Source organism: Zootoca vivipara, chromosome 3 (genome assembly GCF_965207765.1).
Source record: "Zootoca vivipara chromosome 3, rZooViv2.hap1.1, whole genome shotgun sequence".
NCBI lineage: Eukaryota > Metazoa > Chordata > Lepidosauria > Squamata > Lacertidae > Zootoca > Zootoca vivipara.
This window is the reverse complement of record NC_142586.1, coordinates 56,430,482-56,491,429: the sequence shown is the minus strand read 5'-3', so window position 1 is coordinate 56,491,429 and position 60,948 is coordinate 56,430,482. Positions and strand designations below refer to the sequence as shown.

The 60,948-nt window shown below is 41.8% G+C and overlaps 1 protein-coding gene across 2 annotated transcripts; it reads left to right on the top strand.

Moving 5' to 3' along the window:
* The first annotated feature begins 3,812 nt into the window (after nucleotides 1–3,812).
* MED23 (mediator complex subunit 23) lies at nucleotides 3,813–47,337 on the top strand. Of its 2 annotated transcripts, XM_088666160.1 has the most exons (30): nucleotides 3,813–3,964; nucleotides 8,216–8,247; nucleotides 8,369–8,456; nucleotides 9,789–9,913; nucleotides 10,062–10,173; nucleotides 11,065–11,163; nucleotides 12,280–12,381; nucleotides 13,086–13,155; nucleotides 14,153–14,265; nucleotides 15,981–16,076; nucleotides 16,717–16,734; nucleotides 24,068–24,268; nucleotides 25,205–25,348; nucleotides 27,583–27,728; nucleotides 29,169–29,414; nucleotides 29,536–29,678; nucleotides 31,703–31,877; nucleotides 32,436–32,599; nucleotides 33,204–33,328; nucleotides 34,840–35,045; nucleotides 35,523–35,703; nucleotides 36,531–36,701; nucleotides 37,736–37,952; nucleotides 39,971–40,207; nucleotides 41,061–41,226; nucleotides 41,580–41,652; nucleotides 42,127–42,341; nucleotides 43,131–43,251; nucleotides 45,087–45,218; nucleotides 46,238–47,337. In XM_088666160.1, exons 1-30 carry the CDS (start codon nucleotides 3,914–3,916, stop codon nucleotides 46,406–46,408), a joined length of 4,140 nt encoding a protein of 1,379 aa, XP_088522286.1. In that variant the 5' UTR covers nucleotides 3,813–3,913; the 3' UTR covers nucleotides 46,409–47,337. The 2 variants fall into 2 exon arrangements, with proteins under 2 accessions (XP_088522286.1, XP_034964869.1); XM_035108978.3 differs by lacking the exon at nucleotides 16,717–16,734 and having other exon boundaries at nucleotides 3,814–3,964.
* The last annotated feature ends 13,611 nt before the right edge of the window (nucleotides 47,338–60,948 follow it).

The following is a 60,948-nucleotide window of genomic DNA, read 5'->3' as shown; positions in this document are numbered from 1 at the left end:
CCCAAGCTGCACCCTCTCAGCAGTGTTGCCCCCTACCAGACCTGCTTTGCACCCTTCATGAGGGTTTCCCTTCCTCCAGGACTTACCCTTTTATTCATTAATTCATTTATACCACACCCTTCAGCCAGAAAAGCTAAGAGAGCAACTTAAAGATCAACAAGTCCTCCTTGGGGCTTTTTGCTTAGATAAATTGTGTCCTTCAGTTCTGATCATGCTTCTTACTTATGGATGAGGGATGGAAAGGAAAGTGCAAGTGTAGCAATTAGCCACCATTCAAAGCTCACGTTCACATTCGTAGATGTGCCAACTTTTGCCTCTGGCCCTGGAGTCAGCAGAAGGTTGCCCAGAAGAGAAGGTGGATGTAATAGGATGCCCACATCTACTTTGAGCCAACTAGTTGCTCACTGGGCCAGCTGCAGTCTACCTACCAACCAACCAAGCAAGCATAGCAACCACAAGGGACTCCTGTTTTTGCAGTGTGCCTGAAACTGCAAAAACAACAAAAAGGGGACTCATCAAATACACAACAGGTTAAAATACAATAGACCAGGCATGTCAAACCTGCGGCCCTCCAGATGTTTTGGACTACAATTCCCATCTTCCCCAACCACTGGTCCTGCTAGCTAGGGATCATGGGAGTTGTAGGCCAAAACATCTGGAGGGCCGCAGGTTTGACATGCCTGCAATAGACTGTATCCCACACTGCATAAGCAGTTATCAGTGCTGGATAGTCCCCCAACCCTCTATAGCAGGTTTTGAGGGTGCATGCAGGGCCGCTAGGGGGATAAAAGGGGAAGTTCCATTGAGCAAACTGAAATATATTGTGCAGGTGGGACAGCAGCCTTGGATATAGCACACTGTTGCTAAGCTCCATTGGAACTGGTACATCACAGTACAGACCTAAAGTACCGTATTATTAGTAGGGCATCCTAGATTTCTTATGGTTGAGAGTATATTTCAGGCCATAATTTTACCCACTCCTGTTTTGATCTTTATTACAATTTTTAACAAAAACATTTGAAATGGAAAAACTGCCCATGAAATTCTACTTTAATAAGCAGGAAATGAAGAATTGATGCTTTTGAATTATGGTGCTGGAGGAGACTCTCGAGAGTCCCATGGACTGCAAGAAGATCAAACCTATCCATTCTGAAGGAAATCAGCCCTGAGTGCTCACTGGAAGGACAGATCGTGAAGCTGAGGCTCCAATACTTTGGCCACCTCATGAGAAGAGAAGAATCCTTGGAAAAGACCTTGATGTTGGGAAAGATGGAGGGCACTCGGAGAAGGGGACGACAGAGGACGAGATGGTTGGACAGTGTTCTCAAAGCTACGAACATGAGTTTGACCAAACTGTGGGAGGCAGTGGAAGACAGGAGTGCCTGGCGTGCTATGGTCCATGGGGTCACGAAGAGTCGGACACGACTAAACGACTAAACAACAACAATATAAATATATACAGGAAATATAAAGTGAAGTTGTAAATATGACAAGCAAGTATTGCACCTTCTCACCTGTGGACTGTTAGCATTCCAAGTCCCTTCCAACAGTGCAGTATTGAACCCCTTTCCAGCAAACACACATATTTTATTTTAAGAAAATACTGAGGTAATGAAAGTATAATGCATTTAATGATAGTAAACCTCAATTTATTTAAAATTGCCTGGTTTTTATTTGTGTCAATTTTTCAATAACAGTATTGAAATCTACAATGAAATCTCTCTCAATTGACAGTATTGCTAGGTTACTCAGTCTTTCTTGGCTCATTGTAGATTTCTGATACGTTTTGATTAATTTGATGTTTCGATAAACTTCTTTCACAACTGACAGTTGAAACAGCGATGGTTAAAAAGATTCTTAACATCAACTGGGGAAAATTGTGGAAAGGAGGTTTAAAATTTACAGATTGTTCCCTTTTGAAGGAAAATTACATGAAAATGATGTATGAAAAATGGCAAAAATGTACAAAACTGGGTTAAATAAATGTTGGAAATGTAAAGAAAAAGAAGGTACTTTTTATCATATGTGATGGGAATGTAGAGAAGTTTTAAAAATTGGGAGATGATATATAATGAACTGAAAAAAATGTTTAAAAGGACATTTGCAAAAACAAACAAACCAGAAGCATTTTTGTTAGGGATTTTAGGACAAGATCTGCCAAGGAAAAAAAGAACCTATTTATGTATGCTACAACAACGGCAAAAGTCTTGTTAGCACAAGGCTGGAAGAATGAGCAACTCCCAACTAAAGAACAATGGCAGGAAAAACTGACGAGTTATGAGGAACTGGCAAAGCTAACACACAAACTACAAGAGAAGGACAGTCGTGACTTTAAAGAAGAATGGGAACTTTTTGCAATTTATTTAAAAAGACAACAAAAGAACTTGGACTCCTTGACAGGTTTTGAATAAACTAACACAATTTATTAGGAGAACGTAGGATAGATAAGGTAGAGATATGTACAATTTTATAACATGCAGAGAACAACATGTGCAAATAAACCAGAGGGGGGAGCTGAGGGAAGTCTTGGGAGGGGAGGAAGAGGGGAAATGTAATTGGCTATACTGATTGATAATTTTTGTTAAATTTGTTTAATAAGAATTTTTTTTAAAGACTCTTAACATCACAACAAAATTAGCCAAACTTTCTTGCAGCTTCCAATTGTACACCCACCAGAGCAATTCTAAAGCTTCCAGTTAGCAATCTGCTCATCGGGATTGATTTCCTTATTATAACAAGACAATGTGGCACCAAGGAGATGTATTTCAGAGACCATAACTGCAGCATTCAACTTTGTGTACTTAGCACACGTGTGCTGACTTTGCTCATTGACAAAAAAAAAACAAAAAAAACCCCAAAACCCTCATCTTTTTCAGTATCCAACGTCTCATTTTGCAGGAAAGCAAATTGCTGGTCAAGTGCATTCCTCTGTATTATACGTTTTGTCCTTTCTCCCATATGCTGATCGATCGCTTTAATATTATTATTATTATTATTATTATTTATATCCCACCCATCTGGCTGGGTTTCTCCAGCCACTCTGGGAGGCTCCCAACGGAACACTAAAAACAGAATAAAAAATCAAACATTAAAATCTTCCCCAAACAGGGCTGCCTTCAGATGTCTTCTAAAAGTCAGGTAGTTGTTTTTCTCTTTGACATCTGATGGGAGGGCGTTCCACAGGGCAGGTGCCACTACCGATAAGGCCCTCTGCCTTGTTCCCTATAACCTCACTTTTCAGTGAGGGAATCGCCAGAAGGAAGTGGAGATGCTCCTTCAGGTATACCGGGCCGAGGCCCAGTTGTTCTCCACGTGTTTCTTGTATACTAAGGTGAAGCCGGCATCACAACTCTGTAGGCCAGGCATCTTCTTAAATTCCCCAGACTCCTTTCTCCGTAGAAATGTCCCACGCTTGGCACCTCTGCAGAGCTTTTTCTCAGTGGCGTGAGACAGCCTCGATTTGCGTCACACGGTCGCTGCTGGCCAGCATTTACTCCCGAATGAATAACCACTAATAAGTCTAATAATAATACAGTAATCAACCATAATTCTGCGGGAAATTTCCGGGGAGCCGAGGGAACCTGCCTAGGAACAGGCTGCAGAACGAGGCGGAGGCCCGTCTACCTGAGAGAGAGCGCCATGGAATTCGGCGGACTCCCCTTTCGAGCCCACCCACCCGGGACAGGCTTCGCATCCCTGGCCCAGCCGAAAGAGCCCCGCCGCCTCCCGCCTCCCTCGCCAGGCTGGAGTTCGCGCTTCCGGAACGGAAATTCCGCAGCTTCGCCGGCGACCCGGATACGAAAGGAAACGGCTTCCGGTGCGTCGCTCTGCCATTTCCCTGTTTCCGGCCGGCTCCTAGCGAAAGAGGAGGCGGACTGAGGGCAGCCTCTTCCTCCTCCTCCGCCCCGGCGTCATGGCGGTCCCGATGGAGACGCAGCTGCAGAGCATCTTTGAGGAGGTGGTGGTGAGTCCCCGCGGTTCCGAACTGCTTGCGTGGACAGTGGGTGGCTGCGTGTCGTCGGAATGAAGGCGCTGGCGGGCTGAGGCGGGGAAGACCCGTGTCGTGAAAGGGAAGGGAGCAGAGAGAATGGCAAGCGCAGCAGCGGTGCCTGGGGCAGGGAAGGGACCCTCCGTGGATGTTGCCGGACTCCAGCGCCCCTGACCACCGGTCGTGTTGGATGATGCGGAGCCGGAGCCCAGTCGCGTCCACGGAGGGCCACAGGTTGCCAGGAGAGAGGAAGGTGGGCCGCAGCTCCAGTGGCGCTCTCTCCCAACAACGCAGGGAGCTTCGCTTGGAGGCAACCCCCAAAATATTCACTCTGGACGCACGCAAAGGTTTAAAGGGATGGACTGCACACGTTAGCCCTGTCTCCTATGTTACTGGGCAACACGTGACCGAATTCAAACGAACAGAATGTATATACAACATATGTAATATCAAAAACAAGACTAGAAACTGAACATATCTAATATAATTCACATGAAAACAAATCTTATAAGTCTCTGAAAGTCCCTGTTGATATGAATGGAACCAAATGGCAGAAAGTCATTCAATAAGAAACAAGCTGAAAAGCTTTGTATTGCAAAGTTCCAAAGTAGCTAAAGTAGTCAACAAACTAGTCGGACAGTGTTTCCGGAGTGATGCACTGTTTCATGAGAACTTCTTCAGCGCATCTGCCACATCTATGATGGCCAATCGGTTCTGAAATCTCATTGGTAAGGGTTTCAATTTTGTTGTGCGCACTGATATTTTTTCCAACAAAATTGAAACCCCTACCAATGAGATTTCAGAACTGATTGGCCATTGGTGTGCGTTCTGTCCGTTTGCATTACAAACTAAGGAAATTTATAATGAGACTACTAATTTTAGATTCACCATTCGGCATTTCAGTACTTGTCAGATGAAAAATGTAGTTTATTTGATCCGCTGCCCCTGTAATTTATTGTACATTGGGTTTGACCACCTGGGTGGTTGGAGTCCGCATCGGGGAACACCGTTCCCATATTCGAAATGCCAACTGAGGCGCCCCTCGTGGAACATTTTGTATCGCACAACCATTCAGATACAGACTTATTGTTTACAGTGCTGTGGATTAATTGGAAGACCATTGGAGTTAGGAGGGATTATGAGAAATATTTACACCAGCAAGAGTCCCGATTTATCTTTATGTTCAAAACTATGCACCCAGGGGGACTCAACTCAGAATTTGATTTGAATTGTTTCATCTAATGCCTTAGCTTGAGGCAGTTTTCAGTTCTGTACCTTTAAACATCATTCCTTTGTAATCGGCACCACCTGGAGTTACATTGTTTGAAGCTGGGAGTTTAGTAACAGTGACTACATGAGTCCATGAGCACTGTTCCGCAAGCATATATTTATCCATATGATGGATGTGGTAGTATGTATTCAGTGATTATACTTCATTGTATATTTTGTTTTCATATTGTCAAGTATATATAGGACATTGTACCTCTAATTTTTTTTACAGTTTATGAAGTACGTCAATTTTCTGGGAGATTTTATGACAGTGGAATGGACTCCCTTGGAAAGTGGAAGGGTTTCCTTCCATGGAGGTTTTTAAGCAGAGGCTGGATGTTGTGAATGTTTTAGTTGAGATTCTTGCAATAGACTCTGATGGTTTTCCAGCTGATTTCCTAGGAACATTTGAAAATTTTGAGAAAGGAGTACCCCTAATTGCTGGAGTTTTGCTCTAGTTAACTGGTTCTTCATCCTGTAACAATGGTGGAGGCCCACCAGGCCTTCCCATTTGGCCCATGAGGCCATTTTGGCCAAGCCACAGCCACCAGCTCTCAACCTGATGTTACATATGACATCAGATGTGAGACAGGTAAAGACCTTGCTGGGGCAAAGGTGGTTTGCAGGCACTGCCAATCACTTGATTAGTGGCACCTGTAAAGCCCTATGCAGTTCTTTGTGAGTGCTGACAATCAGCTGATGGAGTTTGCATAGCACTGTGCATTGCACTTTGCAAGCCTGGATGGTTAGCTGACTGTTGAGGCTTCTTGCACTGCCAACACAGTTCACCTGACATTATTGTGATGTTATGTGATTAACAGCAAACTTTGGATGGGGTGAGGCACATAAGGGACAGACCCACTGGAAGGATCCAGTTTGACATCCCTGTCATATAGTATGCTATCTACTGAACTTTATTATAGTACAGCCATACCTTGTGTTGCGTTCGGTTCATGTTGCCTCTTTTCAGCTTGCGAACGTAGCAAACCCAGAAGTGTATACTTCTGGGTTTTGTTGCACGCGCAGAATCGTTCGCACTTCATGCATGTGCAGAAACGTGCTTCGCGCATGCGCAGAAGCGCCACTCTAGTTCCAGACTTTTCGGGGTGCGCATGTCCACAACTAGAGGTACCACTGTAAAAAAAATAATTGCAACAACCACGATTGTTATGATTATACCCTGCCCATCAGGCAGGGTTTCCCCAGCCACTCTGGGTGGCTTACAGCATAAAGTCATACCTTGGGTTACAGACACTTCAGGTTGTGCATTTTCAGGTTGCGCACTGCGCTGAACCCGAAAGTACCGGAACGGGTTACTTCCGGGTTTCGGCGCTCACGCATGCACAGAAGCGCTAAATCATGTTTTGCGCAGAAGCGCCGAATTGCAACCCACGTGTGCGCAGACGTGCCACTGCGGGTTGTGAATGTGCCTCCCGCATGGATCATGTTTGCAACCCGAGCTTCCACTGTATATAAAAACATAGGAAATACTTAAGCAGTGGGAAGACCTAGAAAGGGCTCCAAGGAATTGCAGTACACAGAATAGAATAAATTGGTTTCATCGCTATCCAAATACTACTGTATTTTATATAATGATCAGCAGCACTGGGTCTTGGGCAATGTGTGTGTAAAAGAGGACCCCTGAACCGGCAGGTGACATTTTTATTTGTAGGATCTCTTGGACCCAGTGTTCAAAACTCCCTGGCGCATTTTGCAACAGGGAATTTCATTAGTGTGAGCAGTTTCTGAGCTCTGGGCGCAATCATGTGCCTAAGATTTCAGATTAAAACTGCAGAGCAGAAGAAAAGGAGGACACTTTTCTGCCCCCCCCCCCACTTCTATCTACTCTCTGGAGAAAATACCCTCTTAAGAATATTGGGGGGGTGGGCAGGGGAAGAACTAGACCACATGAAAAATGAACATAATATTTTAGCTGCAGTTCAATCTTTCATTTTCAGCTTTGTCTTCTTGTTATAAAAAAGCACACCTAGACATTCCGTTGTTGCACCCATAATCTAGTTTTAAGGTGCCATTTAGCTCCTAGCTTTAATATCTTAGTTTTTAACACTCCTTGGACCCTACAATCCACACCTACAGTCTAGGCTTGATGAAGCAAGCAGAATATTTTGGTAAAGGTATACAGGATGCAAATCTACAGGCTTCAGATGTTGGCCACTAAGAGTCAGAGACAGACTAGTGCCACTACCGGTAGTAGTGTCTAAAGCAGGGTAGGCAACCTAAGGCCCAGGGGCCGGATGTGGCCCAATCACCTTCTCAATCCGGCCCTCAGATGGTCCGGGAATTGACGTGTTTTTACCTGAGTAGAATGTGTCCTTTTATTTAAAATGCATCTCTGGGTTCTTTGTGGGGCCTGCCTGGTGTTTTTACATGAGTAGAATGTGCCCTTTTATTTAAAATGCATCTTTGGGTTATTTGTGGGGCATAGGAATTCATTCATTTCCCCCCAAAAAATATAGTCTGGCCCACCACATGGTCTGAGGGACGGTTGGCCAGCCCACAGCTGAAAAAGGTTGCTGACCCCTAGTCTAAGGCTGCTGTTGTGTGTTTGATTAGTAAAGCATCAACATATGGGAACTTACTTATACCTTCTTCTGTTTTTTCAGCATTTGATCCTGACAACAATATATTATATTCATTTATGTAAATTTTTATTTTAAGCCTCTTTGGGAACCAGTAGTGTCTGAAAAGTGGGGTATAGCTATAAAAAATTGTTAAGGCCTCTCTTTCTGCCTGGATCTTTCAGCATTCATTTTTTCTTGTGGCTTATTTTCATTTCAGCAGTTACATTTTTGATTAGTTGATGACTTTGCTTCCTCCAGTTACTGTGGAGCCTTTGATTTAACATAGGGTAGAGGAAATGTAGGGGAGAAGCCAAGTTTCGTTTGTCATCAAGAACTTGATGACGTTTTTTTGTTTTTTGTTTTTTCCCCTTTCCAGAAAACAGAGGTCATAGAGGAAGCCTTTCCTGGGTAAGTGCACTGAAACTATTTGCTTGCTTGATAGCAAACATCTTGTTGTATTTTCTGATGATGGAATGTGTGTCCCCCCCCCAAAAAAAAATAATAATAATTGTGGTTTTATTTTCCACAGCATGTTTATGGACACTCCTGAAGATGAGAGAACCAAATTGATCAGTTGTTTGGGAGCCTTTAGACAGTTCTGGAGCAATCTTTCTCAGGTGAGTAATCCCATCTGTTGCTGACATTTTTTAGAAACAACACCCAAAGCTTCCCAAAGCAATTCATCAACTTACAGGTCAGGTTTTCATAATTATATACAAACCAATCAATGCCAGTAACTCTGTGAGTGGAATTTCTGCTGTTTAGAGAGGTCAGGTAGCTTATAGTAGTTAAAAGCCACAGGCGGGTCCTGAAGTTCAGCTAATTAATAGGGTGTGCTGTTTTCTTTTTAAGATACCAGAATGTTGTCTTAGGGTCTCTGTGCACCACCCAGCCAGTTCTGCTTTATAAGGTGCTGTTCCTGGTTTCTGCTCATATGTTGGGCTTAGCAAGAATATAAGATCACTGATCTTCTGGATCAGACTAAAGTTCTATCTAGTCCATCATCCTGTTCTCAAGTGGCCCAAGAGATGCCTGTGGCACATAAGCAGGACTTAAATGCAACAGTACTCTCCCCACTTGTGATTCCCAGCAACTGGTGTGCAAAGGCACAATGCCTCCAATAGATAGTACACAGCCATCAAAGCTAGTAGTACTCATTGATAGCCTTATCCTCAATTAATTTGTCAAATTCCTTTTTTAAATCATCCAAGTTTGTGGCCATTATTATATATCGGGATAGCGAACTTCATCAACTACCGGTATGCACCATGTGAATGAGTACTTTTATCTGTCCTGAATCTTTCAGCATTCAGCTTCATTGGATGACCCTGAGTTCTAGTGTCAGGAGAGAGATAGAAAAAATTCTTTCCATTCACTTCTCCCGCATCTTGTACAATTTTACACACCTCTATCAGATACCCGCTTACTCACATTTTGTTCCTAAACTATTTCTGCACAAGTTGCCAGGAAGCTCCTGCTGGCAGTCCTACCAGCAGTAGACAGGGGAAAGGCCCCAGAATGGAGTGTAAGGGAGGCCCATTAGAGACTTCAAATTCATTTGATTCTAAGCCTTGCAGATCTCCCAAGGGGCCTTGCCATTGGACCCCTGGAGCTACACCAGCATGTGGCTGGCATAGCAAGAAGGATAGAACCCACCGTACCATTCTGCACTATCCTAGGCTCTTGCTGTTCTATGAAACAACCACAAATTCAAATCTCGGCAGTCTCTCAACTCCCATTCTTTCCCGTAATCTGTGTTGATTGACTAGATTAATAGTAATGGACTTACAGAGAATTGTTTTGAGAATCTTTTTCCATCCCCTTCACAAACAGGAATTATTAAAGATACTTGCTTGGAGGTTTTATTACTGTAAATATTGACTTGTTCCCAATCTCTTTTCAAGTTTATGAAATCTGAATTACTGACATGTTTCTCTTTCCTTTTACAGGAATCTCATGAACAATGTGTTCAGTGGATTGTAAGGTTCATACATAGCCAGCATAGTCCTAAAAGAATTTCCTTTCTGTATGACTGTTTAGCAATGGCTGTGGAGACTGGGCTACTTCCACCAAGGTATGTTTCTTCCAGACAAACAGGGCCTGTTGAAAAGCATGATGGAAATTTGGGTGCTTAAGGATTGTCCTCATATGCACTAATACTTGGAGTCTGACAACGGTCTCTTAGAAAATACACCACTCACTTTTGTTTTCAATTTCTCCAGGATGGTTTGTGAATCTCTGCTAAATTCTGACAACCTAGAGTGGGAAAGGACACAGCTTTGGTCTCTAACATTTAAGCTTGTCCAAAAAATAATCGGTGGTGTAGACTACAAGGTAATGGTCTTTAAAAATCTCTGTGTTGCGATACTTCATTGTGTTTTTTAATATTGCTATTATAGGCTACAAACAGTTTTCTTGGTTGTTTATTTAAATTTAATGCCTACCTTATCCGGAGGCTTGGGATCACCCTTGCTACACCTTGGGTTTATTCAATAATTGTATGATATAGGCTATCATTTACCATATCTGTTGAGAGTAGAGTTGAAACAGAGATAGAAAAACTGCTTCTTGAGGACACTGAATGATTCCAAGACTTGAGCTGATGTTTTTAATCCAGATTTTCTGATTGCCAACACTGTTGGTAGTTGACCACTCAAAATTACTTTGAATTGTAGGGTTTCCCAGACTGATGGGATTCACATAGGATTAATTATGCGTAGTAATTCCAAACAGTGGAATTCATCATCACCTCAAAACAGGTGCAAAGTATATCAGCATAGTAACTGTGCTGTGATGATGTGGATAATAATCATTGCATGCACATCTGAGCTGTAGGACCAGATTTCAAACATTGTACTTTGGTTTCCAGTGCAGCATTTGTACGGTCCTTATAGCTGAATTGAGGCATTCAACAATGATAAACTCACACCCAACATCCAGCAGGGGAATCAATGCACAGTAGCTTGCTTCTCTTACCAGCTCCTGGGAAACAATGTGTAGTTCTAACTAGCAACCTCATTTGGGGCGGCAAGAGAGGGTGAACCCATTGGATGAATCTGTGTATATGGTATTCATTGCTTTAAGAAAGTGGATGACAATCAGTATAATTCTAAGACTGAAAAATCCTTTATCTGTGTGTGCATCTTCCGTTTCTATAAAATTGAAACATGTACACTATGTTTTCCCAGATTTTTTTCTATATAATATTTTTCTGTGTTTTTATAGGGTGTGCGAGATCTTTTGAAGGGTATCCTAGAAAAAATCCTAACTATTCCCAACACAGTGAGCTCTGCTGTTGTGCAGCAACTGTTAGCAGCAAGAGAGGTAAAGTTGTGAAGTGGTGAAGGATGCAATAACACAATAAGTTATTTTAGACTGCAGACATCTATCACACAAGGCTTTGGAGAAGCTTTTGAGAATTACATGTTCAATTTGGTTTAAAAGCCAATTAATCTTTGGTTGCCTTAAAAGAGACCTCTGAGAAAGTTTATCTGACATGCATCTAAAGTTATTTTCTGTGTGTAAGATGCAGAGTGCAAAAGTAGTGTATCTGTAGCACCTCCTTGATAGGAGATTTTCTTAAAGGTCCCTTGAGATATTAAGGCAACACATCCAAATATTTATGCAAAGTGAGTATTGCAACTACTAAAAAAAGAAAGTGAATTAAAATATGAAGTTGGGTTCCAGTCACCATAGTTCTTTAACATGTTATGTTCTGGAAGAAAAACGTTCTTTCTTGTTGTCCAGCCTTCCTGAAAGAAATTTTTTAATATTGGATATAGTATTTTCAATGTGTTCAACTAAGAGTGCTAACTTCTTTACAAATCTAGATCGTTAGCATCCTTTCAGTGATTCCATTTTTAGCCTTCTGAGATGTCGGAACACCCCATCATAGTTTGAGCGTAAAATTAAAACTGAAGCGTGTTTGTGTGGAACATTGCAATCAAATCTCCTAATTCTGACCTTGTTTTATCCTTCCCTCCACTCCATCTCCTCTAATAACAAACACAGGTGCTGAGTGCTGGTGGCCATAGAGCCAGAATGAGGTCACTGAGAAACAAGAAGGCAGATAGCGCCATGCTTTATTTTATTTTTATTTGCAAAAATTTCTATACTGCTAGCCTTAAGAAAAAATATAATGGCAGGGAACGGCATAAAATCAACAATAAAATTACATTCATAAAACAAGTACAAAGTGCTTGGGGAACTGCAAGGTTTATAAAAGTCCAAAATGTAAGGGAGCACAACCAAATGAAGACTGAGCTTGTTCGGTGGCTAGGGGAAGACAGAAATTTGGGGCAGTGGTCTGGGTATGACTAGCTTGTGGAACCCTGAACAGGATTGCTCTATATGGCAACATTTCACTGCAGGCTTCACTTGCTTTTCTCTAAATTTTGCACAATTTTTTTCTGCAGTTTTCCTCTCTTTGTTGTTACCCAGGTAGTTGCCTACATTTTGGAAAGGAATGCATGCTTATTACCTGCCTACTTTGCGGTCACAGAGATCCGAAAGTTGTATCCCGAAGGAAAACTTCCACATTGGGTAAGGCTTAAGATATATATTTAAAAGGACAAATGCCTTCATTTCCCTAAAGCCTGGAGTAGTATGGGACCAGTTTATTCCAAAGGGAAGGGAAACGACATCTAGGTTCAGTGTGCCATGTTCTTACATGGCATGCAGCATAGCCCTTGATCAAAAGGATTTTGTCACTATCACAAATAGTGATAGTTTTATCCTCAGATGTTTTATCCAGGCAAGCTTAGTCTCAGACCAATGGCTCCTTGAGACTTTCTGTAGAGCATCCTAGAACGATTGTACTGTAAAGGAAACTACAGAAATGCTTTGCATTTCCTATTTCACTGCATCTTCATTTTGTGAAGAATAGGTCCTTTATCATAAAAATTTGTGTGTCTGTCTGTCATTTCCTTTCTATAATCTTATTGTCTGATGTTGCACTCGAGAGTTCTCCCCTTATGCATGCTTGCTGATTGCTCTTGTTTGTTTAGGACAGTGGAGGTTCATAATGTGAAGAGACTTAGTTAATGTTGTTGTTGGCTTTGCCCTTTTTTGGATAACAGAATAGTTAGTGGCTGAAGCCAGTTTTGCTGACCTAGTTCTTAATTCAAATTATGATAACTTACTGGTGAAGATTTATAGCATTTGGATTAATATAGTACTGGTTAAAGTAATTTGCTTGTTGGGTGCAGATTAAACTGGGTATTTGACTTCCAGTTTTATTTATTAAGTTGTTAGGCAACCTAGTATCGGACTTCGTGGATTCCTTCAGACCTACAGCGAGAATAAATTCCATCTGTGGTAAGAGTTTCTAAATATAGCAGTGTAAGGTTAGCTTTGTTGGCATTAGCTGAAGAATCTAATGTGCACTTTCTGGCCCATAATGTTAAATACAGATAACATGTCTGGTGATTAGTTAGATGTGCCACTGATTCCTGTGTGCCCGTAATCTGCCACTTGGTGGTCTCTGGGATCAAGCATTATAGTCTGCCCAGCAGAGTAATGCTCCAAAACTTGATCATTGTGGTGGGAATCAGTGTTGACACCACTTGTGCAATGGTGTCTAGGAGGGCCTTTTACCAACTTCCTCTGGTTCACCAGCTACACCCAGGTTCCTGGACAGGGATAGCTTTATCGCAACATCAAGGCTAGATTACTGTAATGTGCTCTGTGGGGCTGTCCTTGGGTCTCGTTCGGGAGAGCCAACTGGTGTTGAATGCAGCGGCCTGATTGCTAGTGGGAGCTCCTGGCTGAGAACAATGAGAAATTGAGCCTTTAGCGTCATTGGCCCAGTCCTGTGGAACACCCTGCCACTAGAAATCCAGCAGGCTGCTCCTGTGCCAACTTTCAAATGCCTGCTGAAAGCATTCCTATTCTGCCAGACCTATGCAGACAATTAAAAGGTGCATCCCCCATGGTGGTCTGCTGCTGTTTGTTTTTAATTATATTTTTTGCCTTTTAACTTGTTTTGATTTTATCATTTGCTCTTCTGTCTTTATATTGTTGTAAACGGCTGGTAGTTCTTTTTACGATACAGCGGTATACAAATATTTTTTATAAAATAAAATCCTGGGGCTTGAAAAATGCAGCATCTGTGGTAACTTCACGCAGATGCCTCTAGGCATGGAACAATCAAGGCCCTTAGTCAGGCCTGCAGAATGCAGGCATATTATTAGTATTTCTATTGTATACAAAAAGAATTGGCTAACAATATCCTAGGGTTTTTATGCCTTGCAAATTTAGGGAGAGGTATACTTTGTGACTCATGGTTTCTCTCTTTGGTTTCCAATACATGTAGGGCGATGTAGCCTCCTTCCTGTGGTAAATAACTCTGGTGCTATTTGCAATTCATGGAAGCTGGATCCTACAACTCTTCGTTTCCCACTGAAAGGCCTTTTGCCATATGATAAGGTATATGTGCATGTGACAGATGTGGAAGCCATATTTCTAACTTAGAAATGTGAGGGGAAACAATTTATGGAACTTTTTCACATATACCGGTTAAAGTGCTGGTGCTTATGCAATTTTGAGAATGCATTAAAATGTTGTCGAAGGTTAGCCCATTGATTGCATGTTCTGATTCCTAAAGAAACATACAGCTTTTTCTCAGGGTCCTAAAAAAAGAGAGTACGTTATCGTTGTTGTTCTTCTTGTTGCAAAATCTCCACCCTACTGAGCTTATAAAAGCAGGGGTGGGTGGGTGGAAACTCCCAGAACATAACCCTGGCTCTGCAAAGGCTCGGAAACTTGTGAGAAGGTGATCCTTTCACTGGCCCTTGGGGAGGCTTGGAACGAGGCAAGATGTGCGGGAATTTGAGTTGTGAAGGTGGGAGAGGCTTGTCCCTGCAGTTGCGCTGGGCCTTGCGTGCACTTGGAGCATCTGTGAAGTGCCGCATTAAATCAAAAGCAAAGCCCTACTTCACCTTGCTTTCACCAGAGTAGTAGGGCTGGTACAGAGCTGGAATGTTGGCTCCCTATCAAAGCCTGTTTGGGCTCCTTGCACATTGAATTGTGCAAGTCAACTGAATTGAACGTGTCAACTATATACAGGCAAATCCAGTATTCTTGCTTGATAAATGTGGTCCCCTGCTTTACTCTATTGCTGCCAGCTGCTTTCAGAAGCTCCTTGCACAGAGCACATCCAGTGAGGGTTCACCCATAATAGGAAGTTGCATTTCTGCCTAGTGAGCATGCAAGTGTTGCCACCTCAACTGTTCTTGATGTCACAGAAGGACTTTGCCAAAGAACGGAACCCTCCTTGAGGGGGTGACTAATGCTATCCAGGAAAAATGGTTCCTGGAGGTGACATTTCTTTATAGTTTGGTAGAAATAGCATCTGCTCTGGTTCTCTGTTTTGCCCAAACTTCTCACGGATCCGTACAAGAAACGCTTTGGAGTGTTTAGGTGTTTTGGAAAGTAGCAAGCAAGCAACCGTGATAGCTAAAAAGTGTTGCACTTTTATTGTCGCATAAATACAGCAAGTGGTGCGTAAAGGTAAGTTGTGTTGGACCACCTTAGCTCCTCCCCCCCCCCATATTCACTGTGCCCCCATATCTGTCTGCCAGAAAACCAAGTGGGTCCTTTTCGTACTGTCTCTGTGGCGAAGTTGGAGGTGATCGAAGGTGTAGCCAAATATTCTTAGTGCATGCTAATAAGACTGCAAGAATAAAATTACCTGCAGGGATAGAGAGACAGCGAGAATGTTCATACAAGTTGGAAAATGATGAATTCTGTGTCACAGCAGATGAGTTTCTGCTTCTGTGAAAAGCTTCCATTCCGACCTATCTAAAAATGCTGCCATTTATTGCCTACTCTTGTAGTATTGATAGGCAATAATTTGGGTGGGGGGTGGCGGAGTTGGTGGATAATAATTATGGCGATAATCTGAAATAAGACTCTTGTTAAGTCTAAGAACATTAAATCACTTACCCCAAAACTCCTGCCATCTGAGGCAACAATACCTAAAGTAAGAGTCACGCAACACAAATATTAGTGGGAAAAAGGGAGCCTGCTTAATGTCTGTCGCTGGTAATGCTTTAATCAGATGGGGAATCTTAATTTCAGCTGTTAAATATTTTTGTGTCAATAGGTTGGTATTTGTATGCTTTTTTGTTTTTGTTTTCAAGGATCTGTTTGAGCCCCAGACTGCTTTGTTGCGGTATGTGCTGGAGCAGCCCTATTCCAGAGATATGGTCTGCAATATGCTAGGTCTAAACAAGCAGGTACTGTATTGTGCTGTAATGTCTTTTGTTTTGCATAGAACCTGCACTTTTCTTTTCTCTTTTTCTTTGCTATAGCTAACTAAGCAAAACAGTTGAGGATCAGATCATGATTCCCCCCCCCAACCTTCAGTATTATTGCTTTAGGTTAATTGGGCACTATTATTCCTATCATTTATATATTGTTTTAAAGGTTTCAAAATTGAAAAGTAGATACTTTAAATATATATATACATATATATATTGGCATTGCTTTTTTCCCTATAAGGCCAGCCTCAAATATACCCTGAACCTATGGCAGACAAACGTTCCCCTCTTTTTTGGAGGGGTGGCAGCAGTGGTGGTGGTAGATGTACTGCTTAGATCACTAGTCTATGAATTTGTCTGTGAAATGCCTTGGCATGTTTTCATTACCGTCAATGGTAATGAATGGTTTAATGTTAAACTTTTTTTAAATTTATTTTACTTTACTCCCCACCCCTTTTTTCTTTCTTTCTTTCTTTTTGCCTTACCATGTGGGAGGGCCTGATCTGACTTGGGGTAACTTGAGGCTGGCCTCATAGTCACTGTTTTGTCTTTTCTTTTTTTCTTCCTTTATTTTTGTTCTGTCCTGTCTTGTCCTGCCCATCCTCCAATGCTCTAGACCTTGAACATTGCTCAGGTATGTTCACAACCTTACTGTTGTATTGTGACTAACGATACGCTGGCTGCTTTGTAGCCACTGATTCCAGTTCGAGAATACACGTCTGGCCAGGGCTTGAAATTGGTGGGACCATCACATGCTAAGAAATGGTTAACTTCCAAAAAATTATGAGGTTTTAAGAATGCTGTGTAGTTTAAAAAGGATCTTTTGAAGCCGGTTCAATCATTGGCTTGAGTTACCCATGACTTACTCAAACTGCCATAGTCAATTTTGTTCTGACTATAAAATTCCCTTGCCTTGAAAAGAAAGAAAAAATGTTTGTATAATAATGTGAAAGAAAACTCGGTTTGCTAAATATTAGCACACTTAAGTATTTATGTAAAAATTCAACTTGACTAGGAAAGGTCATACTCAGCCTCCATTAAAAAAAACCAATGACTATTTTAACATATCTCCAAGTGGGCTGAGCTAAAAAAAAGCAAAGAAAAAAATTCCTTGGGATGATGGACATAAATTTACAACTTATTTAATACCCACACTCGTCTGCTTATATATTTCAACTTTGACCTTTTTAGTCTTTCTTTTTTTATTTAACAAGTTTATCCAAAGTGATATTTAAGCAAAATACAATGGCGTTGGTGTTTGCAATACTATAGTGAAGGTTGTGTCAGTGTTTTCATTTTATAAAAACTCTCATTTCAGGGATTGTACTTGACCATAACATTTGCTTAATGTTAAAACTTTGGTTATTACTTAAAAACAACAACAATTTTGTAGACTTAGATTTGCTGTATGTTCACTTTGCAAAGAAATTATAAAGTAGTACTCCACTTTAAAATAATACAGCTATTTAATATAGTGTTGTTTGTTAAACTTAAAAAAAGCTTTGGTGAATGGTACAATGACAGTTGTGGAGTTAATGCTTAAAATGATTATTTTCACAGCTAAGCATTTGTTGAGAATAAAGGTAAAGGCACCCCTGACCATTAGGTCCAGTCGCAGACGACTCTGGGGTTGCGGTGCTCATCTCGCTCTATAGGCCAAGGGAGCTGGAGTTTGTCCGCAGACATGTGGCCAGCATGACTAAGCCGCTTCTGGCAAACCAGAGCAGCGCATGGAAACGCCGTTTACCTTCCCGCCGAAGCGGTTCCTATTTATCTACTTGCACTTGACGTACTTTCAAACTGCTAGGTGGGCAGGAACAGGGACCAAACAACGGGAGCTCACCCCATCGCAGGGATTCAAACCGCCGACCTTCTGATCGGCAAACCCTAGCCTCTGTGGTTTAGACCACAGTGCCACCTGCATCCCTTTGTTGAGATAGAAGTGTATATTTTTATAAGTTGCTTCTTTAATGCTAAATTGTAAGATAATCTGTACCACTGGAACTGCCCAAGCACGCGGAGCTGTCTAATTTGTGGCTTCCTGGCATATTTCTGCTGTACAGCCATGAATATTCACAAATGTACAACTCTCCTTCATCCTTTTATAATGTTTAGCATCACACAACTGGGTGTATGCCAACAAGTTTGTTGCATAAAGTATGAATTGGAGCTCAAAGCTGGAAAATCTGAGGCCAAATCCCTTGATGAATTTAACTGGGTGACTTTGGTTAAGCCACCGTCTTTCAGCTTCACTTCCTTATCTGTTAAATACCTCCCTGCTTTACTAAATTGCTAAATTCATCTTTACCAAAGATAAATGTTGCAAATGTGTTGGGTTCCTAATGTGGCATATTGGAGCCCCATTTTCCTTGCCAAAGCACATACTACAGTTCCACAACAGGCTCTTATGAAGAATTGATAGTTCTCTGTGCATGTTCTATATTCACTTTTCTTCCCCCATCTGCTTGGCCAAGGAAGGTTACACAGGAGAAAACTGAGCTCTGCAAGTATACTTAGCTCCTTGCCGGAGTTGTGAAATTAAAATATTGTGTGGTTCCACCTTCTGCCTCTTTTAACTTCTACTCTAAGCCTCCCAATAGACAAATGTTTATAAAATAAGAGTGAATATTTAGTGGCTTAATTTTTTAACATCATCAACAACTTCACAATAGTAGGTTTAGAAATTACCATTTTGATCCATTTTACGTATGTACCTTTTAAAGTACATTGAAAGATCAAGATTGGGAGAAATAATTTCTACCTCTAGCATACAGTTCAACTCAGAGCAAACTTTTATGGCCAAGTAACAAAACTTTGAAATTCATGGTTTTTTAAATGGAAATGCTGACAAACTATGAATTGTAGGTGTGCTGCCATAATAACAACAGTCTGTGAACTTTTTTTGTTTTGTTCATTTGTCAGTTTAAAAAAGCATGAAAGGGTTGTGTGTGACATTGCTTGGTTGGAATTCAAGGCTAATGCTGCAAATGATATCAAATGATCAATACTCAGACTATGCAAGTTGGTTTTATTGTAGATTAATCTGCTTAGAAATCTGTATTTCCTGAAAACTTCAGCAATTAAGACCTTGGCTTTGCATTACAATATCAACTGCCTACAGCTCCATCAAAAATTTACTTGTGACTCAAAAATGATTAAATAGAAACAGGCTTCACACATACATCTCCACCTAACATTTTTGTGTTGGACTTGACCCCATTTTGCATTGGGGCCTTTACCATGAGTTCAGTTATGAACAGATGGCGTGGATAGTGTAGTCGTGCTACAATAACACAATTGTTTCTGCAATGAAGTGTGCTGTCAGCAGGAGCGCTTCCCCTGCTCTTAATGCTGTCCTCCTGCGCCCCGCTCCTCCTGTGTTTCTACTGCTGCTGCTCTCTTTAATTTCCTTTTGTATCTTTAGGGGGGGAAATCCATCTATGGTTCCTCTTCAGGAAACTGTTCTCAGGATATGTCTCCTATGATATGTGTAATCAGCCCATAGTTGTGGCCTTCACACCTACCCAGCTCATTTGAAACTGAATGATGGTTCCTTTACAATATCCAAAGAAAGAAATGTTTTGAAGTAAGGGGACTCACTTTCAAACAGCATTTTTGTAATTGAGAATTTTTACAAATCAGCATAAAGTTAGTGCTGAGAGCTACATCTAGTCTAAATAAGTCCAATGGTGTGCCTCAGGGCTCCATCCTCTCCCATGCTTTTCAACTTCTATATGAAGCCGCAGTGAGAGATCACCAGGGGATCTGGACTGGATGTTCCCCAGTATGATACCCAGCTCTACCGCTCATTTAAATCTGAACCAGTGAGGGCGGTAAATGTCCTGTATGAGTGTCTGGAGGTGGTTGGAAGATGGATGCTGGTTAACTGATTATCCCAACAAGACAGAACTACTGTTTCTGGTGGGCAGGTGTGGGGGACTCCCTGGTTCTGATTGGGTTAACTGTGCCCCTGAAGGACCAGGTACACAGACTTGGGGTCATTTTGGACTCATATCTGTCCATGGAAGCGCAGGTTAATTCTGTGTCCAGGATGGCAATCTACCAGCTCCATGTGGTACGCCAGCTGAGACCCAACCTGCCTGTGCATTGCCTCACCAGGATGATTATCTCCCACCTGGACTACTGCAATGTGCTGTATGTGGGGCTATCGTTGAAGGTGACCCAGAAACTGCTACTAATCAAGAATGCGGGAGCTAGGCTGGTGACTGGGATTGACCACAGGGACCATAGAACACTGGTCCTAAAAGATCTACATTGGCTCCCAGTACATTTCTGAGCACAATTTAAAGTGTTGGTGCTGACCTTTAAAGCCATAAACGGCCTCAGCATCTCCACTCCCATCATTTAGCCCAGACACTGATCCAACTCCAAGGGTTTTCTGGCGGTTCCCTCACTGCAAGAAGTGAAGTTACAGGGAACTGAGTAGAGAGCCTTCTCGGTAGTGGTGCCCGCCCTGTGGAACAACCTCCTGTCACATGTCAAACAGATAAATAACTCCGATTTTTATAACTATACACTTAAGTGTTGTATAAGCAAAAGTGTCCCTGTGAGGCGCTCAGAGTCAGTGAACATTCTGATCTGCGGAATGGTGGCTACTGTGCAAGAAGGTCATGCGAATACAGTAGTATTTGCTGTGTGCAATTGCTTGCTGCGCACTGTTATGTGTGCATACTGATTCTCTGAGTCTGTGGGTGCATTTGGGCATTTACAGCATTGCAGCAGCATTTCTCTGAGAAAGCCCTTTTCCAGTTGGTTCCAGAAGTGCTGGTATTGTACATAATAATATTTCTCAGTCTTCACTGGTAGTAAAAACAGAATGAGCAAGGGTTGTGTGTATTCCAAGTTGGAGGAAGGGGGGGAAAACTGTTCCTAGGCAATCCAAATTCTGTGCCAAGAAATGCTGGATTCTAAAAAGCAAATTTGCATAATTTCTCTCCTTTATTATGCAATTATGCTGTATTACAGATAAACTGAAGCTCTGCTCCAGACCTCTCTGGCAGCTAAGATTTCATTAGGGATTGTCTTCACCAGGAATTGGGAAGCTGCCGTCTTCCACTGTTGCTGGAATTGAACTTCCATCAGGCCCAGTCAGTATGGATGATAGAAGAGACCATGTGTGGAGGCCACAGGTCACCCATCTTGGTCTACACACTTCCTAGCATCACAGCTCACATGAGTTTCCTTCAACAGTTGTGGAAGTGCCCAGTTTGGGGTTGAGCAGAGGGAGTCGGAGAACTTTCCCCATTGGAGAAAAATGGAAGAATTTGCTTAGGGCCAAACTGGACATCATGTGAAATATATATTTGGATTGAACGCATGCACATTATAAACATGCAGATGGTAGCCACTGGGGAAACTGCTGGTTATCCAGATTGCATCAGGCAGGGATGGGGATATAAACTATTTCCACCTGTTGGCATTGGCACCAATGGGGGACTTTCTCCATTGCACTTGTGTCAGGATCACAGCAGGGAAGAAAAGGATCTTCCTCACCCCACATATGCTTGTGCTTCTGCACTGGGAGCAATAAATACCGCTCACCCTCTGATTTGGGGACAGGAGATGCACAACATGACTCAAGGACCATGGCTAAACCTGATCTCAGTGCCCACAACTTTGAAGGGGAGATCAGTTTTTGTTCTTCCCTTTACAGCCTTTCTGCTTGAGCCCATTTGATAATTGAGCCTGCTGCTTTCTGCATATTCCATCCCACAGTTCCATTTCCTGGTCAAGTTAAGAGTGTTATAGAAAGCAAAAACTGACCTTTATAGTTCCTTCTGAATCACTTCAAAAACATAATTGCATTCGTGAATTTATTGTCGTTAGAAACCTGCATTAACTGACAGTTGTTTCCTCTTAAATAACTTAATTCAAAACTGACATAGGTTTGCACTCTTGGGCTCTTGGAAATTTGCCCCCCTCTCTACCAAATTCTAGTGAATTTCAAGCCCTGTACACAGTAGTTTTGCATGCTGTATCATGAAATAGTTTGTAGTACTGTCTGTTGCATTCTGCTCTGCTTCATAATTAGTTGCATTTGGGGGGAAAAGTATTCTCAACTGGTGGCGTTAATATTGCTCTTTGTAAATCTGTAACGTGGTTGATCTGTGATAATGGCATTGTGTTTTTTTGAAAGAGAGGGTCAAAAGCAACTAATGTCCTTTTGATTGGAAGTATTCTGTTTTTAAGCATGCTTCAAGAAAGCACAGCTAGATTTGTAGCTTTTGCAAATATTGAGCTGGCAAAGAGCATGTGAAGGAGAGAGTGCTGATCTCAGAGTTTGTCCAAAGTTTTGTCATTCTTGCATTGTATTGTTAAATTGAAATCATAATCCCTTTTTCATGGCAAAAAGCTATCCATATTGTTAAGCATAGAATAAGTATCTGTTTCCAGCAACCTTGGGATTTTTTTCTCTGTTTTTTAAAAATTAAATTTGGAAGGTTTTCTTTTAGACTGCCTGTTAATCCAAGAAACCATTTGTTAAGAGGAGCACTGAAATGTGTTGAGTAAATCGTATTTGGGTATCATAGCACATTTCTCATGAAACGAAAAACAAATAATGAATTCTCTCTCTTTTTTGCCTCTAGAAAGGGACAAGGCATCTTCATGATTAGATTCTAAGCAGCTCCGTACCTTTTCTGTATTATCTTTTAAAAATAATACTTTTTTCTTTTTATTAAGGCTGTGTTATGTTACAGGTTCACTATGTGAAACTCTGAAATTCTATAATATATACAGAAATGACTCAGTAACTTCAATAGTAGTGCCTCGAATGTACACAGTTTCTTCCAGCTGCTTGTAAAGAATTGGCTTCATGCTGCACCACTGTGGAATGTTCCAATTATGCGCATTATGTAGTCTAAATAGGGGAAGATCAAAATGAAAGGGGTCTAGCAGTTTGCAAAACATCCAAGCACACAAACAGAAGAAAGTGAACAACTAAACAGATGCACCACTGGCATAGGAATTGGTATTCCCACATAATGACTGTTCAAGCTGTGTTAATAAGCTGAGATATGAACAAGCTTTTTGCCAGTATGCACTTCTCCATTTTGTAGCATGAATAAACAATCCAGGTATTCTTCAAGTAACCGTAGTTTCCCATTTCATCTCAATGAAACTATAGTTTGTAGTTCATATCAGGATATTAATTTCCAGAGCTGGTAACTCTAGCTTCCTGATTTGGGTGAAATTAGAAACTATTGTTTATTAGAGGCTCCCTGGTTTGATTGCTCACACTGTGAAAAGAGGAATGAATGGGTTCTGTGCACAAGCAAAAGGCTTATTATGTTGTTCTGAGGTTTGGTAATCGGTTTCTTCATGTGTAACACCAAACCATGGGCTTGGCAAAATATGGCTGAGCCTCAGGCTCACGTGCTGTCTTTCACAAACTCCACTTCATTAGTTGTTTTCTGAATTGTGGAAAACCATAGTTTAACCTCCTTGTGAGGAGGTAGAACACACAAGGACAGAGCTCTGTCTTGTAATCCATACTTTGGTTTGATGGTATATATGAACTGACCCCATATATTGAGTGTACCCAAATTGTTAAGGTGTCAGGAACTGCCACACTGAAGTCCATTAACTGCAGAAGAGCCCAATTCCGTTGTATTATTTTAGTCTTCACACTGCAGCCTCCAGAGCTGAAAACATACTCTTATATGAAAAACATTCCCTTACATGGTGTTTTTAGATATTTGTTGGCTCCATAAACAATTGTGCCTAGTAAGAGCAGGTATAACAAGTAGCCTATTATTTTTTCTTTAAAAAATATAATGACCTGTAACATCAGACAGTTTTAATGTTTTGCCTTATCTTGTAAAGCTTTATGTTCAGATCCCATTTCATGCTTCCCAGACGTACATTATAGTAACTGTACTGAAATGGCAGAGTTAAAATGATGGATGCTAGACTGTGGAATATTTTATCTGGTTTCTGCTTTGCAGCACAAACAACGATGCCCTGTGCTGGAGGACCAGCTGGTGGATCTTGTGGTCTACGCCATGGAGCGGTCAGAGACAGAGGAGAAATTTGATGACGGGGGAACCAGCCAATTGTTGTGGCAGCACCTTTCCAGCCAGCTTATCTTCTTCGTACTTTTCCAGTTTGCAAGCTTCCCTCACATGGTCCTGTCTCTCCATCAAAAGGTAGATTACCTACCACTAGCAATAATAATAAAGAGTAGATGGTTATCCCTTAACCTTCACGGAATCAGCTCCTGCCCTGCCCACTCAGAGTTTCATCTACTTCCATGGCCCCAAACCAGCACCAGCCCTGAGACCTATGGATATAGGGCGGCATGCAATAAATAATAAATTGGCGGGTGAGTGTGGAGAGATTTGCCATTCTGCTACTGCACATGGTAAAATATGATTAAGGAAGAAGCCAAGCACTGAAAATTTGTTGCTACAAGAGAAATGAGGTGCAAAATACAACCGTACCTTGGTTCCCGAACACCTTCGACTCGAACGTTTTGGCTCCCGAACACCGCAAACCCGGAAGTGAGTGTTCGGGTTTGTGAACGTTCTTTGGAAGCCGAACGTCCAACACGGCTTCCGATTGAGTACAGGAAGCTCCTGCAGCCAATCAGAAGCCGTGCCTTGGTTGTTGACCATTTTCGGAAGTCGAATGGACTTCCGGAACAGATTCCATTCAACAACCAAGGTACAACTGTATGCTGAGGAAATTTTGATGTGTTACCCTCACTTACAGAGTCTGTCCAGGTGAAACTCGGCAATTTGAACAGTCAGCTTCATTTTTGTATTGCTTATATATGAGAGAGGCAGCTTTCCTTTTGAAAGTATGTATAAACTTGTCTTTAAAAAAGAGAGAGGCAGCTGACACCTTCCAAATTTCTGTTATTTGTTGACGTAAAAATATTAGTCACAAGTCTTCGTGCGCCCATGTTATATAATTCTAATACACCAACAGGTCATTAGTTCACAGCATCTTGCGGAAAGGTGTGAGAGTGTATTATTTCTCAAGTGAAAGTATAATATTTTATAGAAAATTAGAACAGATGTTCAGTGTTGCTGTTCTTGTCTTGGAGTGTGGACTTGCTGCTCAGTGTATCTTTTTTACAGTTAGCAGGACGAGGCCTAATCAAAGGCAGAGATCATCTGATGTGGGTATTATTACAGTTCATCTCTGGAAGCATTCAGAAAAATGCATTAGCGGACTTCCTCCCTGTTATGAAGCTTTTTGACCTCCTCTACCCAGAGAAGGAAGTGAGTCTTCTATGTGAAATATGTTTATTATGATTTACTACTCATATTTCCCCTGAAAAGACCCCCCAAGCAAATAAAACAAGTCTCAAAATGTCTTACAGTCCCTAAGGTGACAGTTGAAAGGAAAGGGGAAAAGAAGAGATTAGGGAATAATAATATGGGAAATATTGATTTGCTCAAATTTAAGATAGTAAAACAAGCAGCTTTCTATATTTTGTGTAATGAAATTAAGAAGTAATCAAAACGGAATAAATGTGGAGACATGAGATAGTAAAATGCAAGATCTGTCAAGAGAAAAATGATGCATGGAAGTAGAATATTGACTTATTTACAGAAACCCAAGATTAAGGGTCGGCAAACTAAGTTCCGCGGGCCGAATCAGGCCCAATTGCCTTCTGGATCTGGTCCGCGGATGGTTCTGGAGTCGCCGCTTGGATCGGCGCAAACGCCATTTTTTTTAAAAAAAAATATTCAGGCACCATTTTTCAGACACACACACACACAAAATTTTCCCCTCCAGACACACCACGGCGGCCCCTCCTCCCTCCCTCTTCCTGGCTTCTCCCTGCCCTGCGGAGGAAGGGGGCTGGGCTTATGGGCTTAAAAGGAAGCCTCGCCACCCACCCAGGGACAGCTGGCACGGAAAGGAGAGGTGCCGCCTCCGGTTCCCAACCACAGACAGAGTGGCAGAAAGGTAGGCAGGGGATGGGGAGGGCTGGGAGAGAGAGAAGCCCTCTGCCCCGTGCGTGTGCAGTCTGGCCCGCCAAAAGGACTGCACACGCCGGTTCACCATGTCCCTCCCAAAAAAGTTTGCTGACCCCTTCCCAAGATTGTAACACAAAATCAAAAATGGAGGAGGAATATAAACAGTTTGATCCAATGCCTATAAGCAGATAAGACAGGCTGCCTGTAAGAATAACAAATAAAGTGATGAGGGATCAAAATGAGATTGGAGCAAGGTTTAGAAGAGATTTTGCTGATGCTCCAGCTACTCACAGTCCTGGAAACTACAGATCCTAGCCATGTGTTAACCATAAGCAGTTGCCTTAGGTTTGGGCCGGCTTGGAACAATGACCTAAAGCAGAACTTTCCAAACTTTTCATGTTGGTAACACTTTTTAGATATGCATCCCACCCACCTCTTCCCCCCTTCCTCATAATGTCTCAACAAGTAATATTGGTGTGTAAAAATGATGCATGAGACACTGCACTACCTTTGTAACCCAAGAAAATCCTTAATAAAAATAATTTAATAAAAAAAAAGATATGCATCATTTTGAGACACAGTAATTCAGTTTTATTAGCGAACCGGAGGTTAAACTAACCCCTTTCCAGCCCCGGGAGGAGTATGGGGAGCATTCATGCAACACACCTACACACTGCAGCCGATACACTAACGTGTCGCAACACACAATTTGGAAAGCTCTGACCTATAGGACTGCCGCCGCCTTTACAACCCTGGCATCTTGCTAAGCTCAGTATTGGTGTCCTTCCTGCATGTTGACCCCACACACCCCCAAAAAAAATTATATCTGGTTGGGAAATAGCCTTCTCCATAGCTGTGATTTGCCCCTCATTAGCTGCTTTTTGCCATATGGTAAAGACCTTCCTTTTTAGGAAGCCCTTTGAATTTTTATGTATTAACTCTGCTGGAAACTGTTTTAATTGGATGTTTTGAACTGTATGATTTGCTCTGCTGCTTTTCTTTTTTTGGTGTGTGTGTGTATGTGTGTGTTGGGTTGTTGTTTTTTACATATCATGGTTTTATGGTTTTATCGTTAAGGCTCATTGAAGTTTTTGAGCAAAGGTGAGATATAAGTGTTTTGGATAATTGCCAGCCTATAAAAAAAATCTGCAGCTTAGCTAGGATGTGAATAACGTACACAGAAGAGAAATTACTTGACAATGTTAATCCCCACTTCCCCCCGCTGCAAGCCAGGGCATGTGCTTTTATTTCTGTGTTTGCATGTGAATTCTCATTATTGCTTTTGATGTAAGATATGCCAGTCGTTTTACTTTGTTTTATGTCAATCTACATGCAGCATTTCAGTTCTTTTAACTGTACTGCATTAGAGAAAGTGGTTTCAGTTTTGGGGTATTTATCTACTGAGTTACAAGAGAATTCCTTTATTGATGTGAAGGCTCCTAAGAGTCAAACTGGGATGCACCAAGTCTAAATGCCTTAAGTTGTATGACAGCCAGTAAACTTTAACTTCATGTTGTTTCTTTCCTTAGTGTATTCCTGTACCTGATATCAACAAGCCCCAATCAACACACGCTTTTGCAATGACCTGTATCTGGATACATCTGAACAGGAAGGCTCACAGTGACAATTCTAAGCTACAAATTCCAATTCCTCATTCTCTCAAGCTTCACCATGAGTAATTGTTTTCTATATAATAGCTCTTTTCAGTTGTGATAGTCCTGGTATAGATAATAGAAAAATACAACAGACTCTTTGGCCACTTGTACACAGAATATTTTGCAAGCTGTCTGTGAAAATAGGATGAGAAATTGTAATAGCCCACAATTAATATATTAATGCTGACAGTTAACAGATAGTATCTCATGTTGTGCGATCCCTGGTCAAGTGTGCGTGCCACACCTTTGCTGTAGCTACTGCATTGTTGTCGGCATCATCATTAGTAGTAGTATTTTAGTATTAGTGTGTTGCCCATCTGACTGGGTTGCCCCAGCCACTCTGGGCGGCTCCCAGCAGAAAAAAAAAACAAACGATAAAAGCATCAAACTTTAAAAACTTCCCTGTACAGGGCTGCCTTCAGAGGTCTTCTAAAAGTAAGATAGTTGTTTATTTCCTTGACACCTGCGGGGAGGGCATTCCCCAGGGTGGGCGCCACTGCCAAGAAGGCCCTCTACCTGGTTCCCTGTGACCTCACTTTTCACAGTGAAGGAACCAGGAGAAGACCCTCAAAGGAGGACCTCAGTGTCCAGGTTGAACAATGGTGGTGGAGACGCTCTTTCAGGTATATAGGGCCAAGGCCATTTAGGGGTTTAGAGGTCAGCACCAACACTTTGAATTCTGTGCTCAGAAACGTACTGGGACGTCTTAGACCCAGAGTCTCTCTTTTCCTGATAACTTGCCTCCTCCCAAATCTTTCTCCAGCTCTGCTTCATGTTACCTTGCTCACTTGTCTTCCTTATTGTTTACTTAAGCAGTGGCATTCACACAATTGCCGTTTTGCGAAGTTACATGGGTGTCTCTGCCTGAAGGAGCTTAATATTTAAAAGTTGACAGGGTAAGGAATAGGGAAGGGTAACGATCACAACAGAGAATAGAGAGAGAGGCAAGGACGATAAAAGATGAATGTTTTGTTTATTATACCGGTAGTCGTGTGCAGAATTTCTGTACTTCTTTCCCATAAAAGCACACTTCAGGGAGTTTGCATTAAAAGCCATAAAAAACACACCATGGAAGGCAGTTTAATTATGATAAAAGAAACCACTGCAGCAAAAAGTAACAAGTGAACAGAAGCATCACCAGAGAAGTGGTAAAACTCAACAGGAAAATAGGAAGGGGCTTTGAGTTATTAATTAGTTTATGCTGCTTATCCAACTGGGTTGTCTAGGCATTTCACAGCATGTTAAAATGCAGAAACAATTGGATTTCCCATAATCAAAGACCTGGTGGGAAAGGCTTTACACAGCAGAGATATAGATTTCCTCTGTAATACCTAGAATGTGATTGTTGGGTTGTTGTTTTTTTGGAGTTAGGATGCAACTCTACCATCCGATGCAAACTTGCATTGCCTGGGCATTTCTGGGACAGTCACTCTTTTCCCTTTCATTTAATTTCTTCTCAGGTTCTTGCAACAGAGTCTAAGAAATAAAAGTTTGCAGATGAATGACTACAAGATTGCCCTGTTGTGCAATGCTTATTCCACTAATTCAGAATGTTTCACGTTGCCTATGGGTGTTCTAGTGGAAACTATTTACGGAAATGGCAACATGAGAATACCTCTTCCAGGAACCAATTGTATGGCGTCAGGATCCATCACACCTTTGCCAATGAACCTCTTGGATTCACTAACAGTTCACGCCAAGATGAGGTAGAGTGTACTCAGTATCTGAAAGTTACAGAAGAGTCAAGTGTGTATTGCAGTACAGAAGATCTGTATTCTCAGAAAACTGTATGGCTTTGAAAATAACATGGTTTCTTTTTCTCCCCAGCCTCATTCACAGCATAGCTACCAGAGTGATCAAACTGGCCCATGCAAAATCTAGCTTAGCCTTGGCTCCAGCCCTTGTGGAAACATATAGTCGCTTGCTGGTTTATATGGAAATAGAATCCTTGGGCATCAAAGGTTTTATAAGTAAGAAATCTTGTTTGACTGATTTTTTAAAATGTCAACAGTTATGGTTGAAATTTGGACCTCTGCTGCCAAATTAATATACATAAACATCCCTGGCTTGGGCTGTCTGTGCATGCTCCGAAGTGCTTACAATTTGGGGCCCTATGTACTGTAACTTGATGCTAAATACATACTTCTATGCAATCTAGTTCAGGACCAAGATCCAGTTATTATAACTTTTGTTTAGATATATGTTAAGTTATTTTGCAGACATTCTTTATCTGGCATGATAACTTTAAATTAGTGGTACCTCGGTTTAAGTACACAATTGGTTCCGGGGGTCTGTAGTTAACCTGAAGCATACTTAACCTGAAGCTAACTTTCCCATTGAAAGTAATGGAAAGTGGATTAATCCATTCCAGACGGACCGCAGAGTACTTAAACTGAAGCGTATTTAACCTGAAGCGAACTTTCCCATTGAAAGAAATGGAAAGTGGATTAATCCGTTCCAGACGGAGTACTCAACCTGAAGCGTACTTAACCCGAAGTATGAGTGTAATTGGTTCTGGAAGTCCGTACTTAATCTGAAGCGAACTTTCCCATGGAAAGTAATGGAAAGTGGATTAATCCATTGCAGACGGGTCCACGGAGTACTTAAACTGAAAGTACTCAAACCGAGGCGCACTTAAACCGAGGTATGACTGTAATATAGTCATACCTCGGGTTGCAATTGCTGCAGGTTGCGCGTTTTCGGGTTACAGACGTGCTGAACCCGGAAATACCGAAATGGGTTACTTCCGGCTTTCAGCGCATGCGCAGAAGCACTAAATCATGCTTTGCACATGCGCAGAAGCACCAAATCGTGTCACACACGTGCCCAGATGCTGCATTGCGGGTTGTGAACGTGCCTCCCACACGGATCACGTTCGCAACCCGAGGTTCCACTATAAATAGCATGCATATTATAATCATACATATAGTTCTTTCCTGAATAGCCAGAGCACTTTTATCTCACCCATTCTTATGATATGTGTAAGACAGAAACAATAGTAGCATCCCTAATTATTGATAGGGGACTCAGGATAATAAGGGAATGGCTTGCTTGGCACCACCCAGTTAGTTTGTTGACAAGCTAGGATTTGAACTGGGAATGAACCAGCTCAGCACTATGCATACTGCTGGAAATTTATCTTGTTATTTTTATTGTTGCTTTTATTAACATATTTATCCGGCACATCTTCCAAGGAACCCAAATGGCATGCAGGCTTTAACCTCACAGTTGACCCTCCTGAGTTTGCCCAAGTTCAATCTGTGATTTCAGGGTTGTCAGTAAAGTAATTTATAAAAGAATGCCATATTTCAACAAAATTGTCTACATCATTTGTATTATTCGATGCATGTAATATCTTCTTTAAAGAAGAGATGACAAGCATTGAATAATAGGGACTCCTGCTTTAAGCTCCTGTTTAGGCAGCCATTATATGAATGAATAATGCAGTCTGTGTAATTGCATAATAGTGGATACCTATTCTACCTGAACTTGCTAAGATCTAACTATGTGCTATCTATTGTCAATGCTGTAGGCAGGGCCAGATTTAGGTTTGATGAGGCCCTAAGCTACTGAAGGTAATGGGGCCCTTTCTATGTCCAGCTGTCCTTTGTCAACAACAAATTGTCACTGTTTTTTGTGTTGACTATATGCTATATGGTAATTTATGGACCTAATAGGTATCTAACGCCATTTGCCACTGTTGCTGCATGTAGGTTTTGTTTTATTTGTTTTTTATCTTATATTTTGGAAATGTACATCCAGTTTGTTTGTTTTCCTTTAAATTTTTTGGGGGCCCCAATAGAATGGGGCCCTAAGCTTTAGCTTGTTTAGCTTGTACGTAAATCCAGCACTGGCTGTAGGGCTAAAAAAAATATAGGAAAAGGAAAAAAGAAACATGCCTGAACTTACCTTTTTCTATTTGTGCCTGTAAGAAAAATATATTCCTCTCAATGTTTCACTGAAAAAATAGTTGATTTCCTATTTTTCTTTTCAGGCCAACTGCTACCCACTGTTTTTAAGTCTCACGCTTGGGGAATCTTGCATACTCTCCTGGAGATGTTCAGCTATCGCATGCACCATATCCAACCTCATTACAGAGTCCAGCTGCTTAGTAACCTTCATTCCTTAGCCGCTGTGGCCCAGACTAATCAGAACCAGCTTCATCTATGGTAAGTGTTGCTACTGTAAATCAATCTATTTCTGCTTTGGAAGCATCACACCAAGCAGAAAACCATGGAAGAGGGATTGGGTCCAAAATGTTTCTAGGCCAAAAGTTAGTGCAATCTTTGGAAGGGCTGATTCAAACACTACAGAACCAACTTTGGCCACAGCTTATGATTAGTGAAGAGAGAGCTGAACCATGTGCTCAGGTTCAGGCAAGACGCTAAGCTAAAAGGTTGGCTTTGCTCGGTACGGAGCAAGAATAAACAAGACTGGAGAGAATACGTGCTGCTGCTGCTAGCTCCTCTCTGGGAGCCTACAAGTGTGCACAGTCAATGTACGCTTACAGAGTCATGCAGACCAGGCCAATATGCATTCATGGAAATATGGGTAGTCAATTGAGGGTGAACTCGTGTAAAGTGCAAAACTGAAAACTCAAATCACATGATCAAGCCAAATATTGCCATGCTTCCTGTAATAATGCTTGAAGCAAGGTGTTTCCTGCTATTATCATTAAAAAAAACCTTTCCCTCCCTGAAAACATAGCTAACATATTCTCTTTATAGTGTTGAAAGCACTGCTCTACGGCTGATTACTGCTTTGGGTAGCTCTGAGGTCCAGCCACAATTCACCCGCTTCCTTAATGAGCCCAAAACAGTCCTTTCAGCAGAATCAGAGGAACTTAACAGAGCACTTATTTTGACTCTAGCAAGAGCAACGCATGTCACAGGTAACAGTCATTCTCTCTGTTTTACAGATGGTTTTGAATATATCAAAGGAAAGCACAAGATGTGAGGATTAATGCAGTACATACAGTGTGCTAATTTTTGTTTTACAAGTCTTGAATTCTTTATGCTTTCACTGCATTGTTACAATTATTGAAGGAGTGAACTGTTACCAGGCCACAGCTATTATCAGGCTCACATATTACCCCCTCTTCCATCATAGTCACAATAGGTTTAGAAGCTTTCAGATCCACTTTAAACTAATCACAGCTTGCCATGATCTCTTAACCTGGACAAACTATAGTTACGTAAAATAAGCCACCTCCAAACTATAATTTATGAAGCTGACTTGTTTTCTCTGACCCCAGCTAAGATTAACCACAGTTTAGGGTTGAAATATAATGCTAAACTCTGGTTAATCTAAAACAGAGTCTAGTCAGAATTAATAATTAAATCTGGAAAAGGAAACCCGTGGAGGTCTTGAATTGTTAAAATTACAATATCAGTAATGCATATAGCAACTGTGGGGAATAAAGATGACTATTGATCAATCCACTGTATTTGTTTTAGCTATTTAAATAAGTAATTACATTTAGATGTCTGTCTTAGATTTTTTCACAGGGTCGGATTCCATTCAGGGCACTTGGTGCAAGGATATATTGCAGACCATAATGAGCTTTACACCCCATAACTGGGCTTCACACACCTTGAGCTGTTTTCCAGCTCCACTTCAGGTAATTAAGAAAACAAAACCAATTATTCAAGTATGCCTTCACCTTTGAGCAAGTTAGGATGGAAGAACATACTGTTTCTCTTACTTTTTAAAAGTCACCTCACAGTAAATTACGTGAAGGAGGCTTCCCAACAGTGTTTTTTGTATATTTTGGAGGATGAGATTTAAAGGTTTTAAAGGGGTACAGGTTTAAAGGTTTTAACAAGAAAGCACTACCAACAAAATGTACCCATTATTAGGGATTTTTTCAAAGTAACATAACAAATTGTGTGGCAGGTAATTTCTGCTTTTAGCCTAGTCTGGTGAAATGAGTATGAACTTTGAATTGCTGTACTAAAAGGACACATTGTAGAAGGCCCATCCTTGCATCAGCTGCCTCCATCTGTATAGAGAAAGCTCTGTGTTTCTAAGAAGGCTTTAAGAAATCAGAAAGAAAACCCTAGACGCCACAGGGACCTAATACCTTTCTTGGGACCAGCTAAAGTCGTGGTGAGGAACCTCCACTCTCTGGGCCTCATTAGACCTGGTGGAGGTCCTGATTTGGCCTGCAAGGCTGTTTCCCCGGACCACACCCACCTGCCCCACATTGGACATCCTATGTGGTGTCAGGTATAGGTAGGTAAAGACATAGATGCAAAGAAACAGTCAGGACCTTAAACTGCCTTCTTCAGGGCTCCCTCTCACTAATAGGAAACCCCACTAGGATTGGCTGAACAAAGTAGTTCCCCATCTGGGACTCCCTAGTGTGGGCACTGAGAGCCATCCCTTTTGAAGTAAGTTTGCATGCCGTTTCTATTCAAGAGCTGTTCCCTTTGAAAGTGAGCCCCTTTCCAGTTGTCATCTGAGGTCATAATGACATCAGGTGAGTGACGGGTGGACGGCCTCATCCACCTATTAAAGTTGACCCACGGGTGTTGAGCAGAAAGAAAGGATTCAGCCATGTCCAGTTCCTCCATCACGAAACAGTGAGCAAGCTTCAAACTCTCCAGAAGTTGTCTTCATACTGAATAGTTCGCAAAAGGCGTTGAGGGACAGAAAAAGCTGGACCCCTGCAGTCCACACATTGTCAGAGATTGAGATGAGATGTAGGAGGCATTAGACATAACTGGATTAGTGTTTGCTAGATGCAAAATGATTACAGGATGCAAGTTTTCTGAGATAATTGTCCCACAACCCGATATTCTAAAATATTTAATCAGTTACTCAGGCCTGTCTCTGGCACAAATCCCTTGTGAGAAGGAAAGCCAGAAAAGTGGTGGTCTTTATACTGGCAATGCTGGAGATTTAGGGGGAAATCAGGGGGGGGGGTCAACTTGGGGGGTAGTAGGAAGTGGCTGGAGCACCAAAATTAAGTCCCATCTCCAGGTAGAAGATTTCTTCCTCCAGGTTTTTAAGATCCCGCTTCTGAATGTCTCTATTATAGAAGCAGAATGACTCACAGTAGTTTGCTTAATTTCAGATGAAATAGGAATTTTCAGATCTGACAACTGATAACAATTCACTTTATTCCAGGCATTCTTCAAACAAAACAATGTACCTCAAGAGAGCCGCTTTAACCTGAAGAAAAACGTGGAAGAGGAGTACCGAAAATGGAAGTCCATGATCAATGAGAATGACATCATCACCCACTTCTCCATGCAGGGCTCCCCACCCCTCTTCCTTTGCCTCCTCTGGAAGATGCTTCTGGAGACTGATCACATTAACCAAATTGGTTACAGGTTAGTTATTTGTGCAGAACATCCTAAGCAGAGGTACATTTCAGTTAGCACACTAGTAAAAGAAAACATAACATCTTTGCCAAAGACGGGGGTTTTCTGCAGCTGCCCAGGGTTTAATGGTTCGTCCCCTGGACTTTCATTACGTATAGTCTGCTAGGCATAGGCTGAAAGACAAAATTCATTATCAGTGCAAATCAATACAAAGTGGGCTGCTGCAGACCTATCTACTAACTCCAGAGGGAATCTATTTTAGGACAGAAGGGGCTAGAATCACCACTCTATTTTTACTGCAGGTTTTTTTTATCAGTTCTGCCCTACTTCATGCATTTTGAGAGTGAATGTTCTGAAAACAGTAGCTCTCTAGTGGTTGGTTACTTGATCATGGCAGCCTTAGGTACAGTATCTATATTTAACACTACACTTTGTTAAATTAATTCTTCATCTGCCACCATTGCATTTTCCTACCTTGTTTGTTAGGGTCTTGGAAAGAATTGGAGCCAGAGCTCTGGTGGCTCATGTAAGGACATTTGCAGATTTCTTGGTCTATGAATTTTCCACATCAGCTGGAGGCCAGCAGCTCAATAAGTGTATTGAGATTCTCAATGACATGGTGTGGAAATACAACATTGTGACACTGGACCGGTTGATTTTATGTTTGGTAAGTAACGCCACAACAGTGGATACCTCTTGTATGACGACCATAAAACTAATAGTACTAAGTTGGTGAGATTCTGGGAAGCTCCTCACAATTCCTTTTTGTTTTTACCATGCTGAATGATTATGATACATCAGCACCTCACTGCTCACTCTTAACTAGGTCATTTATGAACAAGTTAAAAAGCTGATCATAGGGACAAGTTGCATTTTTTGTTAGAAAATTGGTAATTTCACATTTGAGTTCTTTAAGTATTCTCTAGTGGATGCTACCTGCACCCAGTAATTTGTTCATATTTTTACAACTGTTTCCCTCAGCTCCTCAGACACTCTGAGAAAGTACAATCAGGCACAAGGATCAACCCCACATTTTCCACAGTGACGACAGAGGCAAAGAAGATATAACTGTCTCTTTGGTTGTCTCTTTCATCCCCACTATATATCTTGCATGTGCTTTCTTTTTAGCTATTGCTGATTTTAACCATCTTCTGAATATTTTTAATTACCTGTTTTAACTATTTTTATCAATAGTTTCAATGTTTCATTTTATATTTTTGTAAACTGCTTAGAGGTTTTTAACAGTCAAACAATGCACAAATGGTGCACTTGCACTCCTTTACAACCAACCATTCCAACTTGCTCATCTTGGCTTGGAGGCGTCTAGCATTAGCATATAAACGCCTATGCACAGTGTGACACTCTCCAAACATCTCTGGCTCATGTGCTACAGATTTGACTCACAAATTTATTTATTTTCCTCCATGAGCCACAAATGTTTAATTTGTAGTATTTTGCTGTCCTCTTAGATGCTTTTTATCCTCTTCATTTCAGGCAATGCGCAGTCATGAGGGCAACGAAGCCCAAGTGTGCTACTTCATCATTCAGTTGCTCTTACTTAAACCTAATGATTTCCGAAACCGAGTAAGTGAATTTGTGAAAGACAACTCCCCAGAGCATTGGCTGCAGAATGACTGGCATACAAAACACATGTCCTATCACAAGGTACTTTCTGTTACTTGACTTAGTGGTGAAATATGTAAAGTTAGAATATTGTTTCTAACTTTACTCCTTCTTTCTCAAGGCACTTATTTATTTATTTATTACTGCAAATTGCTTGGGGTGTATGGGGTTCTAGGGGAGGGGGTAGTGCCTCTGGTGGGGGACATGTCATGCTACTTCTGGGGTAGCTTGTCCACCTTTGTTCCCCACCCTGCACTCAGCTCTCACCTGGGGCTCCTAAAAGCTGTCAACATGCGACAGCAGCCACACCCAAGGATTGGCTTCGACTGGCTGGTTAAACCGGGTGAGGGTAGTTGATGGGTCTCAAACCCTGGGTGCTTTAGGGACAAAGACGGGCTCCAGTGGATTGAACGGACGAGACTAATAGGGCCTCATGGTCAAGAAAGTGGTTTCTGCATGTGCTGTAGAGGAGAGTGAGGGGCAGATGGGGCAGTATTTCACATTTGAACTGGGAGTATAGTTTGAAAACAGGCAGGTCTTACAGGCAAAGACACATGCAAAACCATTTCCCCTGCTGGGGAATATTAGGGGAGTTGAGTATGCTAGACCAATCCTTACCACCTAGAACAGATCAGGACTTGGAAGGTGTGGTACCTTTTGTTTCCTGCATGTGTAGATACCACAGTGAACTGCCTGAGATGTGGGCTTTGAGGCTGAATCACCCTAAGACTTACCTGCATTCATCACACTGCTTCAAAAAACACTTCTTTCCCCAGTGGCAGAAATATGCCTATTCATTTTCTTAGTAGCCGCACCCCACCCCACACCTGAAATTAGAAATCTTTAAAAGTCATATGATTTGCTGCCTGTATGTGTTTCTAATTACAGAGCTCAGTTTGTGCTAGAGATTTTGCAGTGAGATATGAATGTAAAGCACCATTGCTTTTCAAGTGCACAACAGGATTGTAGCGGGGGAAATCTGCATTCAGAACATTTAGAGAATAAAATATTAGGTTTGGAATGTTACCAAAGCAAGGCTGGTCAATTTAATATTTTAAAAACTTTTCTCTCCACAGAGGTATCCTGAAAAGTTATATTTTGAAGGGTTAGCAGAGCAAGTCAACCCTCCAGTACAAATCCAGCCCCAGTACTTGCCGATATACTTTGGAAATGTGTGTCTCCGTTTCCTGCCAGTATTTGACATTGTGATTCACAGATTTCTGGAACTCCTTCCGGTGTCCAAATCACTGGAGACTTTACTCGATCATCTAGGAGGCTTATACAAATTTCACGGTAAGTTACTTTACCCCCCCCCCTTTTCGGTAAACACGTGAATTACTTTGTAAACTGAGTGGATGATAAACAATATCACCAATGAAGCGTTGTGTGTGTCTGAGTCTTGTTCCAGCTGTGCTAATTTTGCTTGTCTCACCAGCATAGTAAAGGAGTAATTGCATATGGCTTTGTCAGACTTGTGGGAGTGGGGGGAACCCCTACTCCTAGGAAGAGTATGGAAATTGCTGGCCTCTTCAAAAGTCTGTGTCAATATACATTTCAAAAATGCCAGCCGAGCTGGTATGTTAGCATCCATGTTTGGCTGAGCCAAAACTGCAGGCACGTATGTGCAGATGTCAAGCTCTGTCCCTGTTGATGTTTAGTGTTGGAGAAATTCTGCATGGTACAAAGCAGATGTGTGCATGCCGAGTCCCTCCCCCCCCCCCCCCCGCGCGCGCGCAGCCCCGGCAAGCCTATTGAAGCAAAGTGGAAGCCTTTGTATGTAGTCAAACGCCATGCATGCATGAAAGCTCATGAGGTTGCAGGAAGGAGCTAATTGGGGTGGTTGTCTTTTGAAATAGCTGTGAGGAGAGAAGTATGAGACTGGATTGTTGATGTTTCCAATTACTTCAAAAGCTGAGGAGAAGCCATAAAGATTAGTAGTTCAGTAATGAGAAACAACATGACTTGTAATAGTCACCATGCTGGGTAGACCACTAATAACAGCCACACATCACTTCCCTCCCTTTTTGAGAACAAGGATTAAGAAAAAGGTATTAATCCCTCGTGGTTTAAAAATAAATCCAAATTATGTGATCAAACAGCTTAAATTTGAGATAAATGCAAAATAGATTATGTTGGCATTTGTATTTACTCTGCAAGTGAAACTGTTTGGTTTTTTTGCCTCGATTTTTTAAAAAGCATTTTACGAACTAAAGGGGCATGGAAAATGAACAGAATTTTTAAGGTTTTGACACGACCAGATTTTGCCCTTGTTGCTATATAGATTGCTTTAGGAAACCTCATACATTACCATATAAGCATTTAAACTCATGCTTAGAATCTTGCTCAAATCACTATGAAGCATCTTTTGAGACTGTTCTTTATTGTCACTGATGCATTATAGTAATCTGGAAAAGCCAGAGACTAGCAATTCTTTCCAATGTGATTAATGTATATCGATGTTTATCTAATTTAAGGCCTTTAATCCATTGTTGTCACTATAAAGTATTTGCAGAATTGTCCTCTAGGATGACCTTATTCCACGTTTTGGTCATTATTACCTGCTCTTTCCAATTCCAAACACCCAGATATTATTCCCTGGGTTCGGAGAAATATTTGCATTACCCGTGCCAATGCTGCATTCTTTAGAAAAAAATGTTTTAGCCAGAGCTGCTACTTAGAGGTGTATTAGGGTTACTACAGAGATTATCATTAAAAGAAGTGATTTATTATCCCATAAAGAGAATGAGCACACAAAATTTATTCTGACATGAGCCTAGCTTGAGATTTTCTCTGATTTTTCACAAAATCCAGGGTTAATGTGCTGAATTATTATGAGAACTTTAATCAAAGAGGCAACAGGTACTACTACTCATTTGAACTTCTGTCTCTGATTCTTAAAACTACAAGCATGGCTATGTGTACATACAGCAATTCAGCGACAGTGCAAAAAAAAGGCATTCTATGATGCTGGCTGCACAATTTAGCTTCGTACAAATCTCAGCTTCTATTATTATGAAAACTGCAAGCTAGTCCTTGCGGTTGTATACATATTCTTGAAAGTGTGTGGGGGAAACAAGTTGAAATCTTTGAAGCTCCTGCAGTGAGCGAAGTAAAGTATACAAGATAGCAAAAATTGCAGGCTAAATTTCCCCCAAACAGAGATGATCAGATTGCATTATTTATATTTGGTACAAATCCCAGACTTATTAGAACAGAACTTGGATTGCCTGAATGAAGGTTTACTTTTATAACATGGATTAAACACAGACTTGGCAGTAAGTTTGTAAACACATCTATTCTCCTCTTGGCAGATCGTCCAGTGACCTACCTGTACAACACTCTTCACTACTATGAGGGGCACCTCCGGGAGAGGATGAACCTCAAACGAAAGCTCGTCCATGCCATCATCGGCTCCCTTAAAGACAATCGGCCACAAGGGTGGTGCTTAAGTGATACTTACCTCAAATGTGGTATGAATGCACGAGAAGATAACCTGTGGATTCCTGAAGATATTTATTATTGCAAATTGATTGCGAGACTGGTTGATAATATCCTTTTTAAAAAAAGGAGGGAGTGAAATATCAGGCTGCATCCAAATAACTATTCTCATTATAATGAATTGGTATATGTCTATTTTCTAGTGCTTCAGCCGCCCACAGATTCTTATCAAATTACTACTGCAAAATAAGTAGAACGTGCATGTTTTTAACTCTCTTCATGTGTTAAATATGTGTGGCTAACATCCCAGGCATTGGTAGGTTCACCTAGAGGTAAACCCCACTGAGTTGAGCCAGACTGGTTTCTTTCTATTTATTTTCCTTTGCTCAATTGACAATTTTAATATTTCTTGTTTTCTTTACAACCAAGCAGTATATAATTTTTATTAAATAAATAAATAAGCATGCTTGGAATTGCAGCCTAAGTAAAATTTATAAATCCAAAAGATCACAGGACCAGTCATTTTCTTAACAAACCTTTAGTTCCTTGAAGTGGGGAAATCGGCTCAGAATTTCTAATACACTGCATTGCATTTGGTGGGAAACACAAAGTGTATAACACATCAAACTCTGTAACTGTGATGCTCCTGATAGGATGCTAACTTCTTGTTCTAATGCAGGGATTAGCAAACTTTTTCAGCAGGGGGCCTGTCCACTGTCCCTCAGACCTTTGGGGGGACGACGACGACTATATTTTATTGGGGGGGGGACTGAATGAATTCCTATGCTCCACAAATAACCCAGAGATGCATTTTAAATACATTCTACTCATGTAAAAACACACTGATTCCTGGACCGTCCGCAGGCTGAATTTAGAAGGCGATTGGGCCTTAGTTTGCCTACCCATGTTCTAATGGCTGCTTCCTAGTTTCTATAACAGTTTCTTTACCTTAATTGCTGTCACCGATGGCTGGCAAATCATCTAGCCCATTCCCAAACTGTGACTGGAGGTTCAATGAATTTCCCAACCCAGCTGCCCACGCTCTCCATGTTACCTGTGTCGAACTCATGGCATTGACTGTACCAGGAAAGGATGTGGGCAATGCCCTCCTCAATGTTGTGCTGAAAAGGTATGTGAAACTTTCTGAAAGGTGGGGGTGGGGGACACTGTTGTGAAGTTAGGGACCTGATAACATCTTGCAAAATGTTGTCTAATATCTGTCAAATGGAAAGATTCCCAGGAACCAAATCACAGAATTGTAGAACTGGCAGGAATGCTGAGAATTGTCTAGTCCAACCCCTCCTGCAATGCAGGAATATGCAGCTGTCCCATATGGGGATCGGGCCTGCAACCTTGGCATTATCAGCATCACGCCCTAACCAACTGAGCTAACCATATTTAGCCGATTTTAATGTATCAATTTCTTTGCCAAATTATTAAATGAAAGAATCATGTGTCTCTCTCCCCCTTTGTTTCTTATAGTCAGCCTTTAGTGCCCAGAGACAATATCACAGCTTGGATGAACGCCATTGGACTCATTATCACTGCGTTACCTGTAAGTCATCTTGCATTTTGAATTCTGATTTAAGTGACGAGAGAGCATGCTAAACCATCGACCCCTGTACAAGAAATATAATGCGAAGTTAGGGTAGCGTTCATTTTTCTTAGTTTTGAATGTACTGTAAGGTCAACGGAATTTGGATGTGAAGAATCAAAGACAGAGTATGGTGCATCTGAAGCAATTCAGAAAAGTTGACACCTTGAGCCGTGTAGAAATTGTTTAGGGTGGCTATTTTAAGAACTCTTAAATGTTTGTTATTAAAACTCAGTTTCCTGCAGCAGTAACTAAGTTGCCTTTTGTGCAAACATGGTTCTCCACACACGGGCTTGTGGTTTTTACATTCCCATGCTACAACAATGTGGTGTAGGGTGGAGCCAGAAGAGAGTGGCAATCACGTTGCTCCTACAACATTAGAATTGGGCCACAATGTCCTGATGATCTGAAGTTGCTTTGGCTCTCTTTCCCCAGGAGCCCTACTGGATTGTCCTTCACGAGAGGATTGTGAGTGTTATCAACAGTCCTAGCTTGACTTCGGAGACCGAATGGGTTGGTTACCCATTCCAGCTGTTTGACTTCACAGCTTGCCACCAGTCTTACTCCGAGATGTGCTGTAGCTACACTCTGGCATTGGCACATGCAGTCTGGCACCATTCAAGCATTGGCCAACTTTCCCTCATTCCAAAGTAGGTGTCATGGATTGGCTGGATGAAGAGGAATGGTGGGAGGCACCAGCTGGGGAAACCCCAGAGGAGGAAGGCTCAGAGCCAGAGGATTGGTGGTGGGACACAGAGGAGCAGTTGGAGGGAGTGGATTGGAGGGGGGTAGGTTTCAGGTGCTGAAGGGACAACAGGGTTTAGTGAGCAGGAAGACAGGAAGCAGCTCAGACTCTGAGGCTAGAGCAGGAGGGGGTGTCAAGGGACTGTTGAACACAGTCTCCCTCTTCTGCTGCAACAAGCTCCCCTCTCACCTGGTGTCCAAGAACTTGCAAAGTAATGAGAAGAGCAGAACAGAGGTGTCCAGACACAGTTTGAGACTGCTTGGGAAACACCTGAGAGAGGAGGAGCCTTAGAGATGGTGGAAGGCAGTAGAAGCAAGACCTACTGGGGAGTGTTGCTGAGAACATGTTCAGTTCCTTGAATAAAGAGTTAACTTCACTGACAACAAAGATATGCTTCCTTTATTGCTGACCTGACTCCCGCCATGACAGGCATACTCTATATAATATCTGAATATTATTTTCAGCCAAATAAAAATGTGCTGCTTGTATATAAAGTGCACATATAGCCATAGGACATAGCTGATAGGTAAATATCTTCTGTTAAGTGTGTGTCAGAATATCTGAGTGTATGAATCTTATTATTAGCAGCACTTGCCTCTTAACAAAATTTGGTAAATTTCAGGGTATAAAATAGTGCTTTTATTAGTTTTGTTTTATATTTTTCTAACTTAATATAACTTCTAAAATATTACAGGTTTCTCACTGAAGTATTGATACCAGTAGTAAAGACTGAATTTCAGTTACTCTACGTGTATCACCTGGTTGGTCCATTCCTACAGCGGTTCCAGCAGGAGAGGACAAGATGCATGCTAGAGGTATGTGAGATCAAGAGAAATTGCTGCAGTGTTCATCAGAACCGTAGGACAGCAAGCTTTTGGACTTTGCTAAATACTGCCTTTTCTGGTGAGGCTTTCCATGCAAACGTTAACCTTGCTCTCCTATCCTTCCAACAAAATTAGTTCAACGAAGAGATAGTTTGTATATCTTTCGTTGTGTTCATCCCTCCATCCTCTTTGGAGGACTTCCAATATAACATCTTGCAGTGAAGCAATTTAGTTGGAGGTTTAATATATCCCTGCCATAGTCATAGGTGCAAGAGAATATATATCACATAATTATGTAATTTCAGGATATCTTACAAAATCTTTTGGGTATTTTCCTTTTCTTTACTGCCCATTTGCCTTTGTCAGTTTGTTGGGAGAAACACAGCCCAGTTCTCGTGAAATCACCACAGGCACAGCCTCAAATTATATGGACTTTGCATTCAGTCACAGTAGAAAGCAAATTACAGTATTCAGCAAGCTTGTCTCTTCAAGCACAACAAAGGAGTTTTAAAATAAACTCTCCAAGACATTTTCAGTGTCCTAAAATTAATTATGCTTATGCCATAAGTAGCTAAACAAAGCTGACTTCAAGCTCTGTCTTTGAAGACAGGAAGGAACATCTGTGCCTTTTAAACTCTGCTTTCTGTAGTAAGCCAGGCAGAGCAAGAGATATGAAAAGTGCATAATTAGCTTATTCTCGATTTTTCCTGTCATCTTTGAAGAATAAAAATTCCCGAGTTCTTCTAGAAATGAGGGTTACTGCTATGGCGCCACCAATTTTCATTTGCCGGCTCTGAAACCCCCATATGGCTATGGATTGATGAGTTCATCTTAAACAAAAGATGCCCCAAATTTAGATAAAGACTAATTTTTAAAAAATGTCCACCAGAAATGTCCTTGTGCTTCTGTGGTAGACCACAAAACACCAGTGTATCTGGCAAACACATTTCCACTAAACTATATACAGTTGTCTATCCCATTATCTCTCATAATCAAAGCTCAGTCCGATTGCAGAATGCTTCAGTAGTATATCTGTATGCAAGATTCAGGTCACTATTTTAAATTGAAATAATGTGATCTGTTATTTTTAATAACCTTTTACAAGATCTGCAGTGGTTCTCAAAGAGTGTAACACTCCACTGTGGTGGGAAGATTCAAGGACAATCATTATATTTTGGGAATGATTCATGTTTTTGGATGCCCCATGATCATATTATAAAGTGGAGATGTGGGTGGCGCTGTGGTCTAACCACTGAGCCTCTTGGGCTTGCCATGACAGGGTTGAGCTCCTGTTGCTTTGTCCCAGCTTCTGCCAACCTAGCAGTTCGAAAGCACGCCAGTACAAGTAGATAAATAGGTACTGCTGCGGCAGGAAGGTAAATAGTGTTTCCATGCGCTCTGGTTTCTGTCACAGTGTTCCATTGCGCCAGAAGCAGTTTAGTCATGCTGGCCACATGACCCGGAAAGCTGTCTGCGGACAAATGCTGGCTCCCTTGGCCTGAAAGCAAAATGAGCGCCGAACCCCATAGTCGCCTTTGATTGAACTTAACCATCCAGGCGTCCTTTACCTTACATTTACCATTATAAAGTAGTCGTGTTATAAATCTAGCACTGCTAGTTGTTTCCTTTTTGTTTTCCAATGAATTTTTTATCCATGAAAATTTTTAGCCTTGTTGCGAGCAAGTTTTTATTCTGAAAGCTTGATCCAGAGAAAAATGTTTGAGAACCACTGAACCATAGGCTTCTGCCCCTGCTTGCCGTGCTCACCAACCTCAGCTCACTAATACCATGCATATTCAGTACAGTTTTTGTTTGTGTTTCAATAGATTGGAGTAGCTTTTTATGAAATGCTTCTGGAGGTGGACCAATGCAACACACATCTCAACTACATGGATCCGATATGTGATTTCCTGTATCATGTGAAGTACATGTTTACTGGAGACAGTGTAAAAGACCAAGTAAGTGATGGGAAACCGGAAGTTCCTCTTTTGTATTTTTTGCCAAGTCTCTCTTCCTTTGCTTTCTTTGTTTTCTCTTTCTCTTTCCTTTATTTCTATTGCCCCTCTTTTCTTCCTCTGTTTTTCTTTTTAAAAATCTTTTGTAGCCGTGATATCACTGTATTATGGGAAAATGTCAGTTAAGATATCTTACATACTTATAATTCTGTTTTCTGTTTTAAATTTTGAAGTGAGTCAAGGAAAATAGCATACAAACTGTTTAAAACCAATGAAGAATCTTGAGTCCTCTTTGTCAGATGCAAGAACATGGGGGTAGTTAGAATTATAAACAGAAATGAAATGCAGAACAGTAGAGATGGTGTTAATTATGTTATTAACGATGGCCATTCACCAAAAAAAGTTTTTTTGCAATAGACATCCTGCCATTAGTGAGCCAATTAAAACCTGTATATAAAAGAAATCGGTTATCATGATTCAATTAACAATTGTTCTTCTGCAAGCATTGTGAAGCTAAATGAAGACCTTTAATTTTTTATTTTAGACTTTAAACCAGCAGGCCACATTTGACAGGTGGGCAGTGCTGACCACCTGTCAGTCACCTGATGTTACACAAACATCAGGTAATGGGGTGCTTTGAAGTCTGCATGAACATCAGGATTTCAACACAATCCAGAGCGCTTTTGGAAGTGGCAAAGAACAGCTGATCAGCAGGGCTTCAAAGCAGTGCACAGGGCTTTTTGTAGGCACCTTCAAGGATATTCTGACTGTGAAGCTTCCCATGGTAAACTCCTTAGTGAGGTCAAACCCACAGAGCTGATAGAAGCCGATTTTAATCTCTGCTTTCTACTGGGATTGGTTACATTCTGCATTCACCATGGCCCAGCCAATCTCCACTGGCTTGCTTTACCGCAAGTTAGCTGATTCCTGGTGAGATAGCAAGGCATATATATCTATATATAAAGGAACCATCCCTTTATTGCTTTATAACCATTTTTATTTTCCTTTGGCTTTCATTAAAGGTTGAAAAGATTATTTGTAACCTGAGGCCTGCTTTGAAGCTTCGCCTGCGCTTCATACATATCAGCAAGATGGAGTCGGCAACTGTTCCTCAGCAACCCATAAGCAATGTGTCTCCAGCACCTCAGCCTAGCCAGGTCCCCGTGAATGTGGCCTTGCCAGTGACACAGTAGAGGGAGGCACTAAACTACTGTCTCTGCCAAGGACATCCAACATGGGCCCAGATGAAGCAGCACCCAGCATGAATTTCATTTGAGAAGAGCTGGGTGCAGGAAAGTTCCCATTACATCCTTCCTTTTAATGCATCCGAGGACCTACATATTCTATATATGCTGCTGCTGCCCTTTTCCAAATCAAAGGAACTCCTTAGGTTCAGCAAACAATGTGGCTCTACAAGTACCCAGCTGCTTTAAACAACAACTCTACCCATTGTTGGCCTTGTTTTCTTTACTCGCGTCTCATTTTTCTTGCCAGTGGTTAACTTCTGTTTTTGGTAGCATAGATATGTTTACATTGGCAACAGTTAACATTTTGTGCTTTTTCCAGCTTTGGAAAATGATGGCGCTTGGGTGAACATAAAGGGTGAACATTTAAGGAAGAATAAGCTAAGCTTACGCCGCTGAGATCCTTTTGGCTTGAAGCCAAGTCTATTAAACCTACTAGCTGGATTTTCTATGAAAACTAGTTGGAAGTATTGGTGCAAAAGGCAGACACAAACAACTTCTGACCATGGTGCCAGAATTTGCTGGTGCTGTCTTACTTTGCCAGCAGTCCTGCTGCAGTCAGGCTTAAAACACTGTCTATCCAAATCACGAATGAGCAGGCCTCCAAGATTACAACCAATATATTTATGTGAAGTGGTGGTGGTTTTAATCAGCCACCTGTGTTTTGAATTTGTGTAATAACTACATTTTATTTTGGACTTGTACTATACTACTTTTGTTCAAGTTTTATTTTTGCGTAGGGAGGTTGGTGGGGTAGAAAGATTTTTAACCAGATAATGTTTCAACTGCTCGGGAAGATGTTAAGATTTGTAAAATACTGCTCTTATTTCATAACAGTGAAAAAAGTGTTTAATAAAAATAGTTTTTATAACTACTGACCTATTTTTGCTTGTACTAATTTTACACTGTAGCTTCACCAGTGCTGTAAGACTGGGAATTGGAAGGTTGTCCCTGTTTCTAAACTTTAAGCTCCCTGTGGAAAATAACGCGTGTTCCTTGTTTCAGAACAGTAAAGTTACTTCTTTAATTGGACATTGGAACAAAAGGGGAAAGTGACGGGTGAGTTTAAACCTGCTCACAAATATTTCCACCCAGATTGGGGTTCAGGTGAGCAGCTGGGAGGATTTAGGATCCACTAGATCACATCTGCTTCCCGGAACATTCCCTGTTTGGCTCTTTCATCATTGAAACTCTGGCCCCAGTTGGGCCAGGGTGTTGAACGAACAAAACTGCAAAAAAAAATCCCTTTGGGGGCTCTGAGTCCTTGTCTGATCCTGTGCTGTGGTCCCCCGCTGTGAAAACATTACAGCAAAGCCAGCTCTGACTCTTCAATTTGTTCCAAACAGTTCTGATATATATGCAGTTAAGGCTATTACCAATAAGCACCGAGCTGATAAATAAATAGGATTTTCTTTTGCTGTTAAACTTCTTAGACTTCCAGCTGCTGCAGAAATTTGGCAATTGGGCTGCTGCAGGAAGGGGTCACTCGGTACACTTCCCTTTGAAGTCTATCGTAGGCTGACATTTAGGTGGTAAAACTTCAAAAGCAAAACTAGTTCTTTTCTAGGCAGAAGCCATGCTTTCACACTGCTTTACTGGCTTAATATCTAATTTAAAAGCCAAAAATTACTGCATCGTTTTTTCAGCCCCTCTAACTCTGAAGCACAAGAGGCAAGGGATATCTAAGAGGCAGATTATTGAGGAATTTCTCCCAATAAGCCCTTTTCCTGCAATAGCCGGATCCTCCTGTCCTTTCTAACAGTTGTATGACACCTCCAGACTGACTGCCATTTTTTTGTGGGAATGGAATGCAAGCACATACTGGAACTTTAGGTTTGCACAGTTAAAGGGGCTTGTCGGGCTAATGCAAGAAATTGTTTTGAGTTTGGGGAGGGGGATCAGACTTTTTGCAGTTAGGAAAGTGATTGGTAAATATCTGAAATGTCAGATGGAACAAAACATTAACATGCAGACGTGTAAACACACTGTAAGCAAATCAGGATGTATGTTGGACGAATGCCCATTGTTACCATCTTGCAAGGAAATCAGAATGAATGCTCAATAAAGAACGGCTATAATCGTTGCAAGCCTAATTGGCTTGCAAAAAACAACTTTAGTTTTTTGCAAGCCAATTAGGATGAATGCACGATAAACGGGTCATTCAGAAGGATTCATTCTGAAGACAAAGGTTGGCATTGTATATAATCTAAAACTACAACAACTGTTGCCAAAATGCAATTTGAAGTCATTTTCAAGACTGCAAAGGTATCATTTCCAGTCTCATCCTAAAGTAGCGCTGAGGAAACTAGGTCCTACAGAGCGTCCTGGAATATAAACTCCCATCATTCCTGACCACTGGCCAGGGCTATTGGGAGTTGTAGCCCCACAATAACTAGGAAGGCCACAGGCTCCCCAACCCTGTTCTTAAGTGTTTGGGGGACCACAGGCATTATTTGCTGATTTAGCTAATCCGACCTGCGCTCTGTTTCTTTTGGGCTCCAGCCATGCCCATTATTCCTTACAGGCAACAATGGGTTAGATCCAAACTTGTGCCTACTGGACTACCAGTCTAGTTGGAGAAAGCAGCCAGGGGGTGGCACACTGTATTACATATTCATATAGGTTTTTAATTATATTTTTATTGCTGCTTTTATTTCTTATACTATGTTGCAGTTTGAATTATACAATAAAGTCCATACGTAATGAATAAAAGAAGCAGTAAAATACCAATGCAAACCATACAGCATCTAGCACAACACAATGCAATTGCTACAAGAGGCAGAAAAATGATTAAGTGGCCCACTGAGACCCTCAGCAATTGTTAAGTACTTGTGGGGGTGGGGTGGGGGTGGCAAGCCACTTCTCTAGTGTGCGCATTGGCATGCATTCAGAGGCACTTCTGCAGGGAAGTTTTACTGCAGACTCAGTGGTGCTTATGCATGCATCTATGTGCTTTGCAGCATCCATGCAATGTTGTCTTTGTCAAAAAGACTCCCATATTTTCCCTTTTCCTCCAGATTTAACATTTCCACAGAAAATCTGATCAGCAAACACACACAAACACCCCAAAAAACCCACCCCACTCCATGGAAAACAGTAAATCCAGATTAGGTTTTTTTGGGGGGGGGGGTCTGAATTGGCATTTTTCTGAGGTTAATATTATGTGGGCACTGAGATAAACTTGCAGGCATGAGCAGCACCAAGTCCAAAATAAATTGTTGTGCTGAAGCACCACAACTCTATGCCACAGGGCTAGGAAATAATACTTCTGCAGTAGAAATCCCCCCCCTTTTTTTTTTACAGTCCGTCATAGCCATTGCAGGTTATCAGGTTTCCCTATCAATCTTCACCTAGGCTGTCATGGTTCCTCAAGCTTTCAGTTGATAAAATTTATCACATCAACAGGCTCTGAAACGTCTGAACGTGCCCTGCAGTAGCCTATAAATTGAAGTACTCTGGTGTAATTACACCATGGTGTCTCATTAAAATGCAAATGGATAATATTTCTCGGAAGAATATTAGTGGTGCATGCTGTGAGTCTGTTAACATTAATGGGATACTCAGCAATTTATAGTCAGATTCTTTTTAAAAGAAAATTGCTCTAGACTAGTGTGGGTGGGAGACATCTTTTCCCTTAGACATACACATACCCCTATGCTAAGGGTGGGGGACCTCTGGCTTGCAGCCCAAACTTGGCCAATGAGGCCATTATCCCCAAACCAGGACCACATCAGCTGATAGGCAGAACAGGGGTTAATTCAACATTAAGCCAAAGCAGCAGAATTTCATCCCCATTCATCGGCTGAGCTTGAAGCCCTGTGCAAAAGCAACCTTTGAAGCAGCTTGTGCACAAGAGGTTTCTGCAAAAAGCTTTAAGAGAGCCCTTGTGCCCATGTTTGAGACTCTGGGGGCTCAAACAGGACCATGGGGGCTGTCTTAAAGCCTTTGGCAGGTCCCCCAGACTTAAAAAGAAAATGCAGGAAGACTGAGGAAAGGCTTTGTGAGTCTCCTCCCACTTTTAAGCATCAGATATCGGATTGCAAAAGATTTTGACAGGGGGGCGAACATGCTTCTCAAGTGCAGACAATGAGTTTATAGTCAGTGCCTGGAAAGTGCTGTGTAACTGGTGGTGCCTGCAAACCTCTTTCATTTGCCCCCAAGCCCTGCCTTTACCAGCCCCACACCTGATGTCATATATGTCAGGTGTAGGACTGGTGGGTGTGGCTTGAGTGAAACAGCCTAGCGGGCCAAATGAGGTCGCCCCCCCCTTGCTTTAGGACATTAATGTGGCTGTGGATGGAGAGTGCCCCAAACCATAAGTCTGCATTATATCAAGATAGTCAGGAGCAAAAAAAAAAATGGCCCATCTTCTTAAAAATGTAAGAACAGCAATGTAAGGTTGAAACAGCCCTTCTACAGACATGAAAGCAGTTTGGTAGACTTCTAAAAACAGAGGGCATAATTTCTTTGTAAAGAATTCTTTAGAAATTCTTCTGATTGACTCACAGTTCAGCTATGAATAGAACCACCTCAGTGGCAGAAGTCATTACAAATGTCTGAATTCAAAACAAGCACACAATTAATGAGGGGGCGCTCTCAGAGGAATGAAATAGCTTTCTTGTGTTTTAGTAAGTCAAAACAGTGAAGAGATTTTAACTTTCTTTTCTCTATCTATAGCATTTTGGCTTGGACAACAACAGGGATGCGAGTCCGTTACCCTCCACATATTGTTAGACTATGCCTTCCATAACCCCTGGCCACCAGACAGTGATGGCCAGGGCTGACAGGAGTTGGGAATCCATCCTACCACACATGGCGGACGTGCAAAATAAGGAAAGCATTCTGGGAAATGATATAAAAAAATTCCTTCAGTAGCACCCTAAAGGCCAACTAAGTTTATATTTTGGTATGAGCTTTCGTGTGCAAGCACACTTCTTCAGATACACTAGAAACAGAAGTGTCAGACCCTACACTTCTGTTTCTAGTGTATCTGAAGAAGTGTGCTTGCACACGAAAGCTCATACCAAAATATAAACTTAGTTGGCCTTTAAGGTGCTACTGAAGGAATTTTTTTATTTTGCTTCGACTCAGACCAACACGGCTACCTACCTGTAACTGGGAAATGATATATAATGAGTTGGAAAAACATGTTTAAAATAACCTTTGTGGGAAAAACAGCAGCTTTTCTCTTAGAAATTATAGGTGATGAAATACCGGAGGAGCAGAAGAGACTGTTTATGTATGTGCCGACAGCTGCAAGCATGCTTTTCACCGAGAGATGGAAGGAAGATAAAATTCCAACCAGAGAAGAATGGATAATCAAGATGATGGACTATGCCGAAATGGCAAAACTGACAGGGAGGATCAGAAACCAAGAAGATAAGAAATTTAATAAAGAATGGAAAACATTTATAGATTGTGTTAAAGAACACTGTTAAAGAACTTTAGCAGGATTAATACAACATTTGTAATATTCTATGGTTACAAATGGAAATTTGAACACAATTTGGATAATATTGTAAGATGCAGTATAAAAGGAAGTACTATGGAAACCACGGGGGGAAGGAAGTCCAAGGATTCAGGGAATCCTGTATATGTATAAAATTGACCATATTGGAATGTAAATGATATTTGTAAAAACTTTTTTTTTAAAAAAAAGTTATTTTAAAAAAGGAGTTGAGAATCCAACATCTGGAAAGCCACCGGGTCCCCATCCCTGGGGTGCAAAATAAGAGTGACACCGTTCTAGTCGCAGACTAGAAAAGGATCTCCTTAGCTCAAAGTGCAGAAAATAAGAATAGACTCATTCATAAATCTACCTCATTGTAAGTTTATTTCTATTCTCATTTTAAGTTTTTAGATTATGAATCATCACTATTTATAAATTTGTTTAAAATAACAGAAATAAAGTGACAAAGAGCATCCCCTTTATATAACAGAGTCTAAAGACAATTTGAAGATTCATATATAAATAGCAGCATTTATAAATCTAACAGAACAATGATTACCTCTTCTTTTGAAAACGAAGCGCCCGTTATCCTAATGGAGGACTTATTCTCGAGATGCTCCCACAGGAACTCTGGCTAGCTGGATCTCCAGAAAGGCTTCCCTTTGACTGGATATCATCAGGGTATTCACTTCCTGATAAATAAAATAAAAATAAAAAATTATTATGGAAGTTTATCTTTTTCCGGTATCTTACAGTTAATAAATGTTTACTTTCAGTTTTGTGCATTTCTAGTAATTATATGACAACGTAGTTGCTTTCCATGCCTACATCACTGAAATTGGTGTGACTTGCATTCTTAAGTGTTCAGAACTCCCACTGGTTACAATTTACTGTATATAATCTTTGCTAATTTACTTTGGTCTCCGTCCTACATGAAAAAGGCTTCAAATTATCTCAAAAATGAATACGCCACACAATTTGTTCTGCTGTTCATTTAATGTACTTGGAATGACACAGCTGGAACTGGAACTTCTCAAGGCTCAGATTAATTCTATGGAGTCATTTATCCAGATCCTTTGAGAAAGAGGAATGCGTGTGGTCATGCACTTTGCATTAATCTGGGATTGGGGGGGGGGGGTGGCCACAGAGAAGTGACCAGAAGGGGTGGCACACAACATTCACTCAAAACTCCAAATATGACCAGGCCTAAAAATGACCGCTGATAAAACAATAAAAGGTCTGAACCAAACATATCTGCTCCTTCCACTGTGCTCCACAAGTATCTAAGATTGCCAGAAACTATATACAATACAATAGATATAAGCCCTACTTGGTCATTTTGAACATGCAGCAGAAGACCAAGGCGTTCACCCTGTGCCCATTTTTGCCTGTGTAAGACACATGCACACACACACCAATGTTGCCTGCAACAGACAGGCTGTCTGCAGCAGAACAGTCTAGGTTCAAGTTATAGTGTAGCCTAAATGTTTTGGCAAGCTGCCTCACTGCAAAAAAAAAGCCAACAAATGTGCAGATAGTCTTGGGGAAGGGCAGGAGTAGGACACAACCATGTGGTGGCGGCAAGAGACTGAGGAAGTGCCGCACCACTCGCCTGCCTCTCGTGATACTAGCTGCAGGAAGCACAATGTGTAGAAATCTTTGAATGTGCTCAGGTTGCCTGGAAATGCTAACTCAGGTTGAAAAACAAGCCCACTTTGCAAACATGGGAGTTATTTGCAACTGACATGCAAATTGTGTTCATGTGGCGCTGGTTCTCCTGAACATTTTCAAAAGTGAATGATAATTGGTACATTGTGTCCTCCAGTACAACTTTAAATTATTTATTTACTCTTAAAGTGAAGTTGTATAATAATACAATGTTTTCTTTTGAAATGTTTAAGGGTTGTTGTTTTTTGCTAACTATGTGTTAAATATGTATTCTGTAGTTGACCTTCCTTGTAATGTTTTATTTTGAAATCTGAGATAATATTTTAGTTTCCTGTTAATTATGTTGCTTTGACTGTATACTTTATATCTGACTTTCTTCAGTAATGTTTTATTCTGGATTGTTTTATCGATGTTTTAATGTGCTGTAAACCACTTCAAGATTTTTCTTAAAAATATAAAGCTGTATAGAAATGAATAATAATAAGTTTAACTGAAGCATTTCAATTTGTTACATAGCCATGGCTTTATTTTATATTAACGTTTGTATTTGTATTAGAAGGAATTCCCAGGGAGTTCAACCAAACTTACTTCTTCGGTCTCATTAGTGTGCTGACTCTGCTTGAAGCTAAGTGAAAGTTTATTGATCTCTGTCAGGTGATGGGAACATAAACTTTTGTAGACCTCAGTCAAATGACCAGGGCCATGACATACCCTATTTTTACATAGCAGCAGCACAGTGGGTCACCTTGTTGTCACCCAAGTGATTATAAAGTACTTTGGATTCATGGCATTTGTTTTCTGATGATACAGGGCATGACTACAAATGTTAACTATCCCAGAAAATGGCCAATGTTCTCTTTCAGCTAATAATTTCCCGCTAGGCGATAGAAATGGTTTCATGCTAAGAGCACTCAAAATTTAATCCTTATTATATGAGGCAGGTGCTGCTACTCTCACAAAATTGTACACAGATAGTCAGCTATTAACTATAGGACTTGTTTTTTCACCAGCTAATTATCCAGTGCTCAGTGAGTCACAAAATAATGTGTGTGAACTGTTGAGGTTAAAAAACAGTGTCATGTTTGGTGTTTGACAGCTCATGCAGGAAACCACAATATACTGCAGTCATCAAGTTAAGAACATGGATGTTTGAACTAACCCACATAACAAGAAGAGATCCCATTGGATTATCTGGTTTGTGGTATGATATCCATATAATACACCATGCAGCTGTGATCAATGCAGCCTCTTCTTTATGACAAACCATTTACTGCCTATTTATTTATTACATTTGTATCCCACCTTTACTCCAAGGAGCTCAAGGGAATATATAATAGATAACAACAACAACAATAATAATACATTTTATTTATACCCCGCCCTCTCCGACCCGAGACCGGGCTCAGGGCAGCTAACACCAAATATAAAAAATACAGTGGTACCTCTACTTACGGACACGATCCATTCCAGGGTGCCGTTTGCACAAGTCCATAAGTAGAGTGCCGCTTCTGCACGTGACATGATAGAGCGCTCCTGCACATGTGCAAAGTGGCAAATCCGGAAGTAAACACTTCTGGGTTTGCTGTGTTCGTAACCAGAAAAAATGCAACGTGAACCTAACGCAACTAGAGGTATGACTGTACAGTGGACGCTCAGGTTGCGAACGTGATCCGTGCGGGAGGCACGTTCGCAACCCACAGCGTTCGCAACCCACTGCGCACGCACGGGTCACAATTCGGTGCTTCTGTGCATGCACAAAGCATGGTTTAGCATTTCTGTGCATATGTGAGCGCCGAAACCCGGAAGTAACCCATTAGGGTACTTCCGGGTTCGGCACAGGACGCAACCTGAAAAGACGCAACCTGAAGCGTCTGTAACCCGAGGTATGACTGTACATTAAAAACACAAACTCAAACTATTAGTTTAAAATACAATTCAAATCACATTTAAAATCAAAATAAAATTAAGTGGGAACCCACAAATCATAACCGTAGGGGTAAGGAATTAAAATTTCACCAGGCCCGGCCACTAGTGCTAGTCCCATATGGGCCGATAGAAATAGCCAAAGAGGCAATTTACACAGTGTCCCAAAGAGAGAAGGGGGTCAGACTGGGCCCGGACAAAAGGCCTGGTGGAACAGTTCCCGTCTTGCAGGCCCTGCGGAAAGATGTCAAATCGCGCAGAATGGTCTCATGTAACAGAAGGCACTGGCACTAACTGAGCCCCCGCAAGAGATGGGAGTTGGCCCCCCAACCCTAAGTCATCCCAACCCAGCCAGAGGACCTGTCTTCGATTTAACTACAATCGGCTCCCGCACAGCCACAGTTTCCAAGCATCTGGTCAGTGTGTCTGGGGCCGACTCAGGATGGCCATCCATCAGCAGATAAAGTTGGGTGTCGTCAGCGTACTGATGACAACCCAGCCCAAAGCTCCCAACAAGTTGCACAAGCAGGCGCATAAAGATGTTAAAAAGCATCGGGGAGAGGATTGCACCCTGGGGCACTCTACACACCAAGGGGTGCCGTGACGGCAACTCCTCCCCTAGCGCCACCCTCTGTCCCCAACCCGAGATAAAAGAGCGCAGCCACTGTAAGGCTGTGCCCTGAATCCCCACATCAGCAAGGCAGTGGTCCAAAAGTTTGTGGTCGACCATGTCAAGCATGGTTCTCTCGCTCCTCATTTTTTCCTTACAACAACCCAGTGAGGTAGGTTAGGCTGAGAGACAGTGAGTTGCTGAAAGTCCTTCCAATGAACTTCATGACCAAGCGGGTATTTCAACCCTGCACCCATGTCCGAGTTCAACACTCTAACCACCACACTGGCTCAATATGACAATATTAACAACACAAATAAAACAGTGCTGCACTTCCTTTTTCTTACACCATCCTTTCCGCTTCCTTTTTCTACTCAAAGAAATGAGCTTGTAGTCAACCTGACAGAACCACTTACCCTCCAAATGGCAAACCGAGATCAACCTTTGTCACAACAAAGTAGCTGCTCTGCTAACAAGCAGTGGTGTCGCAATGGGCGGGCGGTGGGGCGGTGCGCCATGTGTGCCATGTCTGGGGGGGGGTGACAAGAAGGCACCTGCAAGGGCTCGCCCCGCCGCTGCGGCACGAGCAGCCATCGTGCTGCTGCAGCCGCATGTGGAGGGTCCTCCATTCACGAGCAGAGGATCCCGGCACCGGCAGCAAACCGCTATATACAGCGCATGTGCAGCGTCGCACATATGTGCTGTATGTAATGACAGTTTGCCGGCGGCACTGCTCCAGTGCCGTACGGACGGCGGTGGGATCCCTCCTTTGCTGCTACAGCTGCATGTAGGGGATTCTCCATTCACGGCTGCAGCCACAAGCAGAGGATCCTGGCACCGCCGCCGGCAAACCGCTATGTACAGTGCATGTACCACATGTAGTGACGCTGCACATGTGTTGTACATAGCAGTTTGCCACACAGCGCATGTGCGGCGTCGCACCCTACGTAGCGACGCCCCGCCCCGGGTGTCACGACGCCTTCATTCGCCCCTGCTAACAGGTGACACCTGTGTGTTCTACGAACAATGGATAAATCAATGGTTAGAGTCTCACCTCCTCATGTATGTATTGTGGGGGGAGGGGGGCTCATTTAATCTCACTGTAAACAAGTGGTACAGTGACAATAAAGTATTTCTATTTCTATTTATGACAGGCTGAAAGGCTGTGCATGAGAGGAAGTCGAGGAAAACTAGAAGTTAGAATGGGTTTAATTTCCAAATGTTAGTGCAGGACAGAGCTTCATCATTTGGTGGCTGGACTCAGGCCTGGCTCTAGGGGTAGTCTCGGTGGCACGGGGCGCCAGGGCACCGGGCTGGCAGGAGGGCGCTGTGCGGCAAAGCTGCGCGGAAGCCACGCTGCGCCCGCCCACCACTGGAGCGATCTCCACGCCACGGCGCCCGACCGACTTGAGACAGCCCTGGCTGGACTGCAAAGACAGGGCCCTTCATATCTGAAATGGAACCTAAAGCCTTGGACACACCTAGTCGGGACAGCTTCGCACAACCATTGTACTCATGTGATTAGGACTGCAGTTTCCTCAAAATAGCTGTAAGTTGCAATACTATGTAAAGGTAAAGGGACCCCTGACCATTAGGTCCAGTCATGACCGACTCTGGGGTTGCGGCGCTCATCTTGCGTTATTGGCCAAGGGAGCCGGCGTACAGCTTCCAGGTCATGTGACCAGCATGACTAAGCCGCTTCTGGCGAACCAGAGCAGCACACGGAAACGCCGTTTACCTTCCCACCGGAGCGGTACCTATTTATCTACTTGCACTTTGACGTGCTTTCAAACTGCTAAGTTGGCAGGAGCTGGGACCAAGCAACAGGAGCTCACCCCATCACAGGGATTCGAACCGCCAACCTTCTGATCGGCAAGCTCTAGGCTCTGTGCTTTAACCCACATATACTTCTGTTCAAATATATGAAAGCCTCCACTTTAATTCTATGTAAAAACATAAGGAGATAACATTGTCTTTAATCCTTTAAAAAATGGCTTCCATTGCTCCCCTCCACCATCTTGCCATGTTTTTCATATGAAAAACACAATAGCACAGAGCCAAAATGGGTGGGGTGTGGGATGGGGCATTTCACAAAATGTTTTGCCTGTATGGAATGCATGTTGCCCTTTAGGTGATTTGTTGTTGTTGTTGTTGTTGTTGTTGTTGTTGCCCCTTTGCAAAAAGGCAGAAAACAGTTTGCAAGGAATAGAGTGTCAGAAGGAATGCATTCCTGTTGCCGTAATAATCAGTGTAGCAATAGGCAGGTTATCATAGCATGTATCCCTCAATGATGTGGTGATATAACCTCCTCTGATTGGTTATGTAGCACTGTGATGTCATTGTGTTCACTATATGATCCCTAATTGGCTGTGATCCTGCAGTTAATGTGCCTTTTCAAAAATGGCACCCAAGCAGCAGCAGATAGGGGGAAATGGGTTACAAAGAGGCATTAAAAAATCCAATAACCACCTTGTAAAGCCACTTTGGTGAGAACTCCTGTTTGGCCAAGCTTTTGAAAGGTGGTGTGTGTGTTTTTTATGGTGAACCCAGTTTCTGGCTCTATCTGCTGCAGCCCATTTCCATTTTATTATTTTTCTGTTTTACAATGTTATGGAAAGGGGGATTGAGCTGGGTATGCTTCCAGTGTCCCTTCCAACTCAATGCACAGTCCAAGCACATTAGCAGCTACCAAAGAACAAAGCACACATCTAGAATGTAGGCTGAAAGACTAAGAGTTCCACTGCTCTCTCACTACATAACAAAGGGCCAGAACACACCAAGCCCAAAGAATAGTACAGTATTTGCACAATGAACTCCCAACCAAGGAACAGACTCAGAGAAAAAGAAGAAAGGCAGTTGTACAATCTTTATATTTTCACATTATATATTTGTTCCTGCAGGTGACCTGTGGTGTCCCAGCACACCAGGACACTCCGAAAAACAATAGGCATTGAGGCAGGAAGCCCACAAACCCCAGACCATTTTCTTGTCTCCAGACCCACACAGAAATTGAGATGATACCACTCTGCCTTTTCTTCTCAAGAGTGTATTCTTGCTTACTAATCCAGTAAAGGACTCAAAATGGATTCACTGGCAATACAGATGTTCTGGAATTCTAACTAGGATCAAGGTATGGCTGCTTCTTCTCATCCACTAGACCAGGCTTCTCCAAGCTGGGCCCTCCAGATGTTTTGAGACTACAATTCACAACAACAGTACATCTAAGGGGTTACCCTAGAGCAGGCATCCCCAAATTGCGGCCCTCCATATGTTTTGACCTACAACTCCCATGATCCCTAGCTAACAGGACCAATGGTTGGGGAAGATGGGAATTGTAGCCCAAAATATCTGGAGGGCCGAAGTTTGGGGGTGCCTGATTCACATCATCTCTGACCATTGGTCCTGCTAGCTAGGGATCATGGAAGTTGTAGGCCAAAAACATCTGGAGGGCTGAGGTTAAGGAAGCCTGCACTAGACAGCCACTCAGGAATTTCACCTTCATCAAGGGGTGCCTGGCAGCCTATGCAACCGGGCTGAACATCCTGCCTTGCAGAACAATGAAAAGAGAACATTGGAAACAGTGAAAGGGAAGGAAAAACACACAGAGCTATTTTTGTCCTCTGCTAGTCCTATATCCCATGAGCAGCAGAAAAGAACTGCTCCAGAACACTTGGTTCCATTTTCCACATTAAAGCTATTTCTATTAGGGCAGAGTACGATATGAAAACAGGCCTCAAATACTGAAACGACCATCTAGAGAAGCATATTAAAACTGAAGGTAAGAATATTTGATGAAACTCCATGCTCAGATATAATCGCAGATTGAGTACCAGGTCTAGCAATAAAACCATAATGTAATTTAGTTCAGTGGTGTTCATCTGTTTCAGAAGACTTGTTTCACATTTGTATTTATTTATTTATTAGATAAGAGGTACATAAGTCATCCTAAATGGTATTATGATAAATGACAAGTACATACAGTAATATCATATTTAATCCCAAATAGCCAGAGGATTAAATGCCAACCTAGCAGTTCGAAAGCATGTCAAATTGCAAGTAGATAAATAGGAACCGCTACAGCGGGAAGGTAAACGGCGTTTCCACGTGCTGCTCTGGTTTGCCAGAAGCGGCTTTGTCATGCTGGCCACATGACCTGGAAGCTATACGCCGGCTCCCTCGGCCAATAATGCGAGATGAGCGTGCAACCCCAGAGTCGGTCACGACTGGACCTAATGGTCAGGGGTCCCTTTACCTTTACCTTTAGCCAGAGGATAGTTGAAAGAGGGTTTCATTGTGCCCGAGTGACAGTTGAGGTCAAAAAGGGATTTGTGTCATATTTTGGATGTTTTATCAGAAAAGGTGCTTTCACAAACCAATGTCGCTGAAATCTTGGTGACAATTATGCAGGCAGAGGCCAATGTTTCATTTTCAAGCACTGAGAATCATTCATAAAAAGATGTTTACTAAGTCCAGAACAGGTTTTAAAAACTGATACGAGAAAGGAGTTATTTCCCATGCTATAAAAACATTCATCTTGCCTCACTTTTGCTTCTGGTCAAATGGGACTGTTTTTGTTTTGCTTCTGTATTTAATTTCTAAGGTTTTGCAGGCATTTGAAGCCCAGTTTACAAGGGAAGTGGTAGGTGAGCGTTCACCAGCTTTTGTCAACTTGGTACCCTCCAGATGTTTTAGACTACAACTCAACCTGGGTCCATCCAGCCCCAGGCTGGCAAAGTCATCTTAAACTATAAATGAATGAATCCAGCAGACCACAAGGAGGCACCAGAACGGCAAAATCAGACATTAATTGTTGCTCGAATTGTTATTCATTTTCAGTTA

Coding starts and splice junctions, on each gene's coding strand:
- MED23 (XM_088666160.1), top strand. CDS start 3,914: ATGGCGGTCCCGATGGAGACGCAGCTGCAGAGCATCTTTGAGGAGGTG. Junction 14,266..15,980: donor GCCTTTTGCCATATGATAAG/GTATATGTGCAT, acceptor TTTGTTTTCAAG/GATCTGTTTGAGCCCCAGAC. Junction 43,252..45,086: donor GGACAAGATGCATGCTAGAG/GTATGTGAGATC, acceptor GTGTTTCAATAG/ATTGGAGTAGCTTTTTATGA.